Genomic DNA, 72089 nt, shown 5'->3' with positions numbered 1-72089 from the left:
AAAATCCACAAGATTTCAGAATTTTTAGGTGTCCATGTTTCAGTTTTAAGTCTTTGTTTATTCAATATTGTACATTAAATATGCATTCAGAATTTCTACTCATTAGTTTAGCACATACATTTAAGCCTCTTTTATTCTTCAGAAAGCAGGCAATCTTAATGATGAGTTGAAAAAGTTGGATGCATTACTGATGAAATCAAAATATATTGACCTCAGAGTGGAGGATGTACCTGGTGACGGAGACTGTCTATATCACTCTTTCATTCGGAACAATCATATCCATGGGCTTCCAGACGGTCCTAAAAAACTCAGAAGGCAGCTTGTAGAATATCTAGAATCCAATCCGAACACTCCAGATGGGGTGTCATACAAGGATTTTTTGTGCCTGCCACTTGATCAAGATCACGGTATCATTGAGCCAGAGGACATGGCCATTGAAAGGGTTGAAAATGTGGAAAATCGAAAGGAGCTTAGATGGCAGAGATTTCTGAAGAAGGTCCATGAGGGTGAGTGGGGAGGGAATTTGGAGATCCTGGGCCTCTCCCAGATGTATGATGTTCCTGTCACAGTGTTATCAGTAATGGGATCCCGACTCGATGAAGTCAAGTTCAATCACACTCACAAAACCACTAGGAATCCGGTCATTTATATTGGACACTTGAGGTTGAATGGAATAGGAGCACACTTTGTGGCATTAAGACCTTGTGAAGAGAAAGCAGTTCAGCAGCCAGGTATGGCAAATCTCATTAAATGTATACACAAGCAAACTTGTTTAGAAGAACCATAACCCAGTCATTTGCTTAATGATGAGCCTTTTATTTTATTTCTTTTAAAGCAAATTTTCAGCATGGTGAGCCACTTAGGAAAACTGACGGTAACAGCTTCCTGTACCTAGAAGGGCAGATAATATATAAAGGAGAACACTCGGAGCGGATTGGCTGTATCAAGGTAACCCTTCATGGCAAGGAGAGCCATGGTACGGGATTCCGAGTGGGCAGCAAGTACTTCATGACAGCCTTCCATGTAATGGAGGATGTTTTAAGTAAGTGAATGCATAATTATATTCATGTGCAGGCAAATTAATTCAAACTGTTTATACCATGATTCAGCTTTGTTATTAATACATGAGAAATTATTCAGTAGATGTTAATACATGTACATGTATTTTAATCAACATAATTACTTTATTAATTTTTTTTTTTTTGCAGATTATCATTTTATTTAAAAGATATTCAAATTGTCAAACCTAGCATATTAAACTTTGCCTTAAATTAATTTTTTTGGTTTAAATTTGTGTAAACAAAATTTATATAATGGTATTTGCTGATGCTGGTTATATGTATTTCTACAAGGCCCACTGCCTTTATGAACCACCAAAGAAGGCATTTTGTTGTTTAGATAACGACAATGATGAATAGTAATCTTTTGTATATAATTGCATTGTAGTTCTGTTTTGGGAAGAAGTATACAGGAGATTGACAGAGGAAGTACAAGGACAGATGGAATGGACAAAGGACAAAAAACCAGTTGATGGAGCATGGAAATTGTCCAAACTCTTGCCATTTGTGGACCCCATCAAAAGGAGTAAGCTAGTATATAATTGATAATAATGAAAACCAAACTTTCGTTTTCCTGCTAAATTTTTGAACTTCAGAACAAAAGCAGTTATGAATTTGGCTACTTTCTATAGGGAATATTTTGCCCCTGTTTACCGGTAATTTTGATCACATTTCCCCTCTTTGTCGATAGAGAGATGCTGCCATATTGGATTTTTCCAGAGCAGTCATATCAGTTTGAACTTTTGTTTGAAACTCAATGTCAAAAATTATTTTGCTATCCTCTCATTACATCTGTCATTAATAAAGGTATCCCTTTAATCTGCATCTACTTCTTCAGATAATGGACTAATATGAGGACAGAAGTTATTATGTAATAATTCTGATATTCCCGTCCAAATACTGTAGTACATGTACTGATATGCATAGTAAAAAGGTGTTGATTTTGATTATGACCATTTTGAATATGGGCAGTATTGTATACATTGTGTTATTGTTAGGTAGGGGGTTTATGTTTTTATTTAATATGAGAAAAATATATAATGTGAGGTGCCTGTTGGTTTAGTCACATGACAAAATATTGGGAAAATATTTTAAAATATTCTCAAGAACAACAAAGGTAATATTATAATATTATTCATATTATTTGTATGCCATTGGATGCATTCTCAGGTAGTGTATATTCGACTTTGGTCAAGTTCATTCACTTGCATGTATATACATAGTTTTAACAAATATGGATCCTACCAGCAGTTCAGATGAGCAATGTGGCCCCTGGGCATCTTGTTAATGTATGCAATGCTTAACTAAGGTATTTCTAATCATGAACCAAATTTGAAATTCAATAAATATAATGTTATGTTGTGAGCAAGACAAAGAGTTTACAATAATTGTTATTTCAACAAGGCATGATATTTGATATACTTTTTCACACTTCATATGTATGATGCAAAATGATGAAATGTTTTCTGACAAGACATTATGCTTGTGATTACTGCAAAAGAATTATCATAACCTTTTGCATGAGTGATGCTTTTTTATTGCCTCCAACTGTTTTTCTGCTGTGAAACAACAAAGAAAGCATTTGCATTTTATTGTTTAAATATTACAATAAATTATTGTCAACATGTACAACAATATACATATACATGTATAGCATTTCTAGTTTTTTTACAGATGAATTGATGGAGATAGGTAAACAAACCATCACAAACTTGGTTCAAATCAAATTTGGATTTGTGAGAGACAATGAGTACAGTTCTCTTGCTAAGTGTTCATATGAAGTAGCATTTGCCTCTCCATCTCACGATGTTGTCATTCTGGAGCTGATAGAAGATACAAACTTACCGAATCCATTTCACCTAAAAACCATTAACGCAGCAGCCACAAATCTTCATGTGATTGGTCATCCTGGTGGTAAAAAACTAGAGCATGACCCATCATGCAAAATCATTAAGGACCAGAAAGAGTTAGAAAATCTAGTGAAAGAGGGCATATCATTCTTTACCAGTCGAGGTTACAGAGAGGACCAAGTTAAGGAAGATTACAAGCCTTGTGTTCTGTCTCCAGACCGCCTCTTCTTCCATTGTTCCAAGAGCATAACTCATGGCGCCTCTGGTTCACCACTCATTGTCATCATCAATGAAAAAGAGGCTCAAGTGATTGGGATGTTGCTTAGGGGACACCCCAAATTCTACTACAACTATGACAAACGAAACGGCGATCGTCCCGATCTGCTTGTAGAGTCAGGAATCTCCATGGAAAAAGTTCGTTCCCTGCTTGTTCATCACTTTTTACTTGATTTAGCCGCAGATATATTCCCAGAGCAGTTCTAGATTCAACATCAACTGAGCTGCCTCATGCATAGCATTATAAGAGAACAAACTGATATGAATTTTAAAATACAGTTTTATATTATGCATGTTTTAATTACCAGAGTTTGTGTTTATGGAAGGAAGCATTGTCTTGTGCCACGGTCCAGTGTCTCCATAGCTCTCTCCTAGATGTGAGTGGTATTGGTGGTGGTTTGTGACCATGGGAAGGAAGGCAATACATGCACAATCAGTACACTACAATGTATTATACATGTGCAGTAAAACTTGTTTAGTACGAACATGGATATAGCGACATATCGGATATAGCGAAGTTTTTTTGAGTCCCTGGAAAAATTTTTAAATTATCTTTGCAAAATTTTAAGGTTTTAACGAATTTACGGATATAACGAACTGATTTTGAGTTCCATAAAGATGAATAATGATGAAATTTAACACTTTTATAGCAAATTTCTTTACAGTTAAAAAAGTTTTCACTACTATTTAACATGATAGTTTGGATGAATTTATTTTCACATAAATTTCCAATTTACGATCCGATCATTAAAGGTATAAAAAAAAATGTACTTTCATTCTAAGCCTCAATTAGCAAAAACTGTAGTATGGTGTAAGAAAACATGCATATAGTGAATTTGCTGTATAGTTATTATTAAGAGTTCATGATATGAATATAATTAATTATGGATATAATGAAGTAAATCCACTGGTCCCTAGGACTTTGCTATATACTAGTTTTACGGCATACATTTGTCAAACCTGTGTTAAGATTTTGATGATGACGTCCGTTATAAAATTTAATCAAATTTTGTTGAAAATACATGTGTACCTTTAACATTGACCTTTTCTATATTTGAGGCATTGTTGTTTAATGATATATAATATTTTTATTATCCATTTTATTTTACAATATCTATAAATAGAAGAGAATGAAAATAATTATTAAAAGTAACTTTTTAAGAATTGTTTATTTTTTGTATGTTTATTTTTTTGTGTTTATGGATTTTTATTTTTTCATGCTTATTTTATTTTTTTTGTTTGTTTATGTTTTACATTTAAAATGCCCTTTCAAAAAAAAAAAAAATTAGATCTGTATTAACAAACACAGTTTGTGTGATAGAGATATGCATTCCTGTTCCATACTTGCGAACTTCATCCTTCATAAATGTACACTGATATTTTTCTTGTGCCCCCTGTTAGTTCTGTTGTTTCAATTAATACTATTGAATGTAGAGTTTAAGATCAATTCTATGTAAGAATCAAAATTCGGTGGCCACGCATAGTCACGAATTTTCTCCATACTTGACAATTTGATAGACTTTGGTGAGAAAAAAAGCCTAACAACATTTGTTTGTTGTTATGTGGTCCCGTTGCCATGGTAACCAAGGGTAAAGTTGTAAAAATGACATTTTAATGCTTATTTGAGAACATATTGTGAGTAATGTGCAGAACTTGGAGTTTCCAGGGTAGATTATATTATTAAAAATAGTTGTCATTTTTCAAAAGAAAGAAAAAAATTCATGGAGAAACGCATATTTTTAGAGCGTTTCCATGGTTACTTAACAGAAATTTTAAAATCTGTTTTCTTCATCTAATTTGAATAAACAGTTGGATTTTTTGGGAAACACTATGATGATTGTGCAATTAAAAATTTAAATATGAAAATTGAGAACCGTTGCTATGGTAACAAGCTTAAAAATAAGGAAAATTATAATCATTTTAGGCATCTTTAAATGGATATTAGTCACTTATAATGAATAATTATATAAAATCAAATGATGAGAAAAAATACAGTATGTCCTCAACTTTAATGGCACTTGAAAAAAATCTTAAATTTTCTAAAAATAACTGCCGTTGCTATGGACTTTTCAAAAAGTAAGAATTTCTGTGTGATTTTTTACGCAACTTAATTTTCCTTAGCAACAACACCTCTCTGTTGCATAACAAAGCTTTTTGTGGTGTATAATGAAAATTTAGATATATTTTTACAAGTTCCAACTATAACAATTGCAAATACAATCTAAACTCAGGAATGAAAGCACAATAAAATCATCTTCAATTTCTCAGTTTTTCTTAATTTTTGGCCTTGTTGCCATAGCAACGGATGTCAATTTTCATGATAAAATATATATTGAATGGAAATTGATATGGATGTAAAAATTTAACAGTTTCCCTTTTCCGCTTATTAAAAAACGGCAGAAAACTGATTTCAAAAATTTGTAACGGTTTCCATGGTTACATTTTAAAAGTATTGGTTTCTCCATAAATTTTCTTATATAATTAAAGACTTGAAAATAGGACAAAGGTTGTTTTATGTGTTTGATAGTTTACATTAGTGGGCAAAACCTTCTAATATGGCTTCAAATTAAGTAAGTTTTGCTATTTTCCCATCTTTAGCCTCGATTACCATGGCAACGGTTACCCCCAGCAACCACTTTATAAAGATTTTTTACGTTTTACACCTAGGTGTGTACATGTATGAAATATAAGGAAAATTGGTGACTATGCGTGGCCAGACCCTTTAATAAATCATTGAATCTTACATAGAATTGATCTTAAATAACTTTGATTTGTTTTATATGTATAATTATTGCATTTTCTGAATGTTTATATACTTACTGTTTGTTTGATTTTCATTCATAACTTACATGTAACTTCATTTTATATTTTGGGACACACATTCTGTGGTAATATCAAGTGATATTAAGATTCACTGTTTCAGATTGTTTCAAAATAGGCAGCAACAGCTAAACTAATCTGTCTGTACAAACATATTTCAGTTCATTGGAATATGTGTTCATAACTCTATATATGCAATTGTTGCAATAAGTTAAAGCTTAGTAAAAAATTATGCATTTTAAACTAGGTACGTATACAAAGAAAATTTTTTGTGCATATTTTTATATTTTTCATAGTATGAGAGGAGATGTAGATAGATGGCTCAGTCTTCGAGATTTAATCTGGAAGTGGTGTTAAAAACCAATTCTATTTTTGTAAAAGGTGATATTTCATAACAAAATATTGCATTAAAATAAATGATATCTATATATGTAATAAAGAAATATTTATCCTAAAATTTCTTTTTGCATTTTTCTAAACAATATTTAATTAGAATCATATAAAAATAAAGAAATCATTTCAATGGTATTGGTCACATATTTAAAGAAAAATAAAACTTAAACATTTTACAGTTACTACCAAGAATACCGGAGAGTTTGTACCCAGCATATTTGATAGTTTCTATTTGGTACGTTGGATTTTTTCTATCCAGTACATTTGATAGTTTCTACCCAGTATCATCTTCGCTAGCAAAGTGTCCGATTCGTTAATTAGTTTCTACCCAGTACATTGGATAGTTTCTAACAAGTAAGTTGGGTAGGAACTATCTAATGTACTGTATATAAATTATCCAATGTACAGAGTAGAATATATCCATTATCCAATATACTGGGTAGAAACTATGCAATATTCTAAGTAGATACTATCAGATGTGCTGTATGGAACTTAGAAACTATCTTATGTACTAAGTAGAAACTATCCAATGTACAGAGTAGAAATTATCAAATGTACTGAGTAGAAACTATCCAATAATCTAGTTAGAAACTGTCAAATGTACTGGGTGGAACCTTTTCATTGTTCTGGGTAGAAACGATCCAATTACTTTTTATCCAGGACATTGGAGAGTGAGTTTCTAGGGTGCGTCGATTTACCCAAATTGAACATAAAATGACCCAAATGGAAAATGAATGGCATAATTGAAGATTTTATTTAAGAATTTCAATCATTATTTTAGATATAATGAGTTTTTTAAATTGAAAAATTTCAAAGAAAACATAAAACAACAATTTCTGACCAAACGGAAAGAGAATTTGATAATGTAGCCTTATCAATTAGTTTCATGATTTAAATATATGTACATGATTTATTTTTTTTCGAATCTATTTATGGGATTGTTAGCCGTTATAAGTAGTATAACGTTGCCCAGCTCTTGCCACGTGGATGCCATCCTAATAAGAGCCATAATTTTGAAATAAAAATATTTAAAGCCAAAAAGAACAAACTGAAATTTTCAAATAAAAATATTTAAAGCCAAAAGAACAAATTGAAAAATTAAACGTAAAAAATATAACTTCTGTGCAGAATACTTCAAAAGAAATTTTTTTTTGTTTAAAAATAAAATATGTATATTCAAATAATTAATGGTTACTTAGAATTTCATAAGACCTTAAAAAAAATTTCAGCCCAAAAATCGATTAAGAAATCAAAAAGTAATTCAAAAATTGATGCATGGAAAATGAACCACATACATGTATCAGCAAAAAAAACCAAAACCAAACAAACATCATATCAAAACATGCACTACAGGATTGGTTTGAGCTACTATTTGATTAAATGCACTATTGTAAGAAACAACCGAACAGCACTGTATTTACAGCACCTAAATTATTTAACATGCATAACAAGAATTTGCCATCTAACTAACTTATATACATCTATATTTAGAAGACAACTATTATTTATGCATATTTTCCTAAATAGAATAACATTTTTCTTATATACATCAAATATTTACAGCACTTGTAACCACTTAACTATTAATAAATCATATATTAACATTGTAAAGTTTCATCGTTGTACAAACAGAAATATCAGATTGTATTTAGAAACTGTTCCTATCGTGTTAAACACGACGCCCTACCAGGGCCCGGACTCAGTTACCTCACACAATCTTATTCTAGAACAATTTCATTAATAAGTTCTTTTATGAAAAAAAGTCATAAATTGGTGTTTTTATTATCATAATGATTTTTCACAAGTTACTATTCGGTTTGTCACATTTGATGTCACATTTTATGGTTGAATTATTTAGGAATTGTCACTATTCGGTTTGTCACATTTGGTGGTAAGTCCTTTCGCATTATGGTCACTTTACGGTTTGTCTCTTATCGGTGTCTGGTTCGCTCGGCCTTCGGTCTCCTACGTTGGCATGGTTTTTGGGCCACCTTGTTGTTGGAGGAATCTAGATAAAATATAAAATTATTATCATGTTAATATACTATTTGTATGATCGGTATTGTCGTTATGTCAATAATTAAAGTAAAGTAATTATCTGCAAATTGAACATAGTTACCTGGAAGCTGTTCGATGTAGACTTGATGTAACTATTTCGTCTTGTCCGGGGCTGGTGGTTTCTGTGTTACAAGTTTCTAGACTATTTTTTTTTTCTGAGACGCTAAACTTTATCCATGTATCTTGGGCATTTACCTTGTGTTGTTTCATAGATTCCTCCAGAACATAATTTCTATTGCCATGAAGGGCGCATCGCAGATCGTGAAACTGGATGGAGCTGATCTCGTAAATCTTTTTGATTAGTTCCAGTATTTTGTGTGGCTTCCAGTTTAAAGAATGTTTTAACCGATTGTTCATGAACTCGGCGTTGTTATTTGTCCATTGTTTTCTTATGATGCCAGTTTGTAGAGGGTTGTAGACATGTTTTTGTAGGAGAGGTTTAAGACGATTTTCAAAGTGTTGGTTGAACTGTGGGAATTTGGATTGTAGCTGACTGGTTAAATGATTAATCTTCCACTTTTGAATCGAACGAAAAGGAATCGTCTGCGTTGATTATCCCTTCGTGGCCAAATATGGAGGAGGCTATGTTTTCCCGTTCCTTGGTGCCGCAACCTTCTTTGTTTTTGAGATATCGGCGAACGTTGTCATTGAGGTGTTTTGTGCAAAGAAGCTGTACCGGATCCCGAAAGGCATGGCGAACTGCTTTCAAAACGGCTTTTTCTTCGTCGCTGCCGACGTTTAGACCCGATAGGAAACCAAGTTTGTTGTTTAGGTGGCAGTACATGTGTGGTATGATTCGGTCTCCCCATCCCAATGCAGCAATGTTGGTCCTAGGAAAATAGGATTTTGGAGTGTTTCACGTTTGACAACTTTCCGGTTTTTATATGTTGTTGTCGTGACGAAACAGGGACCTAGGTTGAAAGTACGGTCGATACCTAGAACGCTGCCATTGGAGCTTGTACAGTTAGACTTTAGGTCTTCTAGTTGTTCGTCTGAGTAGATGATGATACTTTGAGGTTTTTGGTGTTACAAACAATTCCCGAATGTTGCTATCGCCGTTCTGACACATTGAAATTGCTGCTAAAACCTCATCGGCAACGTTGTGAATGTCTTCTTTCTTAGAATCCTTTATCGCGGATTTGTTTTGCGTTAGGGGCAGCCATGGAGTCGTTAGGCCTCATCTGGTGGGAAATTTTGATTGGCATTTGATGAGTGTCTTTGGTGATCATGGCAGCATCACGTAGAATACTAGGGTCCGTTCTTATGTATGACTCCTCTGTCGATTTGTTGTTACCATGCTGCATCCTTTCGCTATTACGTTCGCCCTGATACTCTACCAACGCAATTTTCTGTTTGTCTTCGTGCTCCAGGGAAAGCTTTGTGAATATGGTCACCCTTTTTCTGTAGTTGTCGTTGGCCTTCAATTTAGCATAGTAGCGATGACATCGTAATATGGCTGCTTCCGTGGGTTGTGGCTCTATTGGAGGATAATGGTGTTGACCCTTGACCATCTTCTCTGTGCAATAGATGTTATTCTTGAGAAATCCATTTCCCACCATGGTTTATGAATGTGGAGTTGACAGTTGTACCCGCGCGACCCCATGCTCCACAATCGTCTGGGAACTCATGAATGGTTTCGGATGTTTTCTTTAGAAGCAGGTAAACGTTGTCCTTTGGTCCCCAAGGAATACTAGTAGTTGTTGACATTGATTCTATTGGTGTAGATATGATAGTTTGGAATGCTTCGTCAACTGACATAAACTTGTTGCCTTGAAGGGTTTGAAATTTATGAGTATCTGGAAGCATGTCATATCTATCATCATCTGAAGCTGCAAAACTGTTGTCTGGAGATGACGCTGAAGACGCGAACGACGAGCCTAATAGAGAAGACATCGGGGATATGTCGATACGACGTGGTGCTATGTTTGGTTTTGATTTCTTGTTGTTGGTCGGTGTCAGGTTGTCGGTTGTTCTTGGTCGTTTTTTTTTTTAGGCAACAGGCGACATCAACTCCGGAGATGATGGTGGTTTAACACTTGGAGATGATAGAGAAGGTGAGGAGGATGTCGACACAGGTGAAGCAGCCGAAGATATTGGTTTTGGTATTGGATGCTTAGGAGTCTTAGTTTTTGGAAGTTGTAGTTTCTTGGTAGTTGGTTTAGTTGTCGATTTGTCCCTCAGGTCGAAGCTGGATTGAATGTCCTTGGTAATTTTTAAAATGGACTTCTTTTCTTTCCCCTCGACTCGTTTTGGTGTAAAACTTTTTCATAGGACCATTTTCACATAACTAATATTCATCTTTTATTATGGGGCGATTGGTCGTTTTCCTTGATATTAACAAGCAATTATTTCTCATTAGTTCAATTGTATATCAACGAAACTGGTAGATTTGTTTAGTATAGTCTATGTGCATGTTTCTTATTCTCGTATATAGCACTTATTTTCATTGATCGTAATAAGAATTCTATCATGTAATAAGAATTTTGTATAATTTTCTATTTAATGGTAAGGACCTTAAATAAGGTATGTACCTCTGACTTTTGAACTGTATATAATGATTGACCTCATGTACCATTTCATAGTTTGTGCGATTAAACTAAATTTAATTGAAAAAATTGAAAATTAAAAAACTTGTTTGCTATTTCAAAGGGATTAACAAACTTACCTCGTAAAGATTATGTATGGTCCTTCTTGTAGAAACAGTCAGGATCAATTAAGTCCGGGGCAATTTGGGAGGCATTTAAAGACACGCATCACATATAATTATGTTCTAAAAAAAATTATGAATTTTCATTGAATACTGAAATATCCTCATAATTATGTTACTCATCTCATTTTCGTGTGATGTTTCTATATGGTATTGAACTTTCAAATTTTACTGGTCATATTGACCAATGAGCAACATAATTAAGAGTAAGTTGCATTGATGCAACTTACTCTTAATTATGTTGCTCATCCTTTCTTTTTCTTTTTTTGATTTATTTATCCAATATCGAAAATAAATATTTGAATTATATTGTTATAATTAAAAGGGTATCTCGAAATGAGTATACATCAACAGTTATATTAATAGTTATATGAGCCAGTGTATGAGAAAAGGGGTCTTATGACAAAAAAATCACAAAATTATATTTTGATTGCTTATAATGTAAGAAAACATGGGAAAACAGAATATGTTAAAATTATATTTTTATCTTGAAAATTAAAACTTCAAATTTAGGTTGAATGATGGCCTTTTATTTCATCATGACGTCGACATTGCGTACTGTTTATTTTGACGTCAAAATTGTTAAAATTGTTGAGATAATCGGCATTGCTAAATAAAATACGTGTTTGACTTTTGCTAATCACATCGTACAAATGAACATATTATAAAAGTGATTCATAAATTACTTATAAAAGCCATACACTTTTAAAATATTCGATAAGATACATGTCACAGTATTAGTTATTTTAGTTAATAAGTAATCATATTTGCGTTCATATTATTTTCATTTCCCATTGTTCGTTTGTTTACATTCATTCATTAAATTTATCTTTAGTTAAATAATATTTAAATTACTTTATATTTGATTAAAATGACTCACCAAGTATAACAGGAAAATGAACTTATATATAGTCGGGTTGAAAAACTATGAAGTTTAATAATTCAGCCGTCTGTCTTGGGTGGTGTCGTGATTCTGAATTAAAGTTCGTGCTCAAAGTTAGATTAAGCAAACGTACATGCGCACTCACTCACTCAAACCCGAAAAACCAGTCTAACACACCCATTCATTCACTGATCCACCCGTCAAACGTAACCACGTGACCTCTCGTACTACTGTCATACTATGAATGAATGAAGCGGTGTGAATGTAAACAAACGAACAATGGGAAATGAAAACAATATGAACGCAAATATGATTACTTATTAACTAAAATAATTAATCCTGTGACATACATAAACATAGATAAAACGTAATTATTCAATTGATTATTGATGGAGTTTAATAGTTGTTAAAAGATGACAGGGCAATTTATTCCTCATTGGGACATTGATTAGATAGTTCCTACCCAGTACACTGGATAGTTCCTACCCAGTACATTGGATAGTTCCTACCCAGTACATTAGATGGTTCCTACCCAGTACATTAGATAGTTCCTACCCAGTACATTGGATAGTTCCTACCCAGTACATTGGATAGTTCCTACCCAGTACATTGGATAGTTCCTACCCAGTACATTAGATAGTTCCTACCCAGTACATTAGATAGTTCCTACCCAGTACATTGGGTAGTTCCTACCCAGTACATTGGATAGTTCCTACCCAGTACATTGGATAGTTCCTACCCAGTACATTAGAAAGTTCCAACCCAGTACATTAGATAGTTCCTACCCAGTACATTGGATAGTTCCTACCCAGTACATTAGATAGTTCCTACCCAGTACATTGGATAGTTCCTACCCAGTACATTAGATAGCTCCTACCCAGTACATTAGATAGTTCCTACCCAGTACATTAGAAAGTTCCAACCCAGTACATTGGATAGTTCCTACCCAGTACATTGGATAGTTCCTACCCAGTACATTGGATAGTTCCTACCCAGTAAATTGGGTAGTTCCTACTCAGTACATTAGATAGTTCCTACCCAGTACACTGGATAGTTCCTACCCAGTACACTGGATAGTTTCTACCCAGTACATTAGATAGTTCCTACCCAGTACATTGGATAGTTCCTACCCAGTACATTAGATAGTTCCTACCCAGTACATTAGATAGTTCCTACCCAGTACATTGGATAGTTCCTACCCAGTACACTGGATAGTTTCTACCCAGTACATTAGATAGTTCCTACCCAGTACATTGGATAGTTCCTACCCAGTACATTAGATAGTTCCTACCCAGTACATTGGATAGTTCCTACCCAGTACATTAGATAGTTCCTACCCAGTACATTAGATAGTTCCTACCCAGTACATTGGATAGTTCCAACCCAGTACATTGGATAGTTCCTACCCAGTACATTGGATAGTTCCTACCCAGTACATTAGATAGTTCCTATCTAGTACATTAGATAGTTCCTACCCAGTACATTGGATAGTTCCTATCTAGTACATTAGATAGTTCCTACCCAGTACATTGGATGGGTTTTACCATATTCTCTTTTGAGAAGTGGACAGGCATAGCCTATTTCCATGGATGTAGGCTTTGCCTAAGTGTCCACTTCTCAAAAGAGAATAGCCTAGGTTCTACAAGAATATTGGATATTGTACATTTGATTATTTCTACATAGTACATTGATTGCCTCCGAAGTCAACAATTTCTCTAACTACGTAATTTTAAACCTTAGACATAGCATCGAAAATCGCCGATACTAAATGAAAGAGAAGTCGTCATCGTATTTATGCAATTTCGGTCCTTTAAACTTTAAAATACTGTACAGTATTTTACAAATGGAAATGTCCGAGCGTCTTATGTTTTACGACACATGTAGTATGATTCATAAACAAATTTCAAAAAACTTTACACAGTCGCGCGCTGAAAATCGACTATAACGAAAAATTCTCTTCTGAGCAATGTGGCCCATGGGCCCCGTATTCATACGTCGGATTCCCGTGCCTAGCATACATGAAGCCAAGTTGACATGTGACCGTATGCGCGGAGGTAGACTAAAAATACACACAAGGATTTCCAAAATATTTTGTAGTCTATTTTCATACATGTTCCTTACTATAGCTGGTGATTGATGATATCAAAATTGAATACCACAATATGCTTACTGGCTGTTCTTAAATCAAGTAAATACAGTATATATGTGTATGTACAACTTTTTACGACAGCCACAGGATAGAGATATTTACGGTAACGTGTAGTTTCGGTTTCGAAACAAACCACCACCATGACCACTAAGGAGGACACAGAATTGGATGCTGCACCTGTAGACAGTAGGTGTACAGACGCCAGATCACAGGGATATCTAGGGTTTATCAACAGAATAAGTAATCGAGAACTCTACGAACGCCACCCCAGCTATCCCAGGACAGTTGATGAATACCCAGTGGAGCCCGAGGATCTGATCCATATTGTTTTTGTTCGTGCCAAAGAAGATTATGACACATTTGATGGTTTTTTAAAGTGGTTTACGGAAATTTTATCAACGGTAGAAAATGGCGAAACTGTGACATATGAAACACACGATAGTGAGCTGTTCCCAGGCACACACGATGACAATATCCATGACATATGTGAAAGAGCAATGTTTATTGTGCCATTTCTCTCCAAGTTTTTCTGTACTGATAAAGCATTACGATTCTTCACCAGTGAAGCGATTGGAAAGACAAGATTAAATCAAACTTGCACCAAAGGACAGCTGGAAAAAACCTTAAAAAGGCAGAAAAAGTATGCTGTGAGACCAATTCATACTGCTGACCCCCGTAGTGGTACATATCGTATTCCAACTGGCCTTACTATGATGAAAGGAATTGAATTTTACAGCAAAGATAAACATGTTGGATATGTGAAAAACCAAGTAACAGGAATGATCAAAGAAGCTATCAGAAAGTTTGATGAGAGAAATGCGGCCATGATCAGTGCACTTACTGGAAGGGACCAACTCCTGGAAGAATTTGATGAAAGTTTTGAGAAAAAATTTGGTCCCCCTCCAGTGGAACCCAGCATTGAAAGCATTATGCATGGAAACCCAAATGGTCTGGCTCTCGTAGGAAATGGACATGGTGTCCAAGAACAACAGGTTGGAAATATGGGAATGGGAGAGTATTTAACTCTGACCACTGATTCTCTGGCTGCTGAAACTGACGGAAACACTTCCTTGACTAACAGTGCTTCATCAGATACTCAAGGAAACAAGCAACTGAATGATACAGCAGTTTTCACAAACGGAGAGACAACATTGCCCCAAACAAGCACAACTTCTGAAGGTGAAAGGGTAAATTTGTTGGCAGAGGGGAAAAATGTCTGCATAAATGACAGTAATGGTTTTAGGCCAGCTGCGTCTCAAAATGATATATCACTTGAGATTGATAATGGATCCCTTTACAAAAATACAGTACAAAATGCAACTCAGAAAGCGGCAAAAAGCCAGGTACTTTAATAATCATTCATCAGCATTTCATTACAACATTAATTGAGGTATAATTTCAAGTTGGTCCTCAACTTTAAGAGGAATAAAAGGTCAAATTAAAGTTAATCAAGTAGATTAGGGTATATTATCAGATCATGATTTCGATTTGCTTTAACAACATTGACTTTTTATGTTTAGATTAAAGAAGCAGTCAGTTGCTTGAGGTTTTTTAAACCATTGAGTTGATTATATAAATTGTCTTGTCTAATACCACTTTTTATTGGTTTTCAGGACCAGAATTCCCCAGACAGAGCCCTCAATTTCAGTCCTGGTGTCAGGGTGAGGAAGGACTCTGGGGAGACAGTGAGGACCAATTATATATCTTACACAGGACCCGCTGTTCCAAATATTGCAAAGGCTGCGGCGAGCAACACTACCCAGGAAGAACTAAAGGGCAAACAACCTATGAAAAATCAAAGGAAAAAAGGTAAGTCAGAAAAAATTTAAAAGATCAGATTAGTAAAAAAATGATGAAAAAACATTAAAATATATCTCGGGATGAATTATGATTATAACGCGGGGGGTGTTAAGGAAGCATATGGACAATTGAGCGTCTTATTTTGACTGTTATAAATCGTGAAAAAAAACCTATTTTGAATAAGATGAAAAACTTAGTATAAGTATTATCCTTTAATCCTTTAAAATAGATGTCAGTGAAATAAAATCAGTTAGTACATTACTGCCACATTGGTGCATTATAACGTGACAACTATAAATAGCTTACGTATATTCCTTAACATAAAATGAAGATACAAAGAACAACACTACCCCACGGTTTTCAAAATAAAGTAAACATACCAAGTGAAGGCAAAACATCTCAGTTTACTCAAAACTGCTCCTAGAACTCTATGTTCTTCTTGATTAAATAGTTATTCATTCGGCTCTCGTAAACCTTCCCAACTTTTATAAAGTTTGCACGGAAAACGGTATGTTGCATCAAAACAACACACAATTGCAACATGCGATTCTAGCAACGATTTTAAATTGAAGAATTGATCAAACTAATGATATGTATAAAATTTCAAGTTCAATATATACGAGGTAGTGTTGTTCTAGCCAGAGGAAAGCCTGGCCAAGAAATAAAAGCAAATTTACATACCTTTTAGAGAATCATTCATAAAACTAACATCTCTCCCAGTATTCTTATGTTCAATTCTCAATAAATCACACCACAGTACTTTATTAGAGTTCTTAATAGATTAGTTATATTTTGAATATGTTTACGATGCTTTCCGATCAAATTCACACGGCATTCAACTTTTGGTCATGACATCATCAATATATAAATTTACGTAATACAAACTAATTTCTGAAAATAATTGTCTTCAGTATTAATTTCTTAACTTAGATTCCATGTGCTTCCTTAACACCCCCGCGTAAACTATTATTGACTTACAACTTACATTGTACATATCATTTTTATCAATTTTACCTTTCCTCATCTATCCTTTTTGTGTCATCTGGCACATAAGGCCATATTTTTATCATGAGAAATCTTTGAAACAAGATTTCACTTGTAATTATTTCAGGGGAAAATATCATTGTCATTCAAAACTGTAGAGTGGTACAAATTGGTGATGGATCTGCCATTCATACCAGAGAAAAGAGGTACATACACTAGTCCCATCAACAATTCACTTTTTTGCCTTCCGTTCCCCTCCCCTTCGACCAATTTTTCATTCCGTTCTTTGCATAAAATTCTTTTATTATACAGGTATGATCACTGATTATTTTCTAACATTGTAATTTAATAACAGGGAATGAAATGTTGGCAAATTACACTGAATTATTATTGGTGTAAGATTATATAATTTTGAGCATAACATGTACATTCGGATATATACTATTTGTTATGACTGTATGCATTTAAACATAAGTATCAATCATGTAGCAAATTAATGCTTAAATTTAATTGTGATTTGATAGGAAGTCTGCTCAGAAGAATACCGCAAAAATTGAAACAAGTTGGTATGATACCAGCCCAACCACACAAATCTCTGAGAGTGAGACTAGTTGGAATGATTTGAGTTCCACTGATGAGTCCTACATTGAGACTAGAACTAAAGTGATGACAAACGAGGTAAAACTGGATATCATTGCATTGATTGGGCTTATTTTCAGTCTGACAGAGACTATACATACATTGCCTCTCAACACTTATTTTTTTATCTTGACTCTGCATGTTTTATATTTCTATATATAAATGTATTGCCTCTCTACACTACACATATTGTCTCTTTACACTACATGTATTGCCTCTGTACAGTACACGTATTGCCTCTCTACACTACATGTATTGCCTCTCTACACTACATGTATTGCCTCTCTACACTACACGTATTGTCTCTTTACACTACATGTATTGCCTCTCTACACTACAAGCATTGCCCCTCTACACCACATGTATTGCCTCTCTACACCACATGTATTGTGTATTGCCTCTCAATATTACATGTTTTGCCTCTCTACACTACACGTATTGCCTCTCTGCACTACATGTACAGGTATTGCCTCTCTACACTACACGTATTGTCTCTCTACACTTCATGTATTGCCTCTCAATATTACATGTATTGCCTCTCTACACCACACGTATTGTCTCTTTACACTACATGTATTGCCTCTCAATATTACATGTATTGCCTCTCTACACTACACGTATTGCCTCTCTACACCACACGTATTGTCTCTCTACACTACATGTATTGCCTCTCAATATTACATGTATTGCCTCTCTTCACTACATGTATTGCCTCTCTACACTACATGTATTGCCTCTCTACACCACACGTATTGTCTCTTTACACTACATGCATTGCCTCTACACACTACAAGCATTGCACCTCTACAACCACATGTATTGCCTCTCTACACCACATGTATTGCCTCTCAATATTACATGTATTGCCTCTCTACACTACACGTATTGCCTCTCTGCACTACATGTACAGGTATTGCCTCTCTACACTACACGTATTGCCTCTCTACACTACATGTATTGCCTCTCAATATTACATGTATTGCCTCTCTACAATACATGTATTGTCTCTCTACACTACATGTATTGCCTCTCTACACTTCACGTATTGCCTCTCTACACTACATGTATTGCCTCTCTACACCACACGTATTGTCTCTTTACACTACATGTATTGCCTCTCTACACTACAAGCATTGCACCTCTACACCACATGTATTGCCTCTCTACACCACATGTATTGCCTCTCAATATTACATGTATTGCCTCTCTACACTACACGTATTGCCTCTCTGCACTACATGTACAGGTATTGCCTCTCTACACTACACGTATTGCCTATCTACACTACATGTATTGCCTCTCAATATTACATGTATTGCCTCTCTACACTACATGTATTGCCTCTCTACAATACATGTATTGCCTCTCTACACTAAACGTATTACCTCTCTACACTACATGTATTGTCTCTTTACACTACATGTATTGCCTCTCTACACTACAAGCATTGCCTCTCTACACCACATGTATTGCCTCTAAATATTACATGTATTGCCTCTCTACACTACACGTATTGCCTCTCTGCACTACATGTACCGGTATTGCCTCACTACACTACACGTATTGCCTCTCTACACTACATGTATTGCCTCTCAATATTACATGTTTTGCCTCTCTACACTACACGTATTGCCTCTCTACACTACATGTATTGCCTGTTTACACTGAATATAACAGGAACAAATGTTTTTAAGTCAAGGTAAAGCACTGATTCATGGGATCAGAATCAAGGTCATTAATTTATAAAGGATGAAGAAAAGAAAACATCTCTAGCTATGTGATATATGATTACACTTGTAATATATGATTATGCTATGTATTTATGTTTTTTTCTACAGGACACTGTAAGCAAGGAGTTTAACACCTCAGACAGTGATAATGAGAATGCTCTTTTTGCTGACAACATTCCAAGTGACTTCAGTCGTGCATCAAGGAATTCTGCGAGGTCCTCTCAAGGTAGAAACCATTGTAATGTTCAACATAACAGAGCCACAAAATTTTCTGTTAGAAGGATAGGAGATTTGAGGAATTGCTTGCTTTGTTCAACACACATCTTGTGTTTGGCGTTTGGTGTTGGAGTCAATAGAGTATACACATGTTTACTTGTTTAAAGAGTGTATTAGTAGTCTTTGGATACTTTAAATCAGAAATCCATTCTTTAGAAAAAAGGATAGACCTGTGGTTATATTGCAATTGAAAAGATGGAGGGTAGAAGAGTAGATGGGGGGGGGTGTAGCAATGAAGGATGGAAGGTAGATGCATTGATAAAGAAGAGGATAGAACAATTGGATGTAAAGGAGAAATTACGCATAATTAACCCAAATTTGAAAAGATTAATTAAAATTCATTTACATTTAGAGGCACATGAGTTTGCAAACATTTCTTTTTCTCTTTTTTTTTGTTAAAGGTTTGCAAATGGCTGAGGAACATGGTGAAGAGTTAGAGGAGCCTGGGTCAGACATGGATTCTTTCCTTGGTAGGTGACCAGTGCTTTAAGAAAAAAATTGTACAGAAGGTACTTTTATAAATAATAGAAATATAAGGTATCCTTAATCAGTAGATGTCAGGGGAGTGAGACTCCTAGCAAGGTTCAGGACATAGAAAAATTGATAATGGGACCTAACAATGCTTAGTACCTCTTTCATTTGATCATTTCTGTAAGGATCATGGTGATTTTCACTATTAGTGGTGAAACTGCATAATGTGTGTAGATCACAATTAGAATTTATGATGTTGTTATTATTTGCAGATGAACAATTGAATGATCCTTCATTAGAATCTCTGAAACCTTTTGAAGAGGGTATGTGAAACAAATGAAATTACATTAATAAACCATAAACTGATAACATCTATGCATAAATATTTACATTTCTTTGTTTCTTGGAATATCAAACTGTTTACTTAATCAATTCAAATTGATTATAATGCCTCATTTAATACCAGGTATATACTCCATATCTTTACAATGTGTTTTCCTGCTGACTGTCTCATGGTTCTCCGTTTCAGACCCCCTGGAGTGTACCGGTGTCTGCCACGAGCCCATAGTCCGACTCTGTAAAAACACAATGAAGAGATATGGTTCCATTGACAATGGGTACCACAGCCATTTCAGTCACATCTACCAGACAAGTCTGACTCCCCGCCCAGGGACTGAACAAGATGAAGACGAAGTGGATTGATTACTGTGTTTGCTCAATCAGCTTTAATGATTACTGTTTATGATTAAGATTCTAAACCTGTAGCAAATGTTTTAGAATGCATTGGACTTAGCAAGGCTAGAGGGTGCAAAAGGTTGTGTATTTGAAGAGACTTTAAGAAAAGTTTAATATAACAATAGAGTCAGAAGATTTATTGAGAGAGAAAAAGGCAAAGAGAGAAATGTTTTCTTTCTATGTATGCTTTTTAAAATATATTTGATGGTGTAATCAGAACATGTATTTATGTGGATGAAAGATAGAGGTACTTTTTCAGTGACCCTCGTAAGTTCAAGAACGTCGAAGTTATGTTGAAACAAAAGTTATATTTTGTAAAGGTGAATATCTTTTAATTGCTTTTCAAGAATAGCCATAATTACATAATTTTATATAACTGAAACCCTTCATTTACATTTCCTAATCATGCTATGTTAACAGCTATGAAGTATGGTTTTTATTGTGAAATTGAATGGTTATGAGATTAATTAATCAAAGTCTATTTATTCTTGATTTACTGTTGAGGCATTTAGGGATTTGTGTTAGTTCAACAAGATACACTGATGCATTATCTTTATACTATTAACACATGTTTGTTTTGTTAACAATTATCTTTATGATGTTAATTAACAAGTGAAAGGCGATACAATACAGGGCATTGTTACACTGAAATTCTTCTCTATTATCCTACTGTTATTTGGAACTATGCATAAGTAATTTAATTATATATATTGTAGGTATTATATACATATCTGACAGGGATAAATTCTGTTTTGTTGCTCTAGTCTGAGGACACAGGTGCTTTGTGATGTATTGTGAGAAGGGACCTCTGTGATATTGGCATCACTGATCATCAACGGTAGCATTAAGGCTCCTTTCTTTGCCTTTTAGTGCTTACATTTCAGTGATATATTTCTGTATGCACATGAACTTGATAGTTACACATGTGATTATCTCTAGGAGATAAGTGTAAGAAATGGGTCATAAAGCCAAGAAACGAGTTCCCTGCAGTACATTATGGCTCATTTTCTAAAACGTTTTTGTGCCTACTTTATGTTTCAGTTAAACATTTCTAAATGTACATAAACCTGGCAAATAAATGTATGTAATTGTATCCTAAGAACATGTATTAGGAACAGCTCCAAAAAACCAAGAAATGATATTTTGATTGTGTGTAGATGACCAGGTACCATAAAAATGATGCTAAATCAGACTGTGCAAAGCACATGTAGTGCTGATCATAGCATTAGCCATTTTTGCTTTTAAAATGAACTAACACTGATAATGAATTTTAGTATTTACATGTATTATTTTAATTTTCCAATCTACATGTACAAGTGTAACTGGCTGCTCATCATTCTGTTATCTGTTTCCTAGAGCATGTGATAATGCAGATTTGGTGCATGCATAACTATCTATACGCCTTCAGTGCTTCACTTGTTGAACTGTTCAATAAACTTAAAACTTGAGTCCTTCGTCGTTTATTTCACAGATAACTGCTTTTGAAATGATGTGTAAGCTTTTAGGAACTCCATTGGGGCCTCCCATTGGGGGTAGTGTGAAATCTCGGCTGGCAGAACAGTTATACCATGCTTAGGGACTGTCTTCCTGAAAGTAACCAATGGAAGTGATGCTTATTTGTATTTATTGAAAAAGGAAAAACTGGAGAGAAATTATAATGATGTATAATTATTGGTCTCAATTTTGGTCAAAACCAATACATGACATTGCATTTGAGTGTCAGTCGTCAAGTTCTATGTGAGATAGAGATAAAGCTCAGGCCCTGTTTTGTTTACAATTTGAATGTTGAAGATAAAATTCCAGGTTTTATAGACCTAAAATGAATGTAACAAATGCCAGGAGCTGGTTTATTTATGTTCAAAACAAATTACCACATACAAAATTTAGCTTGAATAAAAACTTTTACAGATAAAATGAACCACATAAACACAAGGCAGAAGCTTTGTTTTCATAACAAAGAATGTAAGCTCTGCTATCTTGCTTATAACTCGACTGACACTCAAATTTTAGTTGATCATCAGAAATGCGTTACTAATTTATTGTATAAAATAAAACCAGAAAATTAAAATTTGACCAAAATTGTGGCAAACCCCTTTGATGTATTCATTCAAGTGGGAACAAATGGAGAGAGACACAAGCACAAACTTGGCTACTTACTTGTAGTGACCGATGAACACAGACGGGTTAACTGGGTCGGATGGACCGTAGATCATGTGGACTGAAATATAAAGTCACATAGTGTCAATAATTAAACAATAAAATGCTTTCTCTGGTGATTAATTCGGGATCTGTAACTGAAAACAGATATTTTCAGCTCCAAAAATTTATAAATGTTTGATTACCAGGGATGTCAGTATGCTGTAGACTCCCCACCCATCTCTCTTTATGTTGACTTCTTTCTGCTATGTATCCAAGGAGTCTGAAACAAATATTGTACATACAAGTACAAGTTCTGCATGTACATGTAACTATAATCAGGAATTTCACTCAAACACCTGTCAAAAATTTATAAAAAAAAAATTCTTAGGCAAATTTTACAACCTGTACTTATGATAAAAATAATAATATAAAAACGCAGACATACTTGTAATTAATGATGTAGCCACTGTTATGAAGAATAGCTGAATAGAAATCTCTGTATTCAGATTCTGTGGGTTGTGTGTTGACTCCAAAAACTTCCTCAAACCTGAAACAGTTGCATTAAAGATGTCATTGTTGATAGTTCAGCCACATTCTATGCAATTTCAATTCATAATAATCATTTATTATATAATCAAACTTTAATTCAGTACATGTACAAGAGATTCCAAAAGTTTAAAAATCAAATTGAAGAGACAATGAAAACACTTGCCCTCTTTTGAAGGCCCTGTAGAAGGAGAGTCTACATAGGATGGCTCCCAGGTATGGAATGGTCAGTAACTGAAACAATCAGAGGGTTCTGAGCTAAGCTGCTATTGGTAGGCGAACAACTATTTTCATTAAAGTGCTTCTCAATTAAGTTATATAAAAGGTGCATGTACTTTCCAAAATAAAAATGATTACATTCATTTATGTAAAGTACCGGTTAATTGAATACTTACTTTTTGTGAAGGTCGAGGGAAATTGGTTTCAGGAAATATGCCTGAAAATAAAGAAATATCAGTATGTATAACACATAATTATGATTATTATCTCCCATGATATGTGACAGGAAAATATTTGTCCAAGTTGGATAAAAATCACATATCAATTTTATCTCTAACATCAAAATTTACCCACCCCCACTTTTAGTAATAAAAGCCTTTGAATTCCATGTCAACAGTTTTGAGCAAGACACATAGTAAAAGTTATGTCCATGTCATATCAGTAAGTATCACAAGTAATATCCATTGGTAATTTACTACATGGCTAGGCAATATCTATCGGTTATTATTTTGCATGGTTTCTGTATAAGTATTGTCATATATACTATTTACTGTCTAGTGTGTTGTCTTACCTCCATTACTTAAGCACAGGGAAAGAATCTTCAAGTTGGTCGTTTTCTGGTTGAATCTGAATTTAAAAAAAATTAATAAAGTTGGCGAGCGATAAGACAGTCTGGTATTATTTTCTTTTCATACATGTACCAAGATTTTCAATCATATGATCATTGTTTTCTATTCTGTTCAGTTTCATTCACTCAACACAAAAATCCAATACTGTACAAATACATACCATACGAAAGGTAAGATCAACATTTTTGAGTTCTAGATAAAGAATCAAACCTTGCTAATAACTCCAGTGCCACTGTATCACCATAGTCATGTGACAAAAGATGGACTTGTGTAATTTTCAGTTTCTTCAGTAATTCCTCAGCAATGTCTGCTTGTTCCATGATAGAGTATTCATGATCAACCTGGAACGTAAATAATCCAGTCAGAAACTAACACAGCCAAGTGTTTACATGAGTTGGGATCCAAAAGATGGCACTAACTGTCAGTATTCTCAGTACTGTGATTTTATGGGCCAAATCATTTACACTTTTGTCTTTTTCTGACTTTCTCACTCTCTGACTATTACCATAATCTGTATCTCTTTTAATTTGACCTCTTAATGACATAATTCTCTCTCTCTTTTATTTTTAGCAGCATCTTATGAGAAAAATTCATAGGAATGAAAATCCAATCAATTTAAAGCTTTTGGTGTAGCAGAAGGATAGGGCCTGGGTGGTTCCTTACTGGTTTATCACTCAGGCCAAAGCCAATCATATCAAACAGGACCACCTCACTGTGCTGCTTCTCCAGACCTCCAAGCACCTGTCATAAAAAATTACTTTTTACAATAACACAATTGATTAAAGCAGTACCCACTCTATTTTCTCATACCCAACAAATAGTGACACATGGTTTAATCACTTCACTTTGTCTTGCTTTATATTCTTATCTTATATTATAACATATACATGTACTGGAATTCATATCTTCAGATTCTTAACAAAATTAGTCTGGAGCCAGTTTAATACAAATTTAAATGCATTTGAAAAAAAATATTTAAGATGATTGCACAGAACATTTGAAGAATGTATATAAAAACAAGGGGCAGCTTCTTTCCCATCAGTTGATTTGGAGAGGGCAAATAAACAACTTTTATAATACATAAAAGGTGGCCTTATTTTCTTTTTGTAACCACATGCAGATAGGCTAAATGATAGACAGAAAGAGAGACGAGCAGCCCAATAAACAGGCAGACAGACCTTGCTCCAATCATGACTAGATGAAGGGAACCCGTGAATGGTCAGGACAGGCCCTCCAGCGGGGTTACTTCCCTTTTCCACTGCAACACAAACACACGTACATTGTACACCATTATGTCATTCCTATTTGACAATGCTTCAACTTCACATAATCCCAGATATAGACGGAGAGACATCACATCTGATTTTATACAAATACTGACTCTAAACTTTAATTGACTTTTCAAAAGATTTGTTCTAGCTAGACTATCAGATCAGTATTAATAAAGTATATTATTATTAGAAAGTATTTCCAAATTCAGTGTTTCAATTCATTCATATATCCTGTGAAATCTTTTGTTGCATTATATGCAAGCATACATTTCATCTTAACATCACAATTAAAATAGATAAATAAAACATGTACAACATATATATATATTTGCATGATGATTGTTGGTATTGTCTACATGTCACTTGTGGTACTGATGTACATGTATATATTATATGATAGAGACAATGCAATTAAAAATCTTTAAAGACCTCTGTAAAAGATATCATGGGTCTTGAATTTGAAATACCCTCCTCCATTCTTCCACGCTGTCATGACAGGGGTAAGAGGGGGGAGGGGGTAGTTGACAAAAACGACGGCCAAAATCCCCACCCCCACCGCGACACACAGCCACATCATCATGAGTCAAATATCACACCAGGCTCACAAAAAATCTGCAAGAGAAAATATTCATAGAGCTGTATGTACCCGGTATTATGATGGGTAAGATTATTATATTAAACGAGCATCTCTGGAAACTATTTATCATAACTATTGGATTTTTCATCACTTTTTATTACTGTCATGATGACAGACAACTCTTAAATTACAAATGTACTAGATCAGAATAAAATACATGCATAAGAATATACAATGAATATATGGATCATGCTTCAATATACAGGTGATTCATATGACACATCCAAGGCACATGTACAACATTGTTTTCGAAAATGGGTGATGGGGCAGACTCATCCATAAAATCTTGACAAGAAAAAACCCAGAAAGTAGGAAATTCCTGAATGAAATCATGAAAATCCTTATCGGGGGGGGGGGGGGGCGAAGTTTATATACTTACCACTTCAATTTCACTGTTCATTTCCTCTTTTCACTTCAATTTTTTACACGGAGTCGAAAAAAGTGGGGGGAGGGGGGATTCAGTTTTTAAACATGTAAATTTAAGAAAAAGTGTTTGCTATGACGAAAAGTGGGTGGGGGTGGGAGGCAGGCCCCGCCCACTGATGCTACGTGCCTGCATCCTGCATGTAATTCAGTATATCCATGAGATCTCATTGAACGAGATAAAACGGTCACTGTCATTTTATAAAATGCAAAACTATATACAAAGGCCTACCTGTAGGACTTTCTTCAGCAAATCTGTCCTCAACTATCGTTGTCATTCGTATGCACACAGTTTTTCACCTCATGACCAAACCGTCGACCTAGTTTGTCACCCATCACTCCATATGTAAACAAATCCCAGATTGCACCGTTGAAGCTCCCGCTAACGTGTTGACGCAAGCTCAGTGCTTGATCTCGCGGGGTGACGGAAGCAAACAGTTTTCAAGATGTCAGCCGTCAGCACCGCTAAAGCGAAGAAATCCGATGTTTGTATTACCATTCCTTTAATTTTAATTTTACGTGAATTTTAATAGCCTTTATGTTTAACAACACAATTGGAGAATCTGTAAGGCATGAGATACAAACCCTAATTGTATTCTATTGCATTTCAGCCGCTTTCAAAGAAAACTCCAGAAAATCCCAAATATGCACATATTAGGCATACTATCGATACAGGTTAGATATATTTTTATTTATTGCATATTCAATAACAATATACATTCACACATGCAAAGGTGATTTTGAAAATCTTAAAATATACCCAGATTTCAATAAGACGTTTCGAATTTCCTCGATTTTAGTTTACATGTATAGACACATGTATACTGTAAATTTAAGAACGCCGTAACATAATGTAACATATTACAAAGTATGCAAAATCCATATATTCATTTTAACACTTGGAATATTAGTTATCGCTGTGATGTCTAGCATCTATTCCTTAGCTTTGTTAGATGTTATTGACGACAAAATCAATGATTGTGTGATTTCTCAAATAATTTAGATCTATTGTCTTTTTAATGAATGTTCTGTCAAGTATTGATGTATAGTTTGGTATTTAAAAAAAAATAAAAATAAATGATTGCTATGAAGGGTTGTTGAGAATGAGAATGAATCCTGTGAATCAGTCAGAATGTTTTTTAGTTGTTGAAATTCATTGAACAAAGATGTACATTCATTAAAAAGACAATAGATCTAAATTATTTGAGAAATCACACAAACTTATTTATATATATCATCTATGATTTATATGTATTTACAGTTTTCCAAATTTCAGATTTCAGAAATCTTATTTTGTAAATTTTTGTCTAATAGACCCCTTCTCAATAATTACGGTACTGCTCATTTGCGGGACAAATTCATATACTTTACCAAAGTTTTACTTAGTAGGTAATTAAATGACATAAATGAAACAATTGATGTTACACCATATTTCACCAAACTATATTATTTTGCCCTGCAAAAGAGCAGTACCACATTACTGTGAAGGGGTCTATGTATAACAAAACCACACTATTTAAAGTTCCTACCTCCATCTTGTGCTATGTAAGAGGAAGGGGGGGGGGGGGTTTACACAGGAGACTGAGGAGTGAAAAAATAATACATCCATTTCATTTTTCCAGCAGATGGTTTCCAAATTTAAAACTGCATCACTGGCTAAAATCTAATTTTTTTTTTCATGGTAAAAATTAGATTTTACCCAGTGTTCCAGCAAGCTGCAATATATTTATAGCATTACAGAGTTTCTTTTTCTTGCAATTTGAACATAAGATACTGTTTAACGAGGCCGAGTACAGAACGAGTACGCACGCTTTCGCGCAGTGTTTCATTTGTATTGTACGTGATGTCATCTTTTTGCTTTGTTGACGCCATGGCATGATAGTTTCAATTGCAGATCGATATTCAGCGAAATTTGTTGAAAATAGCTCGTTTGATGCGTAACATTGATATCATATTGTCGAAAACAGTAACCATGTATTTTTTTTTAATGACCCTTAATATATGATGTTATATATTTATTTATTACTTAAATATGTCTGAATGTTTTAAACATACTATAAAGATCACCATTTCCGCCTTTGTCAAATAAAAAATAGCCATTATCTGACAAACTGGGAAATTGGGCATACAAAAAAACAACTTTGATAAAACCCCTTGAACAAACCAGGAGGTAAAAGGTTTTTTTTATTTGACCATTTGATGCCTTTTAGCAATAACTTTAATATGTAGAACAGAAAAAGAAATCCCTAGGGCAGAAGTTTAAAAAAATTGTAAAAAATGTGCAAAATTGATCAAAATCCCATAGGGTCCTATGTTAAAAATTAACAAACTTTGAGATGACCCCTTAAACAAACGGTATGGTAAATGTCTTATTTTTCTATCTTAAAATATTAATTATATCAGTAGAAATTCATGTAAAAAATTTCATTAAAAAATCTAGGGCATAACAAATTAGACCCGGCCTCGTTAAAAAAAATACATGGTCATTTCTTCATTTGTCAATCTGTGCATCACTGTAAACCTTGCTTCAGGCAGAAAATTGATGGGAGGGCCCAGAGAGTAATCTATGCATAGTTCATTCAAAGGGCAACTACTCTAAAAGTAATTTCAAAGGGCAACTACATGTACTCTAAATATTTTAAGAACTAACGGAATGCAATTTTGGTTTAAAATATTATGAAATGTTTGGATGAGTAGATGAAGCATCAGCCATATTGACAAATATTGATATTGATTCTCAATTCTCACCGTAGTCGGTACGGACATATAGAGATATGTCTTGCAGTCTGACAGTACCTTTGGTCCATAAGAAAGCAATTCATTTTACAATTTAGCGTAATCTAAGCATATCCAAGATAAAAGTCCAGTGGCTTATTGTACATGGAGAGGAAAAAATATGGCTTGGTTCCACACCATCGTTTTATCTTATTTTTTCTCCTTAGTACATGTATGCACCTTAAATATATACACTCAAGTTGGAATTTTTGACGCATTGATTCCAGAAAGAAATTGTGAATACTCTTTGAAATTCAATTAAAAATGATTTGAAATATATTTTACAGGTGCAAGTGTCACTAGATACATGGAAAAGATTGAAGATATCAGGAAAAGTAAGTACATTTTCATAAAGATTTTTAGATCTCCTGGTTAATGGTCCTCCACACCCTCTGAAAGAGTTTCTCATACATGTCCAAATTATCTTAAAGATATGGAATTCAAGCATTCATTTGACTTGAAATGACAGGAAAAAAGTGGTCAAGTTTGGAGGCTGGAAAATCAACTTTTGGAAATGTATTGCTGTTCATTAAAAAACTCCCTACTTATTTGAACTCTGGACCTGTGGGTTAGTAGACTAAAGCTATAACCATATACATGTATTGCATTACAGAGATAGACACTCAGATTTTGTGACATAAACATGCAGTTTCTCAGAGGGTTAATTGAAATCGCCATGATATGACGTACTGTCTTAAAAAGTAAAAGTCACAGGGTATCAAGGACCCTTAATTGACATTCCCCTTGTACACAAACTACTTGTAATCACCATGTCTCAGACTTTCTGAAGAAAGAGTTGTCCTTCTTTGTAACAGAGTGAGCAAGCATGTTCAAGTATATCATGTATATAGGCTTTGTTTTAAAATAGATAAATCATTGGCTTTCTTTGGAGAATAGTTTTGATGGTAGTAGGGAGTTGGAATGTACATACATGTATTAGTTTCTTTAAATCAATTTTCATTTGTTTTTTAGCTCACCTGAACCGAAGGTTCAAGTGAGCTTTTCTGATCACCCGTTGTCCATCGTCCGTCCGTCCGTCCGTCCGTCCGTCCGTCTGTCCGTCCGTCTGTAAACTTTTCACATTTTCAACTTCTTCTCAAAAACCACTGGGCCAAATTTAACCAAATTCGGTACAAAGCATCCTTATGGAAAGGGGATTATAAATTGTTAAAATAAAGGGCACAGCCCTTTTCAAAAGGGAGATAATTGCGAAACAGTGAGTATAGGGTGCATGTCTTTAAAAATCTTCTTCTCAAGAACCACTGCACCAGAAATGCCAATATTTACACAAAAGCTTGTATATATAGTGAAGATTCTAAATTGTAAAAATCGTGACCCTCGGACCAAAACTGGGGCCCCAGGCGGGGTTCAAAGTTTAACATAGAAATACATAGGAAAATGTTTAAAAAATCTTCTTCTCAAGAACCACTGCACCAGAAATGCCAATATTTACACAAAAGCTTGTATATATAGTGAAGATTCTAAATTGTAAAAATCGTGACCCTCGGACCAAAACTGGGGCCCCAGGCGGGGTTCAAAGTTTAACATAGAAATACATAGGAAAATGTTTAAAAAATCTTCTTCTCAAGAACCACTGCACCAGAAATGCCAATATTTACACAAAAGCTTGTATGTATAATGAAGATTCTAAATTGTAAAAATCGTGACCCTCGGACCAAAACTGGGGCCCCAGGCGGGGATCAAAATTTAACATAGAACTACATATGAAAAATGTTTAAATATTTTTTTCTCAAGAACCACTTCACTAAAAATAACAATACATACACAAAAGGTTGTATATATAGTGAAGATTGTAAAAATCGTCCCCCCCGACCAAAAGTGGGGCCCCAGGAGGGGTTTAGATTTTAACATATATAGGAAAATGTTTTAAAATCTTCTCAAGAACCATCGTGCAACTGTTTGGGATATTACTATGCATACATTTACATCCTTAAATAATGTAGATTCAAAAAATTGTAACTCCCGGACAATTGATGGGCACCAAGAGGGGTTCAAAATTTAAACATTTTAAAAAACAAAGGAAAAGTTTAAAAATTTTCTTCTCAAGAACTACAATGTTTTAGTTAGTGGAATATCTATGCATGCATCCTTCGCTTACCGTAATCCGGTGAATATAATACGCACTTTTTTTCTAGGATTTTTTACCGTGAGAAAGGGGTGCGCATTATACATCCCTATAGGCTTTGGACATATTTTTTCCCTAGCAGAAGCACGGAGTATCATACTACCGTATTACCTATGCTGTTCACAGACAGGACCGATACCCCGCTATTCATCGTAACATTACTTAATTATCACATTTATATTATTATTTAACCCTTAGGAAATGATCGCCATAGCGTGTAATTAAAGAAAATGTATACTTAAAGTCTGTTAATAAATAAACTGTTTCAAAATGGCCTTTAAAAATTAATTTGAACTGCCTATTCTTTATCTCCGTGTAAGCCGCCATTACAGCTGTTATTAATAGAATGCGGGCTTGGATGGCCACGTGTTATTTGTAACTGATCTTTGAAAACAGCTTACACATCTTTAACCATTTTCATGTAATGCTAATTGATTTATTGCAAATAATTATGATTATAAATAATTCTATAACCTATTCCGTTAATTGAAGCCATTGTTGTGCTCCCCCTCCGCTAACACTTGACACCTTGGGTATCTCAGACACTCCCCGTAGGCTATGTGAACTATACACAACACAACTATTTGTGCACATGTTTAAATATGTTCCAGGCCTCTAATTGATCACTTTGATCGGCATCATTTAAGAATTTAATTAGGTCCGTTATCTCTACAGTATACCTGTACACGGCCCGTTTTTCACTACACAGGGGTTGTAATGACTAAACAATTATAAAACGCTTTTTAAAAGTGGTTGATTTTATTTACGGTAGAATATTTAATACAGGTCTATTTAAAACATTGATTATGAAATAATGATATAACCACGATGTATTAGTTACAATAAATCCGTGTCTAAGAAAATATTGTGTTTTTCTTATTTCCGGTAGCGTATTCCCGCGATGAAGTTGAGCGTGCATACAAAGTATAACTGCTTTGTTGATACTCAGGATTACCGTTTGGTCAATTTTTTTGATGCGTATTATACATCCCAACAAGCTTTTTTTCACCATTTTCAAGCCCAAAGTGGGGGGTGCGTATTGTACACTACTGCGTATTATATTCACCGGATTACGGTATGTAGATTCCTAATTCGTAAAATCGTGACCCCCGGACCAATAATGGGGCCCCAAGATGGGGTCAAAGTTTATTATAGAAATATAAAGGTAACAGGTTAAAAAATCTTCTTCTCGAGAACTACAATGCTTCAATTTGTGAGATTACTATCATGCATACAACCTTGGATAATGAAGGTTCGACAGTTTTAAAATAGTGACCCCTGGACTAATACTAGGGACCCAAGATGGGTTTAAAGTTAAATGTAGAAGTACCGGTATATATGGAAAATGTTTAAAAATCTTCTTTTCGAGAACTACAATGCATCAATTTGTCAGATAACTATGTAAGCACCCTCAAATAGTGTAGATTCGAAATTATAAAAGCCGTGACCTCAATCTAATACTGGGGCCCCAAGAGGTGTTCAAAGTTTAGCATAGAAATATAGAGGGAAAATGTTGAAAAATCTTTTTCTAGGGAACTATAATGCTTCAGCTTGTGAGATAACTATGCAAGCATCCTTAAATAATGTAGATTCCAAATAATTAAAACTTTAGCACTGGACTAATACTGTGGCCCCAAAAGGGGTTCAAAGTTTAACATAGAAAGATATATTGAAAATGTTTTTAAAAAGTTCTTCTCGAGAACTATAATGCTACAGTTTGTGAGATTACTATGCAAGGATCCTCAAATTGTGTAAACTCTAATGTAGTGGAACCAAGAGTTATCTTTCTTAATGTTCTGTACAGTCTGAGAGTTATTCCTCTTGAAGTGGAACTCTTCTACGTTCAGTTTTTCAGGTTGTGTACGTGCGGTCCCACCGCAGTGCTACACATTTTCATTCCTATGTTACTATTTATGTTGTTCAAGCCAACCATAAACCTCGGACCATTACTGGGTCCCCAGAAAGGGGTTCAATGTTTAAAATAGAAAAAGCATATGCTACGAAATGTAATGTTACAAGGAACTGCTGTTCAGGTGAGCGATGTGGCCCATGGGCCTCTTGTCTTAGTAATTAATTTGAGCATTATGACACCATCCAAACAATATGCTCATGCGAGTGAATATGCAAATTATAGCATCTTTTTCTGTACTCTGTATAATGTAAAAGATGATTAGAGGCTTTTTCTTTTTTAGTTTATAATTAAGCATAGTAAAATAGCATATAAATATCATGTGCTTGAATCAATCCCAATTTCGGAACAAGAAACTCTGAAGTTCTCTTTATTTCATAGCTCATTCCTATTTAAAGGAAAATAGGAGCAGGGGTGTTAACCCAAGTCCAGGTGTTAAGTCCAGGTGTTAAGTCCATTTTGTGCAATCTAGTTCACATTTAAAGAATGGCTCAAGTAAGAAGTTTGTTCAGTAAACTTGAGGTCTTGTGCAGGTCTCTTTGTCCAAAGTCCTTGGTATCGCCTTACAAAATGCGGTCACCATCTCAGTGCTTTCCAGTCTGAGAATGCATCTGTCCAGTTTTTGATTTTGTTGGATTGTTATTGTCAGATTGCACCTTTGGGATCTTGTTCCAGCTGCATAAAAATTCTCCTCTAGCATTTCCTGGTATTAAACAAAACAACTCCAGATTTTTATCATTTGTTTACTTGACCACTGTGACATATTTAATTTTTGTGTGTGTATTTCTTGCCTTGATAACAAACCCATGATCAATTAGCTGAATATTTTAGGAAATGTAAAAATTACAATTATTTTTCACAAAGTAAACAAAATAAAACTTTGCACTTCGTGCATATCTAATTGTTTTATTGATTAAAATTTTCATACACTGTCAACCTTCAAATGATCTGGCTCACAGAGTTTCTGTGCATCTTTCTGTCCTTCAACATCTTTCTAGTTTGTCCAAACAGTATCACAGTGACTGTCTTACTGGCTTAATTACAGCATGCAAATGTTTCAATTTAGTGTGGTTGCAAATTTTTATTATGAAATACTATATACAAGGAAACATTTGACCCCATTTTGTTTTTGCCCCTTCCCCCCATTGTCAGTGGGCAAATTTAAGGCTTTTTCTTTCTATATAAACACATCTATGTTTGAGTGAATTCAAGATGGGGCGAAACCGTTTGCAAGTGATTACAAGGACAAAAATGACTCTGCATGTATACAGTTACAAAAATTCCTTCAAATTGGTACAGTTTAATGTTTGAGCATTGAGTGACTTACAAGTGAAACTTTCTACCATGCAGTTAAACATTGATTTATAGTTAATTAGTGAGTACTGGGATTGTAATGCTAGATATTTTGATTCCTACACAATGCCACTGTACTTCAAAGTTAATCTGTAAACTACGAGTGGATGATCAATAATCATATCAATTAAGGGTCAATCTTGGCAACAATGCTTTGTTTCCATTGGTCAGTAATATAAAACTAGTCTCATATTGAAGCTATCCTCTCTTCATTCAACCGCAGTTTGTGCATTACATACATCTTAACATGAATGTACTTATTCCAGGTATAATGTCCATCACAGGACTTTGTTATGTAATTTATGATAAAAGTCATTCAATTTAGAGTCTGAATAATATAACTCCATTTCATGGCTTTTGGTACTGTGGCATTATTGTCTTCAAAATCAGAGTTTATTTCTCTAATAAACACTAAAACTAGTAAGACATGTACTTTATCGTCTGAATAATCAGTATGTCACTTTGATGCAAAAGTACTGTAGTTAAATTAGTATTTGTTAGTGATATATTGTGTGTAGTCATGTTGGTTCCCCAAGAACGAAATTCCATTATCATGATTATTGAAAGTTTATTTTACATCATAGATGAAATGCAAAGGAAATTTGACACTGCTCATAAATTACTTTGGAGCTATATCTCCAAAGGGCCAAAAAATGCCAGATTTATTTCACAGAAGATGTTTAAAATGTATTTTGAAAAAATATTTTACTGAGATTTTTTTATGGAATAAAATAATTGCATGAGGAATTAAATAAAAAAAATATTTCAATAATTACATAAATAAGTTCTAAGTAAATTTGCTTCATTTTAGTTTACATTCTAAATAATCATAATCGCACATGAATTTTTTTTTTATCCATTTTGAATCTGTTTTATAGATAAATATAAAAGCTAAAGAAACTAAAAGCTTTATATAATGGAAATTTACAAGTAATTGCCATTTTATAATGGAAATTTGCAAGTAATTGCTAATGTACATGTATATTCTAGAATGTCTCATATTCCATTAGGAAAACCACAGTCTTTTGGATTTAAAGCTGTTGGGGTAGTCTGACTTTAATAGTTTCCATTTTGTTCGTGTTAAAGGGTATATCTCCTCTGTATTGTGTAGCGAAAAGTGTAACAGAATGAACTTATGTATTAGACCAGCCCCTGGAACTTTAATTTCTATGTCTATGGGTTTGGTAATCTTCCTAATATCCATAGCTTAGTATTTGATTAAGATGAATATCCTCTTATGACCGCTATTGAGAAGTGATTAATAACTTTGATCTGTTTCAAACCGTTTCAGTGAGTGAGTTACGTAAAATATCCTCGCCGCTTAATCAAATACCTGAATGTGTAGAGTGCTGGGGTCCCTAGAATTAACTCGTATATAAAGCTAAGTTTTATTTGATAATGCTAAACAGTAGATTAAGGCTTTATATCTTAACATTATGCTGTTTGTTTGAATGTCTTTTCTTGTGTTGACTCAAGAGAAAATCTTTTATGCAGTGGTAATGAAAGTGTCGCCTTTCGCCATTGGTCGGATTTCCTCCCTGGTAACAATATTGACATGTGGAAACTGACGCTCTTGCGCTGCAATTAAATTTCAATGGAAACTCGTGGCTAATAGGTTAACAATATACATTATTAATACACAGCTATTGATGTTTTTCATCAAAACTTTGGATCACTGAAATATTTTATCATGGAGGTAGATATTTTATGATGCAGTGGTGAAGTAATTAATCCGGGATTAATTACAACATACATCAGAGAAACATTTTGTTATACCTGTACATAGGAACTCTTCAATTCAAAATGCCAAAGAAAGGAAACCCTGCGGATTATAATTCTAGCATCTTTTCTCCCCGTTTACCGGCTATAAGGCCAAAACTTTTCAAGGAAAATCGTCTTCAGTTGTTTGAAATTATTAAGGATGCTGAAAAAGGTAGGAAAATTGTAGAGGCTATATTTTCCCAGGTTTATTTAGATAATGATACACACATTTGCAATTTTTCAAGTTTGTTGTTTTACTGTGGGAATATTCTATACAGTTCATTATTTTTTCTGGTTGTTGTTAAAAAAATTTTGCATTTTTAATTTATTTGGTATATTATTATATATATTTGTAATTGTGGTCATTTATAAATTAATTGCCACAATTTTTATTTTTAGAAAATTAAAAAAAAAAAAACCTCATGTTGAATGCAACCAATAATTTCCATTTACATACATATGTAAAAGTTTACATTGTCAATAAGATCAATATTCACATAGAAATTGACAGGTGTTCGGGGGTGTTTCTTTGCTTTTTTAAAAGACCTCAGAAACAATGGTCGTACATACCTAGGGGAACTAGAGCCGGCTATAGAGAGTTCATATCTCTTCATGAATTTATTTGAAATGTTTATTGACTTAGAGAAAAAGTTTATTGACTTAACCTTTGCAACAAGTGATAGAGAAATGTTCCTTGATGCAATGTCTTTGGACATAATGGAAGAATTGAACTCCCCCCTGTGAGGGGCCAGGGTAGACATTTTTACACAGAGTTCCTAATATTAAATATTCTTAATGCTCTCTAAAGACAGTGGGGGTTTTTATCGATTCAAGGACATTATGAAGGATTTCACTTTTCTCCTTTATATCCAAGCTATTGATTGAAAAAGAATTTTATTGCACCTGTATTGAATTATTGAGTGCCAAATATGTATCTGATCAGCATATTTCAAACATGTTTTTACAGTCTGTTCACGCTCCTTGATGCATTTTTCAAAAACTAAAGGCAGAACCTTAAAAACTATTGAGTGCTATTGTTAAATTATATTTTTAAAGCTGCCAGGGTTAAGTTGTTTTAACTATCAAATCAATAAAGTCTCAAACAAATTTTATCCCTCTGAAGCTTTTGATAGAGTTTTCAAACATAAAAGAATAAAGGAAAAAAGAAACAATAAAGAAAATGAATTGTACATCTCTTGTTGACCAGACAAAGTTAACAATCTCAGCTTATTCAAGAGTGATCAGTATGTAATAAAAATGGTGTGGTAATTATGTACACTTGCTTTTCAAGTTGACCATTATAAGGTTTTCGTTGGTTGAAGGGGAGGGGGGCATCTTAACAATGGAAGTTTATATGAATTAGAAAGTTAGAGGAGAATTCAACTTCAAAGTTAAAAGTTAGGAAACTGGCAAAGGAACCATAAAACTTGTACCAGCTTGCTTTTGTTTGAACTGCTTATTCCTTTTGTAATTATTGTGAGACTGGGATCAAAAGTAAGCTGGTCTAGAATTTGTGGTTCTGAAGCCCAAATTTTGACTCTCTGTAGAACTTATTTATTGTTGGCCGAGGATGATGACTTCAGCATTCAGAGGTCCAAAAACTAGGCCGTGACAAAAACAAGCTGTATAGCTAGCAATACACTGTACCATGAAGAGGTCAGCTATATAGCAAGCTATACCATCAGGTCCACTAGGGCTGGGACGATACTGTACTGAGCCTATTCGGTACATATCACGATACATGAGGTGCGATACGATACATATCACGATACATTGCAATTAAATGAAAACATGAATAAAAGTTTAAAATTTATTCAACCTGCCGATGTATTACCGCATGTCCAAAGTTATTTTGTTATATTCATAATGAGCGTTGCACAATTTACAAATTACTTTAGTCTCGTGTACACTAGTTTTTCATAAACAAGTACTCCAAATTTTTTCCACACTCCATATTTAGCTTCCTAACAGTTTTGACAACTTTACGAGGTTTTCCGCCATCTTTGTACTTTCATATTAGGCGCGCGGACTAAAAATAGCCGATATATGAAGCTCGGATATTTTTGAAAAATTAAAAAAAGTTCGGTAAGGTATCGTTGTATTAATGGTAAATGTATCGATCCAAATATCGTCAAAATAAATACCGCGATGCACCGGTGCATCGGTGGATCGTCCCATCCCTAAGGTCCACAAAAACAGCTGTAGGTCAGCTATATAACTAGATATACCATATAGGGGTCAGCTATATAGCAAGGAATACCATTTGGAGGTTAACTATGAAGCTATCTAAACCATAAAGGGGTCAGCTATTTAACAAGCTATTCCATAGAGAGGTTAAGTAGCTAGCTAAACATAAAGGAATCAACTATTTAACTAGCTTTACTATAAAGAGCTCATCTGTATAGCTAGCTACACTACAAAGAAGTCAACTATGTCGATTTCTAGTCTAAAAAGAGGTTTACTTTGTAGAAAAGGTTAGCTTATTGGACCTAACTAGACAATTTCACTTATGATCTCAGTCTCACTTTTAATAGGGTATACTGTTCAGTTTATAAGGCTAAAATCAAAAGTGAACTCTAAGTTATACGGCCCCAGACTGAGTCAAGCTCAATATTCTTTGGCTATGAAAAGGAAAAATAGCTAAGGTAGATTAAAACCTACCAAACTATATCACAAAAGTTAGCTAATGCAGCCACAAAGTGGCAATCTAACCCAACTGTATAGTCATATGTCAGCTAGCTGTTCCATGAAGAGGTCAGTTTAAGTGGACCAAAAACCAGTCAGGCCATGGTTTGTTTATTTAATGAGATCAACGGTTAATTAACTGGATCGTGAAAAGTTGATTTAATTCTATATACCATCAATAAAATGAGAAGAAGCTATATCACAAGTGTTGTTCATTGATGTTTGATATTTGCAGCTTTTTGATTTATTTACTTACACTTTTGAAACATATAGACTATTTCTTTAGTATTCACTAATTTGTTGATTATAAAGTGTTTCTTATTTCAATATTTCCAATAATGAATATTCAATTAGGTCAATGGTATAAACACTGGTTGTCCGATCAATAGCGGTGTAACTAGGGACCTTGATACTGACCATTCACTGAGGACTGTTAGTCCTTGCAGCTTTTCTCCCACAGCATGAGATCAGCAGCCACCCAGTCTTCAGTTTTGAATGATTGAAATAGATTGAAACACACTTGAGTCTTTATTTTATGAATAAAATGTATACTGTTATAACCAGACACATGTTCTGTGCAGTATTGGTTTGGGTTTTTTACATGCTTTATGAGATCAATAAGTTAAAATAGCTATTGTTTTAATTGCAGATTACAGATTTAAAAAAGATGAAGTTTTCAAACGGATGAAGGTCACCACATTTGTACAGTTGGTAAGTTATTGTACAGAATAGTATGTTATTGACGTACAGAATAGTAAGTTATTGTACAGAATAGTATGTTATTGACGTACAGAATAATAAGTTATTGTACAGAATAGTATGTTATTGACGTACAGAATAGTAAGTTATTGTACAGAATGATAAGTTCTTGTACACAGTAGTAAGTTATTGCATAGAATAGTATGTTATTGTACTTCTGGTTAGTTATTGTACATGATTGTAAGTTATTGATGTACAGAATGGTTATTGTACACAATAGTAAGTTACTGTACACAATAGTAAGTTATTGTACAGAATAGTAAGTAATTATACACAGTATTAAGTTATTGTACACAAAAGCAAGTTATTGTACACAATAGTAAGTTATTGTACAGAATAGTAAGTTATTGTACACATAAGTAAGTTATTGTACACATAAGTAAGTTAATGTTTAAATCTGATACTGGTACTTATGATACAGAAAGTAACAGTTTCAAATTAAGAAATCCTCGTGTCCTTTTAAATCAATATTAAGTTTCAATAGAAAAAGAAAGAAATAAGAACCTTTTACACATCTGGTAGTTGTAAATATGGGGTTCATGTAAAGTAAAAGGTTCAAATCTAAACTAGAAGGTAATAGTTCCATTAAAATCCAAATGTAGCCTTATTTCTAAATATTTTTGTTTTGATCTCAAACATATCATGAAGAAAATAAAATACTGTGTAAAAAAAGAAATTATAGGTGAATCAAGATTTCTGTTGTGTTTTCAGATTGCACAAGTGGCTGAGTATGAGGCCAGGAACAGCACACAGTCTACAATAGGTAACTATCCTGTATCCAGGGTATCTCCTTATTAATGTTACATATTGCAATGTCATGATTCTTTTACCTGAGATACTCAGACAGCTGTTCTATCGATACACAGAAAAAAGTAAATCTCTCGTAAATCAAGTCTTTGTGGGAGAAAAACTTCAGTAAACTGTTCTCAATCAATGTAACCAAAACTCAAGAGTGGTTGTCAGTCTTTGAGGGTGTTTTAAAGACTCCCTAAATCTCACTAAGAATGTGATGATGTATTTGTATCATCTTGTTGGATTATGCTCTATTCTAAAAAATATCTTGGTGGAGTATGCTTAATGAAAAAATTATCTACTTGAAATCGCTGCATTAGGTTGTAATATTTACATTGACTGTTAATGATTTGATTTATTTTGACGAGTTGATTGATTTCAACAGGTAATGGTAATTACACTGATCGGCCAGACACGGCTGATCTGGAGGTTCAGCACATACAGAGGGGGAGCCCCGCCCCCTCACTGGCGGTCACTGAGGGGGACTACGGTGATGGACCCCGTACGGGGGCCAGGTCAACACTTCAGGGGTAAGACGGTCAGGGATAGAGGTCTCTGTAGAGCATTTTCGTCGAGGGAAAATGGCTGAAATAATTCAGATAAATGTGAATCAAGTTCTATTCAAGAGTTTACGGTGTTTGAAATAAGAATCATTGATTTTGAAGAAAATAAATGCAGAACAAATAAATGTGCATCAATAAAAATAAATCATTGAAGGACATTGTATTCAGATACATATGTTAGAGAAGTTTTTAGTATAGTAATGTGCCTTTTTAAATTTTTTATTATTATCGGTAATTAGATTCAGAAAAGTAGAATTTAAATGTTTGTCTTGAAAATATTTAGTTTAATCTTTGCCTAAAACTTTCATACCCATTCCTCACAGGTTTTAAATTCTTGCTTTTATTTTTTCTGACAATAGTAAAGTTTATTAGTACATTTATCAACAAAAGTTTTACAATTTTATATTGTCTTTGTTTCAAAGTGTTGGAATTTGGGAACTGCGTACAGGCATTAATAAGAAATTTATAGTAATAGATTGGTGTCTTGTTGGTGTTAAGTTTTGCTTCAAGAACATAGTTTAATGTATGAGGTCAATATTTACATTATCCAAGCTATAAGTACATACATTAAGACGTCAATATTTTCATACTCCAGAGTTGTGAAGGGGGTGGGGGAGATAGATTCTGCACGGCCACCCCAGGCCCCCTCCAAGGTGGAACAGTTCAGCTGTCCGTATCTATTGCTGGACATCAGGGACACAGACTCCTTTGAGGACTGCCACATCATCACAGGTCAGTGGACATTTTTATCTACTGTTTACAGGGTTATTTTTGCCCCCGTTTTATTTGCGCTAAGTTTCTACACTTGCAAACTATTACACCCGGTTGTGAACGTTTTCAGACACAGTGTGTTAAAAAAGAGATCAATAATTTGAGACATTTCAGTTTGCCCAGTCTTATATTCGCCCACTGACAAAGAAGGCAAAAGGTGTGAAAATAAGATATGGGGCAAATATTTCTCCGTATATGTTATAGTTTTTTTGGTATGTGTCAAAGTGATCATTTTATTATATTGGCAATAACGTCTTTTGGTTCTGTTTGTAGATAAGTTGGCGTATGTGTTTTTGTGCGTATACTGACAGTTTTTAGGAAATTTCTGACCAAGTCTGATCTTGTTAGAAAGTTACAGAGACAGCATTATTCATTCTCTTTTGTTATAACAGGGATATACTTTTTCTGTTTAAATACCTAATGAAATGCAAGATGAACTGCAGTATTTCATAATTTGAAGTGCTAGAATTTTATATTTATGCATGAATGTTCATGCTTTCTTTATCTTTGCAGCAAAAAATTACCCGACATCAATGTTATCCAGGGCCACCAACTACGAATCTAAAGACATGCTAGCATTTGTATCCTTTGTTGTGTGACTAGCAGAACTATATGACTAGCTTAGCTTGTAGGGCAGTATGAACGGTTCATGTTACAAGATTAGCTTTTAGGGCGATTGGAAAGGTTCATGCAATTCCTATTAGAATATTCATCATTCTTAGGTGTGAAAGTCAAAAGTTCTCGATTTTCAAGCAATTTCGTATATAAATATATACTTGCTGAATTGTTTTTACCAGAATATGTAATGCTAAGAGCTCAGTTTGCTATATCATACTGGTAATTATTAACCACTTAGCTTGTGCCATGTATATGTTCTTGATGAACAACAAATATTAGGTAATTGAGGTTTGAGAATAATGATGGAGCCTTAACAATTGTCAGAAAAACCAGCCAGGAAAAATCATAGTTATATATGACGAAGACGAACGACTGGGACCAAATGCAGCCACGACCCTGGTACAGCGCGGCTACGATAACCTGTTCTTATTATCTGGAGGTCAGACATACATTATGATATCTGTGCTATAACAGGAATAATTAGAATCTGCTGACTTAAATATCTGACAATTTGATGAACTGTTTTTTCTCTCTCCGTCATCACAATTCCAGTTTCATTATGTATTAATTGATTATAATAACTAGTATGGTATATAAATAAAGGGGAATTATTGTCAGATTATACGTGTATGAACTGGTGTTCCTGTGGGATTGAGAGTATAATCATAACTTTAAACATTATTTATATGTGTAATAAGTGTTTACATCTCATACAAGGGATTAGATGTATTGTTTCTTTGGACGTAAGGATAGCTAAACTGTACCCTATGATAAATGATGGTTTATCTAGTTAGAGTAACAATGTCACTGTGCCATCCAATGAGATTAAATGTATACATTGTTGTTTCTGTAGGAATGAGGATAGCCTATCGGTACTTCCCTGATGGTCTCATGACAGGCACACCTAGTCAGACAGTCACTGAGAATCCCAAACCCCCCAAAACCAAGGAGAAGGCATCCCAGAAGTCCTTCACGACCTTTGACCTGGAGAAACTCCACACCCAGTTAGACAGCCAGTTGTCTGACCGAAGTGTAGGAAGTAAGTCAACAGTTCTCTCCCTTCACTTCCATCTCATCTGAATAAAGATGATTTTGAGGGTTCTTTTTTTGAATGTTTAGAATGAAATTGAAAAAAGTCACTTTGATAATACAGTTAGCAGGATTACAGTTTCATTTAAGGAGGCCGACTTTAGTTTGCATTGCGCCTGTTTTTGCGCATTCTAATATAATACAGTTGTTTTATACTTCTTATGAATTGTTTTCGATATCATTTATAAAATTGAACACAATAAACAAAATACAAATAAAAATATTTAAATTTTTAAAGGAAATTTTTATTTTTAACACGATTTTTACGTTGTGCGGTAGGGGAGCATTGCCATTGCGCTTTTATGACGTTATGATAAAATGAAGCTTTGTAGGAGTACGTTATAAGAAATAACATAAAAGAAAAAGTAAAACTTGTACGCTGTTGAAATTTTATATACAGAATGATGCTATCCTCGAGGATATTTTCCTCATTTTTGGAATGAATCCATTATACCAATCATTATTCGTGATGATCCAAATATATAGCAAAATTTGGTGCATTTTAATATTTTGAGATGGCCCCCACTAAAAACCAGACGGTAGAATTTTGTGTTTTTTACATATAAGGTAGGAAATGATATTACTTATCATATATAACAATTTGAGAAAAAAAGCTATTGTAGTATTTTTAGCTCACCGAGACGAAGTCAAGGAGAGCTTATGCTATACCCTCGGCGTCGGCGTCGGCGGTGGCGTCGGCGTCGGCATCCGGACCTGGTTAAAGTTTTTGTTGCAGGTCCTGTATCAAAGCTATTACTTGTCCTATCTTCACCAAACTTGCATGGATGATGCATCTGGACCTACTTATGGACTTGAAAGACTTGGATGCTGAATCTGGGTCCTAAATTTCAGATGCTGGAGGAGGTTAAGGTTGTTGGACCAGGTTAAAGTGTTTGTTGCAGGTGCCCTTTGATAGCAGTATCTTAGTTACTGCTGGTCTGTACTTCACCAAACTTGCATGGATGGTGTGCCTTATGATACTGATGCACCAGACAGGCTTGAGTGCTGAATCTGAGCTATACTTTTCGGATGCTGGAGGAGGTTAAGGTTTTCGGAGCAGGTTAAAGTTTTTGTTGCGGGTGCCCATTGATAGCAATATCTAAGTTACTACTGGTCCTAACTTCACCAAACTTGTATGGATGGTGCGTCTTATGATACTAATGCACCTGACAAGCTTGAATGCTGAATCTGAGCAATAGGTTTCGGATGCTGGAAGAGGTTAAGGTTTTTAGAGCTGGTTAAGTTTTTGTTGCAGGTGCCCTCTGATGATTATATCTTAGTTACTACTGGTCCTAACTTCACCAAACTTGTATGGATGGTACGTCTTATGATACTGATGCACCTGACAAGCTTGAATGCTGAATCTGAGCAATAGGTTTCGGATGCTGGAGGAGGTTAAGGTTTTAAGAGCTGGTTAAATAAAGTTTTTGAAACAGGTGCCCTCTGATGATGATATCTTAGTTATTACTTGTCCTTACTTCACCAGACTTCCATGGATGGTGTGTCTTATGATACTGATGCACCTGACAGGCTTGAATGCATAGTCTGGTTTCGGATGCTGGATAAAGTTAAGTTTTTAGGAACAGGTCACATGTTTAATAGATGATAGTACTATTTCAAACTTGCATAGTTGATTTAACTGTAATATGAATGAATCGCAGAGGTACTGTAGCTTCAGATGCAGAGCTTGATCTCCATTATCAAGGATGCTAAAAAATAAATCTTAGTTATTACTGGTCCTAACTTCACCAAACTTGAATGGATGGTGTGTCTTATGATACAGATGCACCTGACAGGCATGGATGCTGAATCTGAGCCATAGGTTGCGGATGCTGGAGGAAGTTAAGGTTTTAATTGCTAGTGCCCTCTGATGATGATATCTTAGTTATTACTGGTCCAAACTTCACCAAAATTGCATGGATGATGCGTCTTATGATACAAATGCACCTGATGGGCTTGAATGCTGAATCTGAGCCATAGGTTTCGGATGCTGGATGAGGTTTAGTTTTTTGGAACAGGTCACATGTTTTATAGATGATAGCTTGCATAGTTGATTTAACTTTATTATAAATTAAATGCAGAGGTTGCTTCAGAAGCAGAGCCTGATCTCCATTATCAAGGATGCTAAAGAAATCTCCTACCTCACTCAAACCAGCTCGATAGATAGATGTGTTTGTTGATAAATGATATAACATGATTCCTATGATAAAGTATTGTATGATATGAAACAATATTGTTTGATATGATACAATATGATATCATATGTTATATTATAAAAAGTTATACGATACGATATGATATTGTATCAATTTATTTGATATTTTATGATATGATTATGTATCATGATATTGTTATGTATAGTATTGTATATTATGATACAATATTGTATAATATTATATTGTATTTTTAATTTATTATTTTATCACATGATACAATTACATAAGATATTGCTAAATATTATATTGTATCCTATGATACAATATTGTATATTCTATAATATTGTATCATACAATATTGTATAATATGATATTGGTTTCAGTAATATAGAATTATATCACATGAAATTGTATTATATGATATTGTAATATATAATATTGTATCATACGATATTGTATGATATGATATTGGTTTATATGATATATTATCTTGTTATACTTTCATGTTAAATACTGAAATCTGATTGGTTAAGACGCAGTTAATAATATTTACTATTACCCTCAGCGTTAGCAACGCACTTGGCAACGGGTAACATTAAAAAATGTTACATGCGCGAAAATTATGCGCGTACGGTTCGCTGTAGAATTCACGTTATTCCTATATAAAAGCAGTAAAATTTTCTTAAAAATTTTAAAAAAGACATTCAGTATAACAAAATAAATAGTGCCTGTTTGGGAGGATAACAGTTGAAATTGACACCCCTCGAAAACCATTGTCAACCTCCGCTTCGCGTCGGTTGACAATGGTTTTCTCGGGGTGTCAATTTCAACTGTTACCCTCCCAAACAGGCACTATTTATATAATATCACATGAAATTGTATTATATAATATTGTAATATATTTTATTGTGTCATATGATGCAATATGTATAATATAATAATGTATTTTATAATATTTTACCATATCACATAATATTGTATCATTTGATAAGATACAATGTTGGAATCAAATTATATTGTATTATATGATATAATATCATATAATGTATCAAATGTGTTTCAGTGTCATTCAATACAATGTCATTCTATATTATACAATATAATATCATGTTTCAGTGTTATGATGTATTATGTAATATGATATTGTAATATGATACTATATTGTATTATATTTTATGATATTGTATTATGTGATCAAATACAATAAGGTATAACACAATACAATGTCATATCATACGTTACAATATCAAATCTCATTATTGTTTATTACGGTATTTTATTTATTATATGATATATATTATATTAGAAATATGACATGATGCAATATTTAATTTTATATCATAATTGTATTGATTAACATATTAACATATGATTATCATAAAAAAATTTATCAGATGATATACGATATTTTGTCAAAACAGAATCCATGAATATCCAAGATCATAAAGTATGATTTTCATATAAAATGATAAAGGTGGTCTTATGAAGGTGATGTCTCATAAGGGTGATGCTCTGTCTCGGTGAGCTTAGTAATCTATGATTACCTATGTTTTAAAACTGCTTTGATGTGCGGAAAATGACAGTTTCCTATATATTCCTATAGTAAATGTACCTCTATTTTGAGATGGTCCCTAAAAAGAACCAGACGGTCGATTTTCATGAACCTTCGCATATAAACTAGAGTTGGTTTAAATTACATATGGTTAAAAAATAAAGAGTTATGCTATTGTAGTTTTTCCGCAAAAAAACCCAAATCGGCCTCCTTAATACTTAATACATTTAAAATTTGAATTTACCCCATAAAAATTTACCAATCAAAACACAGGGTGTTTTTTTCAATGAAGTCTAGGATATTTATGTAATTATGGCATGTAATAAATGATGACTGTTTTATTTTAGGCAGGAGTAAGTATAAAATTCTATGTATGCTATGTATATAAAGTATAAGAGGTTAATATTTCTCAAAGGAAAATAACTTTAGAATTAGACAGATCTTTACTGATATGATAATCAGAGTTTGAACTTAACATTAGTTTGTGTTTAACCATGCAATAGAAACAGTGGGAGGTCTTGGATTCAGTCTGAAATCCTGGATCAATATAAAGCTATCATTAATTCACATAATACATACATCATTCTTTTTATACTGAACTAAAAGTCTTAGATGGTGATCAGACAAACATATTTAAACATTGCTTCTGAAGTCCTACATTTGAAAGTTTAGTTACAAAAAATACTGGTACTCTTGCATTTGATTTTTTAAAGTAAATATAAAAATTGAGTGTGCATGTATATATAAACGGCATGGTTTTAAAAAAATATGTTTTTGTGCATTGTTATTGTCTCTTTTCAATGGAATTGACTTTATAAAGGATGACAGATTATTTGTCTGTTATTATGTAAACAATGTCATTTTTAAACGTGTGCAAATGTTTAAATTATGCATGGTTTGATTTAAATGCCAAACATTGTTATTCCAATTGGAATTGCTTATTGTAAGAAAACAAAACAAAATTTCAGTTTTAATTGTTTCGTCAAAATAAAATGATAAATATAAACTGAATGGAATAAACCAATGCGATAGTCTTATTTTACTATCTTTAACATTGAAATTTTATAAAGAAGATACAAGTAACCACATTCAACAGACTGGATAATGACTTGTATCAGACTGATCTACTCTGTTCTTCTCAATATGATATTGATATTAAGAGGGCTTAATGGGTGTGGCCATTAAAGGCTATATTTACCTCCTTTAGATGAAGAACTCAGTATAGAGATAAAGGAAAATGTTCAAATTATAAAGTTAAAATATTTAAATTTTTTCTTTACTGAATGATAGTTAATGGCCAAGAATATCATGTTTAAAGTTTAAGGCAGATCTGACGGTTGATTTATTGATCATCCAGTCTCCTTTCATGCCCATTTGATGTTGTTTTTTGGAGATTGAAATATTTGTTCTCTGATTGACAGGTCGGTTGTCCAATGCAAGCACCGTGTCCAGTCGGATGGGACATACCACTACGTCACGCGTCAGTAACGTCTCCGGCTCAGTCTCCGGACGTCCTCCCTTCAAACCCTGCTAGCCACGTCCTGTCTATTCCAAGGTCAGTTATTGAAGTACCTCATATTTATTATCCTTAAACAGGAAAATGCAAACAACATTTAATTTAGCTGTAGATATAGTAGCCTACTGAACTTAAATTTTCTAAACACGACTTTCTTCATGAATTTTACAGGTCAGATTCTATTGAAGACCAAGAAAGACAACTCTATTTCAAGAAACATACTATACAGCAGAGTTGTCACCCTTATGCCATTTTCATTCTGCTGGACTTGGAAATGCACTCAAATTCATCAAAAAAAAACTTGATGATGTCTTAATATGAACTTATTGATGAACTGTTTATTTTGAGGAGTACAAATCGACGGATTTGCACGCCATTGAAAATGTGTTCTATCTAACCAGTGACCACATTATTCCATTTCGTCTTGTCCGATGAAAAACTTTGATTTTGCACAGTCTTATGAAAGGTACACTTTGTCACTGGTGCAATATAATCACGCGAACCATGAGAATGAAAGAGCTCATCAATGAAACTGTTGATTGGATTATTGATTATGTCTTGAAACTTTTAACGTAAATTGTAATTAGTTGTAATTAATTTTTTTTTAACAACGAATAAGAAAAATGTTCAATCAAAAACATTATTATACACAAAAGTGTGTATATTTGAACTTTTAAAAGCTCCTGTATTCTTGATAAACGTAGTTTTAGCCCATCTTATGCACTAACTCTCAGAGATCCGTCCAAATGTATAAACCAGAGAGGAAGAATTTCCCGGATTTTAGTGGTGTGAGAGAGAAGACTAATGTCAGGAGTGGTGAGAGATCTGAATGACTGTGAATGTAATTATTTATTTTTGTGATTAAAACTTGTGTATTCATGTTTACAAATATTTCGTTGCTTTTTAATTAAATTTTCTTTAAAATTTTTATGCCGTCCAAAGTAAACCAAAAAAAAAAAAAAGCAAATCTTGCGCAGTTCAAAAGAGCAGTTGCTATTTCATAATTGGGCTATCACCATATGAAAAAAAATTAAAGAAGTTCATAATATAGTGTCCAGCAAATTGATAAGAATTATAATCAAACATGGAAAAGAACAATATGTGTTATAATGTTAGTCGCCCAGGCCAGGCAAGAAGCGGAAGCACATGGGCCTGCTCTGCCATTTGGTTAAAAAGAGTTGGAAAAAGAATTTAATTGTTTTAAATACTTTTTTTTTAAGTATTTCTTAAAGTAGTAGATATAAAAAAATTTATTCGTGATTTTTCACTATATATGGGAACAAGCGCCTGTGATCTAAACTACTTGTACTATAGTCTGTCCCAAGTTATTGCTTCCATCAATTTTTGATGATTTTTAATAAAAATACACACACCTGTGAAAGAAATACAACTGAAATCGATGAAAGGGAATATATCCAAGATATCTTCATTGAACAATTATCCCTTTTCACTCATAAAATTTCACAGAACGAAAACAATTTTCTTACAAAGAGATTTGTAATGGGAAATGTTTACATCTTTTCTCCATTCGGAATACACTCGGAATACATCGCGCAATTTTTTAACATTGTCATCCGGGCTTGTTAATGGCTGATGCAATGCGAATTCTCCGTAGACTTTCAATTTTTTGATGTGTATTGAAACGTGAAGCGATAGAGGGGGCGTATCAAAACAGATAATATGGACATTTTTCATATTAGTGGATGAACGTAGTTTGAGCACAAAGGTATTTACTATTATTGAAATATCAAGCAAAAAGTGGTGGAAGCAAAAACTCGGGACGGACTATAGTACATACCAGGGACATGCATCGTGTGAAAAAAGGGGGGGGGGGGGCTATTATAAATTTTATAAATGTAATGTGAAAATGCAGTAAAATCCACAACAACGGGGGCAGGATGTAAGAAGCTGGAATTACATAGAGCGACAATTAAAGTGTACAGTAACAGGAACAGATGAAGAAAAGCGGAGGTTATCTCGACAGTGGCGGACAGTCAGTAATTTACATCGTTTAGAGATGGGCCTGACTTTTGATGTGGAATCCATTGTGTAAAGCGGTCGGTGTCTTGTTTTAGCGCTAGCATGTCGGTCGGTGATTACTGGTTCTACAAAGCATGTGCTGTAACTGGGCACTAAAGTCCGGAGAGATCATCACTGTCTGCAATAAGATTCCATGCTGTTGTGCCATCGCTCTCTGATCTACCGTCCATGTTTATACGTATAGCATGGATCACTGGTGTAAGAGACCGATGATGTTTTGAACCACAAAATGAATCTCTTACGAAGGTTCTACAAATATTATCGAGTTGGAAGTGAAGCATCATATGACATTTGCACAATTTTCATAAACAAACACCCCCCCCCCCCCCTCCAAAAAAAAAAAACAAAAACAATTAAGGCAAGTGTGCTGCATATGCTATCTATAGGTTCAATTGCAATGTTGACAAATTTAATTTAGAGGTGTACATACATTTACGTATAAAATTTGTCAAAGTCAATTTTTTGCTGTTTTCACAAATTATCTTTGTTTTGAATCAATGCGGCTTAATCTTTTCAGATTTTTATCATACTATTCCTAGTTGTCATAACTGGTCAGTTGGTTAAATGTTTCTTCCATGATGTCAGAGGTTAGAAACACACAGAGGGCAATCACTTCTTGTATAGCTTTGCACCACTTCCGCCTACTGCATCACACAATGGGCTTGAAAAGGTAACTTTTTGGCTTTGGGCAACAGGGCTAAACTAAGTGGTAGATTCATATAGTTTTTGTATGTCAGTTTTTACATAAAACCGATCGTGTATTGTGGCCACATTCTGCGTCGTTGTTGGGTTACATGGAGTTGGTCAACATTGGTTTAACATTTTATTCCGGAATTCACTCTTTCAATATTGTTTTAAATTCATGTCACATTCCAGTGGATGACCCAGATCATGTTGCCTTATTCTCTACTGAGTTTGGTGTTGCTGTCTAGAACCTTTAAACCTTTTAAACCTTAGTGTGATATATAGTTGCACACAAAATTGTCTATCAATGAAATGTCAAAGAAACTTGATTTTTTAATTTTATTTTCTGTTAGAACCATGGTTGAGAACAAAGTATTATATTTTGGTACCGATCGAGAAGCGCCAAGATAACTTTGTTTTATAAATAAATATGAACAGCTCTGAGTAAGACTTGATTAAAAAAATCAAAAGTGAAATCAATTTGATTGGAATAATGCTTTGTTTTGTTATGAATTATTGTATATCTTCTTTTTTTTCTATGTATATAGATGGGTTTTTTTCTCTTCTGGCCTAAAATATTCAGCATAGTATATTCTCACAAATGTGCCGCGTCAAAATACGGTCTATCATGCTTTTATGTACATGTGACATGATTTCATACTCTTGCATGCAACGTGTTTTGTTAAGAATGTCTGACATTACTGACGCTGTTTACATTTCTCAAATAAATTTCTTTTTAAAATAATCTCAGTAATGCTCTCTCAATGTTCAACTTTTATTAAATGATTCTCGGAACATTTTTCTCAAATAATTCTCAACATTCTCTCAAATGGTTCTCATATCATGTCTTCAAAATGATTCTCTTTTTTCTCTTCAATTAATGTCCAGTCCAAAGTCCCACATTTAAACGACGTCATGTTGTACTTGGTTTTTGTTGATTGTTTTGGCGACAATTAGTGATCCACGAAAGCATGACGTAATTTGAAGTATCAGCGTCGATGCACATGCGCTACTCACGAAAGTAGTTAATGACGTCATGGGTAGAACTTGATGCCTGCAAGTCGGCGGTACCATTTGGTTGTCCCGAATACTATACAACATTCTGACTTGTTAAAGATTACATACAAGTACAATTTCGGTCCAATCTTTGGATGTATCAATAAAGAGAATTAATACGGCTATGGTTAGATAAAGAGTTCATCCGCAAAATCCACAAATATCCAACCAGGAGTGTGCAACGGGAGCACTTAAAGGCTAATACAAATGCTTCATGTCTACATAACCAATTGGTTTTTTACATAATCTGATCATGAAGAAATTGCTGAATTATCATGCACACTGGGGCAGTTCAAAGATTAGTAACCTTCTCTGATTGGATCACGTCGATTCACAATTTGCGAACCGCAGCACGAGTACTGGATCACACGTGTTATGTAATAAATTTGAAGAAATCTTTTGATTCCATTTGTATGAAGAGATACAAAGTATGGTTTATATTGGTCTTCGAAAACTTTGGAAGACTTCTTTCCCATGTCCCTATACGATTCTACCGTTTTGACCTTTCACCCCGTCTTATGACTATCCGGGCAGTGTTAATGATTTTTCGGCGGCGGCACTTGACTTTGAATGAAATATTTGTACAAGTTTTTTTTTATTTATAAAAAAAAGATGTGGGTGTCGAGAGCTTTCACGATGAGAAATTTAAATTCAATTTTTTTAAACTTCTCCAAATCCGCTGACGTCCGACGTTCTATAAAGAAGAGAGCGATGACCGGGATTCTTGTACAGTCGCGGGGTTGCTAAGCCGGGTGCATATGTTAACGCACAGGCCTCGATTATTTAAATCTATTGTAACATTTAATAAATGATAAATGAATCGATGACGTCACCATAGAGCTTATGCACAATACATGTAGTTGTATACGGCGTCTCCTGAATTAACTTGAAGTGAAAGGTTTTAAAGTTTTGTTGGTGAATCTTGAAGTACTCTGTGGTTCCCTAACACAATGACTATCATATTTGTAGATTAATATTCATTAATACATTTAGTGTGCGTCCTCTAACAACGGGTTCAGAGTTTTGGCGGCAAATATTGGAGACATGGCGAAGCCACGTGTTAACAAAGATGGAGGAAGAGATGCCGCGCGTAAGTTACCTAATGATTTTGAGTTACAGACGGCAGTCTTTGTGTGTATTTTGTGTTTTGTACTGATATAGCGATGTTCGATATGGACGACAGAATCAGTTAAAAACTACTGTATGTCTGCCTTATGGTGATGAAGAATTCATAAGTTAAGTGCATTTTGACAATTTTACCGATTCGTCCAAGTTGATATTTTTACAAATATAAGTGATCTAAATCTGCGAGAGTTTGTTTTAAAGAGAAAAAATGTTATATGACCGGGGTCACCATTGTGTTTAAAGAAAATGAAAAGACCTTTCGAAAAATAAAGGGTAATTTTAAAGTTTATCAATTTGTTGCTATGGTAAATTTAGAGAGAGAGAGAGAGAGAGAGAGAGAGAGAGAGAGAGAAGAGAGAGAGAGAGAGAGAGAGAGAGAGAGAGAGAGAGAGAGAGAGTGTGTACAGTGCCATGATGTACTGTCTAAACACGCTCCAGACTGATCGCTAGTTTTTCCCTCCCTAATTTTAAAAGTACACGGGGACCATGCGACTCTCCACCCACGTCTAAAATCACTAACGGGCCACGTTCGTTATATTGGCCTACTTAAACTTTTCTATTGACATAAAGCCCATTTTTAAAAACGTTTTGAATTTTACTATCCATCATTTTTAGCCCTGAATGTCGTTGAGAGAGCCGCCTTTATATTGGATGCTAATGTTTCTTAAAAATTCTCATTTTAAATTACCTATATTAACGACCCGGGGTCGAGAGCAAATAATTCTGTTCCGATCGGCCCAGTGTGTAATAATGGATTTTATTTGTTTTGTGCAGGAGGTTTTGTTGATAAAACAGCCCTAGTCATTGAATTTTAGAGGATTCTTTCAAACCATCGATTTGGTAAAAAAGAAACAGATTTTTACTTCGCTGGAAAGAAGGGCATGACCTATATTGTGCCCCGAAATAAACCTATACCTGTGCTACGAACAAGCGCACAGAGAGTTTGATTGAAATTAAGAAATTCCCGACAGGTAAGTGGAAATCATTAGAGTGCTGCGGTCTCAACGCTTTTATTGCGTTCATTTAATGAATCTTTAAAAAATTACATTTATATTAGCACCTTTGGTATTTCGCCACATGGATTTATATGTATACAGTGTCCACACAGGTAGAACATGCATTTTGACATCGGGCTGAAAAAAATTAATTAATTTGGCAAAGACTACATGCTAACATTTTTCTCGACTTTCAGTTTTAACGTTAAATGATTATTGTGCGTTTTACTTTCTTCCATCGTCAGTAACTGTCTTAAACGCGTTTGTCAATTTGGTCCGGACGTTGAGAGAGAGAGAGAGAGAGAGAGCGAGAAAAGGAGAGAGAGAGAGAGAGAGAGAGAGAGAGAGAGAGAGAGAGAGAGAGAGAGAGAGAGAGAGTCGTTAGTTTACTCAATGGATTACCAGTACCCGATAAGAAGAGTTAGTGGGCGGTGCATAGGGCGTTGTACTGTTAAAACGATCTCGGGACGAAATCCGTCAATGAAATTCCAGACTGTGAACGTTCCACCAAGTGCAGCGTCTGTTTGTTATGTAAGTCATGGCTACTCATCAGGCGGGGCGAGTTTACCTTTCACAAATCTCTTATGACGCCCACACGTGCACTTAACACACCTGTAGTCGCGAACCTGCTATCAAGTCTTTTTATTTATCTGCACAAATATCTACAAACTCATTTTTGTTTAAAAAAAGGACAGACAACAACCACGCACATGCGCCATTACCCTGTATCCGAATCTGGGTCGTGGGATGAAAAGCATTTTGGCCATCAATGAAGTTAATAACGCCGGTGTTTGTTTGTTCTTGGCCGTGAAAGGGAGACTATTACGTAATGAATTGAACATCCATCATTATGATAGCATCGTCATTAACTTTATCGACTGAAAATTTATCAAAAACTAGACGATTGTAATGCATGGACTCCATGTTATTGGAGAGTTTAATAAAATGGATCAGAAGACAATTTTTAAGGCGCAAGGATACCAACGTGTTAAGGCCTCATTCAAATAGCAAGTTCTGTGCAGGTGGTTATGATTCAAGGCGATATTCCACAAAGGTATATTATGCTTGATAATCCGCAAAATGCTTTATAACTCTACTATTAACTCTGATCAACTCGATTTTCAGCGTAAACCTTTTTGATTAATTTAATTTTTTAATAGAGATTTGAATTATAATTATAATTAAATTTTGATTGAATATGTTTTATTGGAACGATAAGATATAAGCATTAGGAACTTAGATGTGAGTTTTGGAGTGAAAAATCTTTTTTTCTGCTTGCCCAGCTTTTTGGGCCGTTGTCTCAAAAGTGTGTCACGTGATGTTGTTACTTGACTCAGTACCGCAGTGTTGACACTATGTATGGTTGTATTGACCTTATATATGGCATTATGTTATAGCTTACCTGTCAGACACTGTGTTTTGGTACTTTATTATAGGTGTGGAAATAATAAAGGTGTCATACCTTATCGCAACGGACTTATGCAAAACATAGAGTTGAATCTGTATCAAAAACTTTGTATCCATTTGAAGATTTCGCCATGTATCGTAGATGTGACAGTGTATTAATGATGTGAAACTGTAAAATGGGTGTGAGTGCGACATATTCATTGACTGAACAATGTATGATAGCTTTAATACTTTATCATAGAAAAGAAACTGTAGCTTGGTCACCAAATTAATGTTGTGCCACTAGCTGTATGATAGTCATAACACTGTATCATAACTTAGACGTTGTTTAACAATGCATCATGGCTTAAACATTGTATCATAACATTCAACACTGTATCATGGCTACAACACTGCATCATGGCTTAAACATTGTATCATAACATTCAACACTGTATCATGGCTACAACACTGCATCATGGCTTAAACATTGTATCATAACATTCAACACTGTATCATGGCTACAACATTGTATCATGGCTTAAACATTGTATCATAACATTCAACACTGTATCATGGCTACAACATTGTATCATGGCTTAAACATTGTATCATAAGTTCAACACTGTATCATGGCTTTAACAATGCATCATGGCTTAAACATTGTATCATAATTTCAACACTGTATTGTGTCTCTAACATTGCATCATGGCTTATATATATAATTGACTCAATATATTAGCTGTTGCACTTTATCATAGATTTGAAATTTTTAATAAGTATGCAGTTGCATAATTATGATACTTTTCAATAAACTTTAAAAACCTATTTCTAAAGTTTGGACTTTTAGGCATAATTAGATGGGACTCTTTATTAAAACAATATAATGCTATTAGAGTTCCGTATCGCATCATGGCTCATTCACTGTCTCGTGATCGCATCATGGCTCATACACTGTCTCGTGACCGCATCATGGCTCATACACTGTCTCGTGACATTGTGTTGTATACTATATAGTTTTGTTATTTTTTTATTAGTCTTTTGTACCAATACTGTGACCTAGATGCAAAAATTCTTCTTTTTTCCCGTAGATTATACGTTTATATTTACTTAACTCTTTAAGTTTGTTTCGCATTTTATATATGCGATGTATTTTTAAACATTTTTCTTACAGTTAAAATATATTTCAAGTTTTGATCATTTACGAGCACAATAAAACCACTCCATAACGATAATTTGGTATATTTTACTATATTATGTTTATCATATTCTAAGCATACTCATACCCTAAGCATACAATTTAATCTGTTTAATGGATGATAGGGTATTTTTGCACCTTATTTTTACCCGGTCCAGTTTATTTTTATTAAGAACTTTGCTGTTGATGAATTCTTATAATCCGAGTCATCAACCGGTCACAGGTTCAAACCTTTAACACAAAGCTTAAAAGAGAAAACTTGTACATTCTCGAAGATTTTTCTTTCTTTTTTACAAAGAACTCAGGATTTATGAAATCATAAGGCATCTTGTCATATTGTTCTCGTGTTGACAAGTTTATCCGCTCTTTTGAGGGTGATTTGGATTGATATCAAGTATTTGTTTTGCTGCCAGAATCAACTTTTAGCCTTGTTTACTTCTTGGCGTTCAAAAACTCTTTAGGAATGCCAACTGTGAGATTATTTAATGTAATTAATCAGTTGAAATTATTTCAAACGCGGGAAAGAATTGAAAGAAACCTTTGCGGAATGCACTCATAAGATATGTTTTTATCTAATAATATGTTTTAGTCCATTTTTTTTCTCTCGTTGTTTTGAACTCGTTACTAAGTAAACAGTTTGCCAGCAGACACAAAGTTACCTGTCCTTACCTATCTGGGGCACGTGCGCCATTGGCCATATTTAGGTGTAATGGAGGTTACTATGTGAACTGCACGAGGTGGTGTCAGACCTCTGTGTGTGTAGACGCCCACGTGCTCGCGACCTCGTCAGACGCTTGAACTAGCCTGTGCATTTCAAAAATTTTAATGATTACTAAGTATCTGCCTGAGTGACGTCATTACATTTAAATGATAACAAGCGATGACAGAGCAATACTTGAATTGTGAATGAATGTTTTGTAAGAATGTGTTTGTGTAAAACTAAGTGGCCTTGGTTTACTTTCATTTATTCTTTCAGTTTTTGTGACATTTTTGTTTCCATTGATAAACGGAGTCCAAGTCTGAAGTATTTCATTCACGTCATTTTATTTAGGATAGGTTTCCAACATGTATGCGTTAATTTATATGCAATGTGACGTAGAAATTCTGGGACTGTATTACACGTATTGACACCATCTTAGTTATAAAATCCCTGTCTTTTATATAACATTTTCCCTTATTCCTAAATTTATTGTAAATTCGTTGAAAGTTTTGTAAAACACCTATTCTTGACGATGATGATCCGGCAACAATTTATCGCCATTTCAAATGTCGTGGTTTTAAAAAAAAATAAACTTTCAATTTTAACTTCCATTCATTATAAGTTTAAAATACAAACGTGACGACAGACATTAAAGGGGCATGGTCACGATTTTGGTCAAATTCTATTTTTCTGTTTTAATTATTTACAATGCTTTAGAAATGCATTTCCACTGACTAAATGCAATTGGAGAGTCAGTAGTGAAGTTATAAGCAAGATACAGGGCTCACAATTCTTTGTCATGTTAACAAGGCTCGTGCCCTGTTTTTGTTTACATTAGTTCAATATACCGGTAAAAGTTCTTTTTCAAGCTGATTTTTCCATCTTATTATTCAATCTAAACATTAATAAACATATCTTAACGTTTATTACATTCATTTTTGGTCTAACACTGGAGTTTTCACTTCAACGTTCAAAATGTAAACAAAAGAATTGCAAGCTCTGTAACTCGCTTCTAACTCAACGAATGACACTTAAATTTTGGTTGCCTATTAAAAATGCCTCACTGAAGCTTTGTAAACATAAAAATCGGGAAAATATTTTTTGACCAAAATCGTGACCATGCCCCTTTAATCAGAAAAACAGAAACATTACCTTCGTGGCTATGGCAATATTAATTTCCCTCACAGGAGACATTGGATACTTTTATTATTTTATATTCAAGGTTTTGGCTGATTAATTGAATTTTAATTTAAGTCTTGCAATCGCTGTTCTAGTCTCTTTTAGCTGATTATTCTCGCAGAGTATATAGTATTATACATTATCATATCTGAACATTCTGTATATGATTTCGTTACAATTATATTCTAGTATGTAAACATGTTACGTGCAGTTAATTGTGTATGTAATTTAAATTGTCTAATATTTGTAGGGAGATGACAAACGCGGTTTTAGACCTTTTCCCCAAACACTGATTGTGTAAAAGGGATTTAAATAAATGTATTTTGGGTGCAATCTAAAATTTGACACGCAAAAAATTACAATATAAATTCATATAGAATGATTTTTAATTAAAACATCAATATATACTGTGTTTTTATTGTGTTCTGTGATTATGGGCTGGATACTCACTTTTTGGTCTTTATCACCACTTAACAGACCTAGTTTTGAAAACGCAGACGGTCTATTTGGCAGTAGGCATATATGAGTTTGATATATAATTTATATATATAGTATTTGGGAAACGATTTTGCCCTTTGAGACAGCCATAAACGCATGTGCACATTCTCAATTCGCCTCCCTCTGCTCTACGTAATAATGTACTATTTTCTGATTAATAGAAAAAATATTAATGCATTTCTATTTTAATTGAAGAAAAGAATAGTTGAAAGAGCGAAACCCAACGCATTCAACAAACCAATAGCATAGAGAATAGGATTGCATTGTGTGCTTTCAAATCTGCACAGGCGGGGAATCCGTACAGCTGCAAATGCAGACCTTATCAAAGATATTTATTAAAAATCATTTCATATTGAGTTCGAAATATCTTTTCTTCCTTGTATTCAATGTCGTGCAATAATTTCCCTTTTTTACAAGTAAAGAAAAAGATTTTGAAAAAAGAAAAGAAAAATAATCGGGGAAACTTGTGTTAGGTTCTCTAGGTGACGAGCAAACAGAGGCCCCTGGAGTAGCAATACGTTCTGCTGATCTTTTGATCGGCGGTGGTTTTCATCGCGGATGCCGATTGGATATGTATGGGTGGCAGCCCAGATGAAGGGTGCACCCAGACGTGTGAAATCGTCATTCCTCTCCTCGCATCAATGCCCCGGACAAGACCGGTTTTATTGGCTTAAAACTTTCAATTTTATAACACCTTTGGTGTGGTATTGATTTTTCTCTCTCTCCCTTTTTCTCCCTCTCTAGGCAAAGTTTATTTTTTTCGGAGGACCAACAAGTATGGGCATTTTTATTTCAAACTTTTAATCAAAAGTGCCTGCATTACCATCATTAATATTGGAATGTTAAACGATTTAAAAAAAATATTTGAATGTTTATTGTAAATTAAATTAAGATCATTGACTAATATCAGTATTCCATCGATTGTGTTTATCGTACATGTATATGGTTAGGTCCTTTTCGATACATTTCATTTTATCAAATAAAATATACAACATATATCGGAAAGGACAGGCAATAGGATATGTCTAGAGGGGCTGTAGTAAATGATGTTCCTGAATAATTTCATTAATTTATAAGTATTAGTCATTTATTTAAAAAAAACTTGTTTCGTTGCCAATTGGAGTATATCATTTAGGAAATATCAAGCAAAATATAAACTAACAATTAAATGCATTACTGCAAAGATAAAAGTTAAAATAGAAATAATTTATATCAATATTTCAGCCTGAAAGATATCAACAGTAGTGTCAAATTGTATTTTTTTTTCATTAACATCCTCTCCATATAGATTAATTTTATTGACTTTGAAGTTTTTAATTGCTCTCATCTATCAGCTTTTTAAAGATTGATTAGGTGCCTTATGAATTTTACCTTATTTTAAAGTGATTAATGTTTAAACTCAGTGAATTATATACAAAAGTTTGTAATCAAAGTAAAATAAAATTATTAAATTATATATATATATATATATATATATATATATATATATATATATATATATATATATATATATATATATATATATATATATATATATATTTATAAATGATTAAAAAAATGAAAAACAAGCATTCAAACACACTGGAATGAAATAATGAATTTACTTGATGCACATTGGTGTTAAATGCCACATTTAAATTTTTTATATTTAAAAAGGACTAGTGATGTTTATAAACCATTATACTAAATGATATTTCCTTGCTTGGTCAAAGCATTACATATAATAAAAAAAACTGCAGTAGTATATTTAATTGAATTTAATGTTCTATGTTCATGTAATTTGTGTTTTGAAATATGTATTTTTTATTTTCCAATTTTAGAAAGATGAATACAAGTTTAACGTATTATTTTGATCTCGAATTTTGGTCACTATTATCTCACAAATTTTTGATTAATTCCAGAAAACACCGCAAAAAACGAAAAAAACCAATCCACTAATTATACACATGCATTATAACAATGCGTGCATGTGTAGAAAATAATCCTACCTTTTGTCTGTTCTGGCGTATTTTGTTATTCAAATTTTTTTGCAAGTTTGAAAATTACTGTGAAAAATAGATCATCCAATCATAAAAGACATTTTAACTCTTATTTTTTGTAAAATCAAAAACAAACGGAAAGAATAAACAAAACACCAAAAGACATATATTGGCGATATCTTTGTTTGAAAAATATTTATTTATTTATTTTTTTTTTTTTATTTTGCTCTTCTGTTAATTGTGACCATTATAATACCAAATCCAATTTACATAGATGTACTTAGTGAGCTTTTTGATAATATATGAATACCATTGTTGTAGAGAAATACCACGTTGTGGCGACTCATTGGCTATAAACTTAAAAATTTCATTATGATAAAACATTGCCTACCCAATTGCAAGTGACATCACAATCATTGGCTAATGTACGCTAGTGATGTAAAAAGGCCGCTGATTGGCTAAATATATGTATCTAATGATTTCTCCCACTTCTCAAACTTCTCCATTCGTATCTACTCACTGTCATTTGCGTTCACAAATTTGTCACTGCGCTGTTATCATATATACTTTATGTCCTCTTTCACTGTTTAGATATGCACGATAACTTTAACACCTTTATTTAGTCTACAAAAAAAATCCTTTGATGAAGAAAGTTATTGTTGCCAATAAAAAGAAACCTTAAGTTACGGTATAAACATCCCGTACGATTCCTTTAGGATAACATTTTTTCTCTCCTTTGCTCAGAGTAAGCCCTTACAAGTGAGGAAGGTTCTGCCCCCGACATGAAATAAAGCTTTTCATTAAGGAAGCTATGTCCTGGCCCATGCATTACCCTGTTTGTTTGTATCTGAGTTAATTGTATTTTCAGACTCCGCTTTACGGATCAGCGCTAGTTCAATATCTGTCTTGGATCGATTCTTCCCCATCGCAACCATCAGCGCCCGTAGAGTCAGCATTACTACACGACTGAGTGGAGTTCGTCTGAGGACAAGAACCCCTCTCCCCCCAACTCACTCTTCATCGCCGCCTCTGTGGTCAGTGACAAGGAAATCGTTCTTCTCTCGACCTTTCTCGACGCCATTGGTATGAAATCGAAGGTAAGTTTGTCCGGTTCCTATAATGTCCTCGTTCTGTTTTAGGGTTTGTGATATTTTTGTCTTTTTGCATGAAATTGCAAGTCATTGTTGTAGAAACTATGTTGCTTCAATTCTATACTTAAATAAAATCTCAGTTTGATGGGAAAAAAAACTTGATTTGTACATTAGCTGGTTAAGGAAACCATTTTAAAAGTTGTATGTAGTATTTTCAATCAATGGTTGTACACGCCTTATCTCATTACTTGGCTGGGGCTTGTTTGAAAATTAATATATTTTTAATGGAAAAGATTTGAAGCATGGTTTATTGAAAGATATTTTTGCTTGTGTCTGAATGGTATATCGAATGAGATAGTCAGCAAATTATGAGAAATCACATTAATAATTCGATAAACATCTTCACCTGGATGAGTTTAAAAAGCAGAACCATTTAGATCTATCGTAAAAACTCCCTCCTGTTACGCATGACATGTCGCTTGTATAATCTTGGTCTGCAAGACGACAACTTATATTTGTGCATGTATATCTACATATCGATTTGCCCAATTGTAGAATAAAAGTGATCCAAGTGCATGATATTGATGAAGTTTGCAGCGCATTCGGGCGTAGTAAAACGCCGAACATTACACAATCATCTCGTTTCGTAGTAGAAACGAATATAAACGTGTAGTTTATAGGTTAATGAAGAATTTATTTATTCTGACTTATGTAACGTGCGCTGTATGCTTCAAAGGCCGTTACTGGGATCAGCGCAGAGTTTAGATACATTCAGCGTAAATCGCCCCCGGTCCTAATGATGGTGTTATAGTAATTGCCTCTAATGAATCGTCAAGTTTAGATATTAATTGAGAGAAAAAAGGGAACCAGATAAGAGGTTGGGTTAAAATCCATACTGATGCATCACCCATAGGCGCCGGGGGTAATGAGCGAGTTTTTATCCTATGGAGCTATATAGTAACAGATGGAGAACCAATGCATATTACAGATTGCTGGCTATATGCAACATTAATTTTTCTTTTTCGGGGTTTGGGGTGTTAATACGTGTGTTTCTTTAAATCCCTTTGAAGGTCTTAGTTTCTCAGTCAATTTGTCTGATTTAGTTTGTCCTTTAAATGTTAAGGAAAGCATTTTGTTCTATTCTGTGCAATAACTTAGAATGAATAAAAAATAATATCTCTAAATGCTCAAGTTGAAGAAGGTATGTTCATAAATCATTTGTTGATTTGAATATAACACCAGCTTTTAAAAAAATATTATTTAAGATGCTGCAAAATGATTTTTTTTACCCCGTTATTGTTGATTTCTAAACTGTCTGGATCAACATGAGATCTCGTTATCTTATGAAATAGACGCCCGCCCCGACACATTATTAATTGATTTTTAAACGGGCATACGAAAGTTGTTTTCCTCCTTTTCAGCCATTAATTTCCCTGAGCTTTGTCAACAGGTTTAAAAATATTTGTATTATTAAAAATTAAATTAAAAAAAAAACTTCCCACATTTAAATCAAATCTTTGAAAATATTTTCGGACTAAACTGTCGGAAATAAACAGTCGTCATGAGTAAATATCTCCTCTGGTATTCAATTAAACATCGGGTATTTTTATTAGTTTCAACTTTTTAAAATATTGAGTAATTTAGATATCGATGTATTTAAAAAAAATTCTTAATTTCTTAATATAATTAAAATAAATGAATTAAAATGAAATTTTAAATAAATCGAGAAACAAACCATTTGCGTGTAATTTATCATATCTGGAAGTTGAACATCAAGTATTTAAAAAACCCAACCCCATAACAAACACCCAATTTTATATATAGGAGGAGGCGAATTGTTATAATTAATTTATTTATGAACAAATTAGTAACAACAGAAGAATATGAATTTTTAAAATAAATTTATGTTTGCATTTTTGAAGTTTTATTTGATTCCCGAAAAGCTGAAAAAAATAATTTCCCTACCTTGCAATGAAAAGATGAGATAGGACAGGATAGGGCAAGTACATTTTTAAAATGGTTACAAAAATGTAATTTATATTCAATGGCTAATTGATATTCTTGAACATATAACTATAACCGACATTGTTACGTTGATCAGTTTATGTAACAGTGAAAGTAGCAAAAAATCAAATTCTCAAATGCAGTTTGAAAAGGGATCTATAGTTTGTAATGCATGTATGTCTAATTTGCACATGATTTTAATACCTGCGTTTTTGGTATTCATATTTTAACACTATTGTTTAGAAAATATTAAACCATGTTGCAATTAAACTACATGTATTTTTTAAATGATGAATTGTCATTGGTTGTAAATGCATCTTCATATTTCGTTAACGTTTATTCATAGACTTTGGCAACATATCTGGATTTTAAATAATTCTAAAAGCTTTTCCATGTCTGTTGAGCATAAATAATATAAATAAAACACATCTATATGTATCTTGTTTCTTATTTTGTTTGAATACATGTAATTTTTTCCATTCAACACAGACCAGTTATTTATAGATTGACCCCGTCCCCCTGGGAACAGCTTGTATCTAAGCACGAGCCTGGAAATTTGATGAGACAGCATGCCTGTTACATCGCAACAATGGCCATACACGAAATTATTCTTTGCCGAAGTGAACGTTCTCAGAAATCAAGGACAGAAATAATTAGAAACGTTGGGCCGAGAGAAAAAACGAGGCTAAAGCCACGTCTTTTCTGTGTTTGGAACAGATGAACAAATGCAGTGAGCCGTGCTTGATCGAACTAATCTTCCACGGACAAATGCTTAATAGAATCAGTTGGGTCCTCTCGGGGCCTAAGACTGCAGTTATATCGATGGTGGCCACCATTATGTTAATCAGTACTTATATGAATGCATGACTAACAAAAAGCACACCCGTGTATGAGACGTTCTTCTTAAGGTACAAAACCTCTGTGTTGGAGGTTGCATTGAGATAAAGAAGCTAGAATTCTAATATTCCTATTTCAACCCCCCCCCCCCCCCCCCCCCCCCCCAAATTCATATTAAGGTACATGTATTTTTGATCATTTAAGAATATTATTTTGATTCACACATTTCATGAAGGTTCATATAAATACCTCTTCCTGGATCAGCAGATGAACCTAAATGTACAACGAAATACAATATTACTTTCAACTTTTATCATTCATCTTTTAAACAAACACCGTTATCATTGAAAATAGTTTTACCCTCTTGAGATGTTCATTTGCTTTTAAGCAATTAGCAATTATGGTGAATAGCAAAAAACGATAAATTATATTCAGCATGTTGTTCGTTAATACAGAGATGTATTTATTTGTAGATGTGCTAGATTGATTTCTGGATGAACCGGGGAGGTTTATATCTTAATCAATACGAGGGATTGACCCCTCTGCCTAACAAGACTCTAAGGTCCCTACAGGTAGCCCAAGTTCACAAAAGGACAACGATTTCAGAGAATATTGTAACAGTCGAAGCAAGAAAGTGTGCTGGATTAAAGAAAATGAATTCTTGCTCCTGCTGAAAAGACGTAATCGATCCGGACTGTATTCATATGGTAAGAGGCAGCAGAGAGGGGAGAAAGAAAAAAAGGAGGGCCGTGGAAAATAAATCTTATTATTGATATACAAAATTCCAGTTGCGACATGTGTTGGTATAGAGTCAGTGAGACGGGGAGGGAGGGCTTAGGCCATTGGCTGGACCATAGGTTAAGTGGAGGACTTCGGAGGAGGCTGCTAGATCCTGGCGACGAGAACCCGGCACCGCGCACCTGTTTTGAGCCAAGTGCAAGCTATCCGATGGAAAGAAGGACCCATCAAGATTATAGTATTGGCATCGCTAGTGCACCTTGGTTGATTCACTTTGATGGGAAGATTCTGTAACTAGACTCGAACTTCTTCCAAAACAGGTGCTTCAAAGATATCTTAAACGGTAAGCCAGGTTCTAATCGGACTGATTACAGATTAAAACACACTCACGAAGGAGTATTGTAACTATTGTTTTAACTCTTTCTACTTGTTTTTCATTTGATAGAATATTATCAATAGCAACCGAAAAGTTTAAAAGTTAACAAGGTGTGAATAAAAAAGTCGTGTTTTATTTCCTGAGAAGTGTTGATATTTTACTTCAAGCTGTACATTTTATGAATATTTTATCCAGGTGTCAGAGATCAAACCCTGAACGTGCTTCAATAGAGACTGCTGGGATTTTCTTTCATTTATTATGGCACACGTCTCTCCCACAATAAAAGATGTCGCGGGCCACAAGCTGTTGCAAGGAGCAATTGACAAATTAACTTTCGCTAAAAAAAAAATTATTCATCATGAAAAATTCTCGCCTTTTGATGTTTTGTGGTTAAAATTTAATGTTTCATAAACCTATATTATGGTTGAAAATATATAAATTGTTAAAAAATGTGTGGGATAAATTGTTTTATTTTAGAATGAAGGAGATCCGCAGTGTCACGCAACAAGAGATGAAGGGATCAGAGACACATCAACGAGAATAGTAATATATGTCTCCTCACCTTTTGATTGTTGCTCAGAAAGCCATCTCTAAAAAGCGTGGCTATCGAGCAACAATCAAAGATTGAAGGAGACTTGTTAACGGCAATATCATCAACCAAAAGCTACAACCAATCAGCGACGCGCTCTCAAAAGTGTTTTGTGGTAAGTGTAATATCCAGTAAGTTTTTAGATCGAAGGAAGGAGTACCATTATATTTTTGACACGGAAAGAAATAAAATATTTTTCAAACTATAGTTTTTAAAGTTACATCAACCATTTTGCAAAATTGAATTGGTCATTTCTTGAAATTCAGTAGACCATAGTCAGTTACACTAAGATTTATAACACATTTCTTCCTTCTTTAAGAAATCCTTTTTAAAGTGACAATAGAAGTCCCTTTTATTCAAGGAATTAATTCCAGATTTCCATTCCCAAACGAGATTACCATGTTTTGCCGGATGGCATCGCATGGTCGTTATGGGAACGCGGTTTATTAAGTGCGAGAAATTTTCACACTTGCTGGTTTTATAGAAAGCCATATTAGATTGGTGCTTTCCTATCGAAAAAAAGAGTTCATTTGAAAGACTGGGCAATGTCATGTGGAGATTTTCATTAGCGTTTGGAAATTCGACAGGACATTAACTGCTATAGAGTATTAAGGACAGCGTACGTTGCCTTTTGTGAAATTAGTTAATGTTTTGGCCTTTCACATCATAGGAAATTATGTACGGATTGTTGCAATATGTGAAAAGAAAATGGAGTGGGGTTTTTACAATTAATTCGTAGAATTAGAAATTAATTACTAGGGTAATAAAACTCAGTTATTGGCCTACACAGAAATTTTTACACTTTGACGGTAGCGAATATTGAAATATAACTGCCATTTTTTATTAACCCCTTGAAATGTTTGGTTTATAAATGTAATAAATATTTATATTAATATTTGTATATCTATTATTTAGTGATATCGTAATAATCAGCAATTGTATAAAAATGTATTTTTACGGGGTTTTTTTATGAACGTAAAAATGAATTATGAAAGGACTTGCATAACGTTGAATGATTATTATTTTGTCAAACATTTTACAAAATAACCCCACCTCCGTTAAGTATTGCGATGGTGGGGGTGTCTTCTGTCTTGTCACTTGTTGGTGACCACGAAGGAAAACCTTGCCATGACGAGGAGGACACATACATTTAAAGGCTTTCACGTTCTGCTTGCACAATATTTGATACCATCAGTGGGAACATCGCCTTTGACTTCGTTCAATTAGGCGCGCGTTGCTTATAAGGTTTCCCGTAGAACGTCTATCTGCATTGGTCATTACCATTCAGAGAAACAAGGGCGATCTTTAAATAGGATTCTGTATATATGTAGCTCTGCACAGTTTCGGGTTATTTGAATAATTCTCAGACATTTTTTCCGTACTCTTTTTCTATTTTTTTTTTACAAAACATTTTCGGCTTTGCAACTTAATAACGTGCATAGCTTACGATTTCCAAAATACAATGGTTGGAGTGAATTTGTACACAATTTATATATAACATTTTTTGTAATGTGAATAAATTTACAATTTTCACATCTTCTTTGACTTTTTTTAAGATTTTAAAAATTTGAAAGAGAATTTCAAAGTAATCTTTACCCGTTTTAGTTTACTAGTATCAATGGTAACCTATTTAACAGTGGTTTTGATCTAAATAACATGGGTTCAGTATTTCACAACCCGTGTTTTCTCTAAATTAATGATCAAGTTCTATGTAAGAAACAGTCAAAAAAAATTTTATTTTCTTTAAATTTTCTAGCTTGCATGTTAATTTAATAAGGAAAACTTATTTCTGCAAAAAAAACCCAACAACAAAAACAACAACAACCCCCCCCCCCCCAAAAAAAAAAAAAAAAACAAAAACAAAACAAAAAACCCCCAAAAAACCAAAAAAACCCCAAAAAACAACAAAAAACAAAAACCAAACAAAACAATACAAAACAAAAACAAGAATATACAATATTTTATTGCTATAAGAAATGAATTAAAATTTAAAAAGAAATGTATTTTATTTTGGAATGGGGTTATTTACGTGACATCTTAGAATCGTCATTTCTATTATATATATTTTCATTTTTTCTCTCCTCAGGCTTATTGCAGGCCTAATCTAGATGTAAATCTAGAGAAGTAAATGTAAATCAACATCTTATCTAGATGTTAACAAGTAGTAAAGGGTTCTCTGAACCATCTAAACCGATAAGTCGCTACCAAAAATGAAGCTGTTTTCGTAGTCATATTTGTCTGTAGGGCCCTTTGATGTCCGCTGGGTGGAGATCAGGATGGCTCTATTGTTTTGTTCTTCATTAGGAATGTATGATTTCTCTGGCGTCTGAGCTGTCGAATCACAGAGGCGTTATATGCCCCATTGTTATCGATCTTTGCTTCGAAATTAGAAAAATAATCAGCAATTGTTCAATAGTCCTTTACATGCGAAAGTTTTTAATTTGAAGCATGGAAAAATAAATTGAAAAGAGAATATATATTAAATGTATAGTCTATAAATCAATACTCGTGGACTCAGTAACTCCGGCATCCCTTTGCATTTCAAGCCTCTGATTATCCGGGTCTCCAATCAGAAAAATTAACATTCTAAAGCAAATTAAATGAATATACCAGTCAACTGGAATTTCATGAGACTTGTTCAAAAGAGAATAAGTTCTTTGAATTTTTTTGCTGATGGAAGCAGAATTTGGAAATAATTATCCTGCTTCACGATAAAGCTTTAATCCGTTCTTTATTTTTCTTCAAAGGGATCGAAGGGATCAATACCACAGAAGTATCTGGAGATGTGGAGTATTGAAAAAAAAACCTTTTGTAATTATAAATTAAATATTCAAGATATGCATATTTGAACAGGATACTCGATTTTATCAAAAACACAGAATATTTTTGTCTCAGGTATATGTTTTGCAAGAACACATTTAATTTTGGAGTTAAATTAAATAAAAAAGAGAGAGAGAGTGTGTGTGATAGGTATTCATGTTAAGGGTATTCAAGATCGTGGTCGAATAGACAAAGAATAAATGTGGCTGAAAAAAAAACATATCAAGGGTACATGTACGTATATCATTTATCGTTATCATCTGCGTGATGGATATGTTTACTAGTGAAAAATTTTAAACACTTTCCAGTCATTTATGACACGAAATGTCTAGATGGTCGACACAATGGATGTTCATGACCATCTATAATTCAGACGAGTTTTTTCTGCAAACTATATTCCATATCTGATGTTGTTATCGCACTGTATATGGTTTCAAAGACCAAATGCTTTACCAATGCACAGTGCTTCAGTGGACAATATTTATTTATTCTGAGCATCATTCACCAACAGTTATTTCACTCCTTACGTCTTTTGCACACAGAATCTCTTCCGTTCGTTTGCTGGCAGGCAATTGTTTGAAGCTCTCAAATATATCTCACACAGGGTGTTATTTAAAACGGTAACTGTTTGGTCACAAATGTTAATCTAGATCTTTTTGTTTTAGCCCAAATAAGCAGAAGAAAAAACCGCACACCTGATTTACATGAATACACATTTCCCAGCACTGTATGAATCAGCATCACTTTTATCTTTGTTGAGGGTTCAATTCACTGTAGTAAAGATTTCCATAAACCTTGACAATAGAGAATTATTTAGAAATTGGAAAAAAAAACTTTTGATTTTTTAGAAGACATTCCAACTTTCTGTACAACGTACGTAAAAAGTTTGCCCTTTATGAACAGTATCCAAGAGACACTTAAAGATACCAACGTGGGTGAAATTATGTCATACTGTATTTACTATATGTATATTGTTAGTATTCAACACGTAATTTTTAAAATCGTATGCCTACGATATTCGACAAATAAAAAACTAAAAATTATATGCAAAAATTGTTAAAACCTTAACGGGTTTCAAACTTATAACTCACATGTGACCCCTTTGACTATAGGATGAGACATCTAGATTGTAAAGTAAGCACACACAGTTTATTCTTATTGTTTACATGTATATTGAAACACACAGTTGTTTTTTTATTAAAAGGAAGAAATTTACAATACCGGTATGGAAGTGGCCTTTACCGCCTCAATAGCTGTATAACGATATTTATGAACAGTAAGATAGTTTTTTATGCTGACTGCATGCAACTGTTGCATTTCACAATGCATACGTTATACGCCACAGTGAGAACGACATGTGTTCAAGGAGATATATTGAAATATATGCATGTTGTATATAAGAAACAAATAAAATCTTCCAAAATATGTTACAACTTTATTAAAGATAGCATTACATCCGTTTTGGCACTTTTCATTATCACACGTAAAATTACGATATCTACATTTCTGTAGAAAAACATAACTTTGCTTAAAATATTTTTTTCGGACAAAGAATATGAGTACTAAATATGAAAAAAAAGAAAAGAAAACATAAACATATAATTTCAAGGTTAATTTCCTGAATGATCAGTACTCTCTCTCTCTCTCTGATTTAAT

At 33.9% G+C, this 72089-nt stretch overlaps 5 protein-coding genes and 1 long non-coding RNA gene across 8 annotated transcripts in view; 4 read left to right on the top strand and 2 right to left on the bottom strand.

Annotated features, from left to right (window-relative positions):
• The window catches only part of LOC128159090 (uncharacterized), a 7777-nt gene extending 1281 nt beyond the window's left edge, over positions 1–6496 (top strand). The window contains exons 2-5 of the mRNA XM_052822140.1: positions 143–731; positions 836–1042; positions 1447–1584; positions 2733–6496. Of these exons, the coding sequence (XP_052678100.1) occupies positions 143–731; positions 836–1042; positions 1447–1584; positions 2733–3391 (1593 nt within the window). The 3' untranslated portion in view covers positions 3392–6496. The remainder of the gene's footprint in view (positions 1–142; positions 732–835; positions 1043–1446; positions 1585–2732) is intronic.
• Positions 6497–14118: 7622 nt separating this feature from the next.
• Positions 14119–20801, top strand: LOC128159092 (uncharacterized). Its single transcript, XM_052822144.1, has 8 exons — positions 14119–15537; positions 15808–16003; positions 17106–17184; positions 17503–17656; positions 19456–19573; positions 20025–20093; positions 20367–20417; positions 20624–20801. The coding sequence occupies exons 1-8, from the start codon at positions 14335–14337 to the stop codon at positions 20794–20796; spliced, it is 2043 nt and encodes a 680-aa protein (XP_052678104.1). The 5' UTR covers positions 14119–14334; the 3' UTR covers positions 20797–20801.
• A 1343-nt stretch (positions 20802–22144) lies between these two features.
• On the bottom strand, positions 22145–27071 carry LOC128159095 (mesoderm-specific transcript homolog protein-like). Its single transcript, XM_052822148.1, has 12 exons — positions 26926–27071; positions 26063–26245; positions 25541–25620; positions 25026–25103; positions 24573–24703; positions 24305–24360; positions 23910–23950; positions 23681–23748; positions 23414–23515; positions 23172–23248; positions 22987–23047; positions 22145–22416 (listed from the first exon to the last, which is right to left on the bottom strand). The coding sequence occupies exons 2-12, from the start codon at positions 26211–26213 to the stop codon at positions 22290–22292; spliced, it is 972 nt and encodes a 323-aa protein (XP_052678108.1). The 5' UTR covers positions 26214–26245; positions 26926–27071; the 3' UTR covers positions 22145–22289.
• Positions 27072–27084: 13 nt separating this feature from the next.
• LOC128159093 (centrosomal protein of 41 kDa-like) lies at positions 27085–50027 on the top strand. 2 transcript variants are annotated; one of them, XM_052822145.1, is made up of 12 exons: positions 27085–27178; positions 27305–27368; positions 29756–29803; positions 39972–40033; positions 40793–40844; positions 41259–41403; positions 42032–42168; positions 42721–42788; positions 43150–43264; positions 43679–43864; positions 49044–49177; positions 49310–50027. In XM_052822145.1, the coding sequence occupies exons 1-11, from the start codon at positions 27140–27142 to the stop codon at positions 49154–49156; spliced, it is 1029 nt and encodes a 342-aa protein (XP_052678105.1). In that variant the 5' UTR covers positions 27085–27139; the 3' UTR covers positions 49157–49177; positions 49310–50027. The 2 variants fall into 2 exon arrangements, with proteins under 2 accessions (XP_052678105.1, XP_052678106.1); XM_052822146.1 differs by lacking the exons at positions 27085–27178; positions 27305–27368; positions 29756–29803 and adding an exon at positions 36262–36809.
• A 4830-nt stretch (positions 50028–54857) lies between these two features.
• LOC128159096 (uncharacterized) lies at positions 54858–67474 on the top strand. The gene is made up of 4 exons (XR_008240094.1): positions 54858–55014; positions 62847–63075; positions 66384–66991; positions 67220–67474. It is a non-coding gene; the product is annotated as an uncharacterized LOC128159096 (long non-coding RNA).
• Positions 67475–71855: 4381 nt separating this feature from the next.
• The window catches only part of LOC128159091 (uncharacterized), a 14599-nt gene continuing 14365 nt past the window's right edge, over positions 71856–72089 (bottom strand). For both annotated transcript variants that reach the window (XM_052822141.1, XM_052822142.1), the window contains one exon: positions 71856–72089. This exon is cut by the window's right edge. The gene's annotated coding sequence lies outside the window, so the exon portion shown is untranslated.

The sequence above is a fragment of the Crassostrea angulata genome, chromosome 8 (assembly GCF_025612915.1).
Source record: "Crassostrea angulata isolate pt1a10 chromosome 8, ASM2561291v2, whole genome shotgun sequence".
NCBI classification, from domain to species: Eukaryota; Metazoa; Mollusca; class Bivalvia; order Ostreida; family Ostreidae; genus Magallana; species Magallana angulata.
This window is presented reverse-complemented; position numbering and strand designations above follow the sequence as displayed.

Excerpts from the sequence above, each read along its gene's own strand:
- LOC128159092 (XM_052822144.1), top strand. The coding sequence starts at position 14,335 with ATGACCACTAAGGAGGACACAGAATTGGATGCTGCACCTGTAGACAGT. Across the intron at positions 17,657-19,455 it reads CTAAAGTGATGACAAACGAG|GACACTGTAAGCAAGGAGTT; the intron begins GTAAAACTGGAT and ends TTTTTTCTACAG. Across the intron at positions 20,418-20,623 it reads TCTGAAACCTTTTGAAGAGG|ACCCCCTGGAGTGTACCGGT; the intron begins GTATGTGAAACA and ends TCTCCGTTTCAG.
- LOC128159095 (XM_052822148.1), bottom strand. The coding sequence starts at position 26,213 with ATGATGATGTGGCTGTGTGTCGCGGTGGGGGTGGGGATTTTGGCCGTC. Across the intron at positions 24,704-25,025 it reads TTGGCCTGAGTGATAAACCA|GTTGATCATGAATACTCTAT; the intron begins GTAAGGAACCAC and ends TTTACGTTCCAG. Across the intron at positions 23,249-23,413 it reads GGCTACATCATTAATTACAA|ACTCCTTGGATACATAGCAG; the intron begins GTATGTCTGCGT and ends TATTTGTTTCAG.
- LOC128159093 (XM_052822145.1), top strand. The coding sequence starts at position 27,140 with ATGTCAGCCGTCAGCACCGCTAAAGCGAAGAAATCCGAT. Across the intron at positions 41,404-42,031 it reads GCCAGGTCAACACTTCAGGG|AGTTGTGAAGGGGGTGGGGG; the intron begins GTAAGACGGTCA and ends TTCATACTCCAG. Across the intron at positions 42,789-43,149 it reads CTAAAGACATGCTAGCATTT|AAAAACCAGCCAGGAAAAAT; the intron begins GTATCCTTTGTT and ends AACAATTGTCAG.